Below are 71,515 nucleotides of genomic sequence, written 5' to 3'. Positions count from 1 at the left end.
CAGGTCCTGAGTTTGTGATCCATCATGTTTCGCATTCAGGATGAAAGGGAGACAAGTGACCTGTGCCTCCAATGTCTACAGACATGGCTGATACCGAGAGATCGGTGTGGCAGCACCTGACGGGACTCTTATCGATCGGGGGATCAAGTCCTGATTGATTGATTGGCAATGACCAAAAGGGGCGTGAAACCTAACCAAGAACGAGTTACAGCAGTGGTGACCATCACCAGCGATGACCAGCAGTCAGAGAGCCACCACACCCAAGAAGGAAGGAAGGAAAACCAAAGCCAGAGTGCCAAGCCAGACCAAACAACTGTAATACGCAGAGGATGACCGAGACCGATGCATAGATAAAGGCCAGTGTTTGCTTGGGTACTTGCCGGTCACGCACGGTTAAGTCAAGATCTTGTACTGGACTTGAACTTTGGTATTTTCCTGGAAGATAACTTATTGTTGATTGTGTGGGCACAAAGAACCCCAAGCTGTCTTTTGTTTTTTAACTGGGGGTGGGCCCATATGCTGGTAACATTTGGCTTTGGATTGTTCATGGGGCCACGCTTGGGCCTGGCCTCGACCAAAAGAGGGGAGTGAAGTAGGGAAAGGGTGAATGCATTTTGTACCTGAAGGAAAGGGTTAATGGATTTTGTACCTACAACGTGTCATAAACATAACCCTTTCTTATGGCTGATCTCCTTTAACTTATACTGTTCCTGGCAGTAATATAAGTTATTTGTTCATGTCTTACATGCTTTAACTCTCATTTTTATAAAGACAGCTAGTTTAATGTAGTTGTTATTTCGTAGACTTTGTAAACCTTACCTATTTGTGTTAGTTGAACATCGTTACACAGATGGTAGTTTACAGTACCAGCTTTTAACAGCTGCTGATGGCAGATTGCAATATCGGCTTTTAACAGGAAGAGTCCTGCTGGGACAGCCACGACCACACAAGTAACTTCAAAGACAGGGATGCCAGTACTGTTGCAGAAGGGGTTTCCTGTGCAGGACTGTAATTCCTGATTAAATCTGGGCTGCATCACGACCCAGGAAAGAAGAACGGGAGGTCTGGCAGGAATTGGAACTTTGAATCGTGATTCCTGCTTAAGAACATAAGAAATAGGAGCAGGAGTAGGCATCTAGCCCTTCGAGCCTGCCCCACCATTCAATAAGATCATGGCTGATCTGAAGTGGCTCAGTTCCACTTTCCTTCTTTCTCCCCATAACCCTTAATTCCCTTGCTTACCAAAAACCTATCCATCCGTGTCTTAAATATATTCAGTGAGGTAGCCTCCACCACTTCAACGGGCAGAGAATTCCAGAGATTCACCACCCTTTGAGTGAAGAAGTTCCTCCTCAACTCCGTTCTAAACTGCGCGCCCCCCCCCCCCCACCCCCCACCCCCACTTATCTTGAGGCTGAGCCCTCTAGTCTTGCTGTCCTTTCTGAGCGGGAAGAATCTCTCTACCTCTACCCTATCCATCCCCTTCATTATCTTATGCGTGTCTATAAGATCCCCCTCATCCTTCTAAACTCCAACGAGTACAAACCCAGTCTATTCAGCCTCTCTTCATAGTTCAACCCCCTCATCTCCGGGTTCAACCCCCTCATCTCCGGGTTCAACCCCCTCATCTCCGGCTCTGCTGGAGCTCTTAATGTACAAATACCCACTTGTGTTTGTGTTCTAGGAGAAGTCTGGTCATCCATTGTAAGGAACCAGTTTCCCCCAAAATTCTGGACTAAGATGCCAGAGTTTTATAATAAAAACCACTGTATTTTGACTCTCTGTCTCAGAGGTATTATTTTACGTACAACACCAGAAATCTGAATGACTCTCTCCTTCCAGTTTTGTGTGCTGTTTGCTGATTGTATTTCTCCTGTGATGTGTTCTATACAGTACTGGCCTCCCTCCAACGTGATAATCTATACACTGACTGAGCGTAACAAGTGTGTGTTATTCATTGATTAAGTTAATCTGTTAAGTGTGTTAAACTCTGATGATCTCCCCTCTGCGTGTTCTGTTGTACACTGACTGTCTCTATCCAATGTGCTCTGTTATACGCTGACCGTCCCTATCCACTGCGGTGTGTTATACACTGGCTGCCTCTATCCAGTGTGTTGTGTTACACACTGATTGTCCTTTTCCAGTACGGAGTGTTACACACTGACTGTATTCAGTGTGAGTGGTATACACTAACAGTCTCTATCCAGAATGCTGTGTTATACACTGACTGTCTCTATCCATTGTGGTTGTTCTACACCGATTGCCTCTATTCAGTGTTGTGTGTTATGGAATGACCACCTTGATCGAGCATGTATTGTGTCGTCTAATGACTCTCCTCCTTCCGGTCTGCTGTGCCATTTGCTGACTGTATTACTCCTGTGATGTGTTCTATACAGTATTAGCCTCTGTCCAATGTGGTGAGCAATACACTGATTGAGTGTAACATGATGTGATGAGAGTTATTCACTGACCCTCATAATGTATTGAAGTGTGTTAAACACTGATGATCTCCCTCCTGTGTATTCTGTTATATACTAACTGTCTCTATCCAGTGCAGTGTGTTATGTACGGACTGTCGCTTTCAGTGTATTATACACTGTCTATATCCAGTAGTTTGTTATACACTGTCTCTGTCCAATGTGGTGTGTTATACATTGTGTGTTATACATCTCTATCCAGTATGGTTGTTGTACACTGACAGTCTCTATCCAGTGTGCTGTGTTGTACACTGACTTTCTATCAAGTGTGGAGTGTTATATCCTGACTCGATCCAGTGTGGTTGTTCTACATTGACTGTCTCTATTCAGTGCAGTGTTTTATGGAATGATCACCTCCATCGAGCATGTATTGTGTTATAGAATAACTCTCTCTTTCCGGCTTTTTCACCTGTGATGTGTTCTATGCAGTATTAGCCTCCTTCCAATGTGGTGAGCAGTACTCTGACCGTGTGTGTTATTCATTAACTCTCTCAATCTATTGAATTGTGTTAAACACGGATGATCTCCCTCCTGTGTGTTCTGTTATACACTAACTATCTCTTTCCAATGCGGTGTGTTATACTTTGACTGTCCCTTTCAAGTGAGGTCTGACACACTGACTTGTCATAAGAACATAAGAAATAGGAGCAGGAGGAGGCCATCTAGCCCCTCGAGCCTGCCCCGCCATTCAATAAGATCATGGCTGATCTGAAGTGGCTCAGTTCCACTTTCCCGCTTTCTCCCCATAACGCTTAATCCCCTTGCCTACCAAAAACCTATCTACCCGCGTCTTAAATATATTTAGCGAGGTAGCCTCCACCACTTCAACGGGCAGAGAATTCCAGAGATTCACCACCCTTTGAGTGAAGAAGTTCCTCCTCAACTCCGTTCTAAACCGCACCCCCCCCTTATTTTGAGGCTGTGCCCTCTAGTCCTGCTGTCCTTTCTGAGCGGGAAGAACCTCTCCACCTCTACCCTATCCATCCCTTTCATCATCTTATACGTCTCAATGAGATCCCCCCTCATCCTTATAAACTCTAACGAGTACAAGCCCAGTCTATTCAGCCTCTCCTCATAGCTCAACCCCCTCAACTCCGGTATCAGCCTAGTGAACCTCCTCTGCACTCCCTCCAAGGCCAAAATATCCTTGCGCAAGTGCGGTGACCAAAACTGCACATAGTACTCCAGCTGCGGCCTCACCAGTGCCCTGTACAGTTGCAGCAAGATCTCCCTACTTTTATATTCAATCCCCCCTCCAATCCAGGAGGATTGTCCCAATCCTGGACTGTCCCAATCCAGTGTGTTGTGTTCTCCACTAATTGTCTCTATCCAGTGTGGTGGGTTGTACACTGACAGTCTCTCTCCAGTGCAGTGTCTAATATATGGTCTTTATCCAGTGAGGTGTGTTACACCCTGACTGTGTCTATCCATTGCAATGTCTAATACACTGACTGTTTGTATCCAGAGTGGCGTATTATATATACTCACTATCCCCTCTCCCCCTCCCCTCCCTATCCCCTCTCCCCCTCCCCTCTCCCCCTCCCCTCTCCCCCCTCCCCCTCCCCTCTCCCCCTCCCTCTCCCCTCCCTCCCCTCTCCCACTCCCCTACCCCCCCTCCTCCCACCCCTCCCCTCCCCTCCCCTCACCTCCTCCCCTCTCCCCTCCCACTCCCCTCCCCTCTCCCTCTCCCCATCCTCTCCCCCCCCTCCCCTCCCCTCCCCCTCCCCCTCTCCCTATCCCCTCCCCCCTCCCCCTATCCCATCCTCTCCCCTCCCCTCTCCCTATCCCCCTCCCTCCCCATCCCCTCTCTCCCCATCCCCTCTCTCCCCATCCCCTCTCCCTATCCCCTCCCCTCCCTCCCTCCCCATCCCCTCTCCCTATCCCCTCTCCCTATCCCCCTCTCCTATCCCCTCCCCCTATCCCCCCTCCCCATCCCCTCTCCCTATCCCCTCCCCATCCCCTCTCCCATCCCCTCCCCATCCCCTCTCCCTAGCCCCTCCCTCCCTCCCCATCCCCTCTCCCTCTCCCTATCCCCTCCCTCCCTCCCCATCCCCTCTCCCTATCCCCTCCCCCCTCCCCTATCCCCTCCCCCCTCCCCTATCCCCTCCCCCCTCCCCCTCCCCATCCTCTCCCTATCCCCTCCCCTCCCCCCTCCCCACCCTCTCCCTATCCCCTCCCCTCCCCCCTCCCCCTCCCCATCCTCTCCCATCCCCTCCCCTCCCCACTCTCCCTCCCCCCTCCCCCTCCCATCCTCTCCCTATCCCCCTCCCATCCTCTCCCTCTTCCCCCCCTCCCTCCCCATCCCCTCTCCCTATCCCCTCTCCCCTCCCCTCTCCCTATCCCCTCCCCCTCCCCTCTCCCTATCCCCTCCCTCCCCATCCCCTCTCCCTATCCCCTCCCCCCTCTCCCTATCCCCTCTCCCCTCTCCCTATCCCCTCCCCTCTCCCTATCCCTCCCCTCTCCCTATCCCCTCCCCCTATCCCTCCCTCCCCTCCCCCTATCCCCTCTCCCTCTCCCTATCCCCTCCCCTCTCCCTATCCCCTCTCCCTCTCCCTATCCCCTCTCCCTATCCCCTCCCTCCCCTCTCCCTATCCCCTCCCCCCTCTCCCTATCCCCTCCCCCCTCCCCTCTCCCTATCCCCTCTCCCTATCCCCTCCCCTATCCCCTCCCCTCTCCCCTCTCCCCCTCCCCTCTCTCCCTATCCCCTCTCCCTATCCCCTCCCCCTATCCCCTCCCCTCTCCCCTCCCCTCTCCCTCCCCTCTCCCTATCCCCTCCCCTCTCCCTATCCCCTCCCCTCTCCCCTCTCCTCTCCCTATCCCCTCCCCTCTCCCTATCCCCTCCCCTCTCCCCTCTCCTCTCCCTATCCCCCTCCCCTCTCCCTATCCCCTCCCCTCTCCCCCTCCCCTCCCTCCCCATCCCCTCTCCCTCTCCCTACCCTCTCCCTATCCCCTCCAATCCCCTCTCCCCTCCCCCTCTCCCCATCCCCTCTCCCTATCCCCCTCTCCCTATTCCCCTCTCCCTATCCCCTCCCCTCCCCTCCCCCTATCCCCTCTCCTCTCCCTATCCCCTCTCCCTATCCCTATCCCCTCTCCCTCTCCCTATCCCCTCCCCTCTCCCTATCCCCTCCCCTCTCCCTATCCCCCTCTCCCTATCCCCTCCCCTCTCCCCTCCCCCTATCCCCTCTCCCCATCCCCTCCCCTCCCCTCCCCATCCCATCCCTCCCCCTATCCCCTCCCCATCCCCTCCCCCTATCCCCTCTCCTCTCCCTATCCCCTCTCCCTATCCCTATCCCCTCTCCCTCTCCCTATCCCCTCCAATCCCCTCCCCTCTCCCTATCCCCTCCCCTCTCCTATCCCCTCTCCCTATCCCCTCTCCCTATCCACTCTCCCTATCCCCTCCCCCTATCCCCTCCCTATCCCCTCTCCCTATCCCCTCTCCCTATCCCTATCCCCTCTCCCTCTCCTCTCCCTATCCCCTCCCCTCTCCCCTCCCCTCTCTCCTCCTCCCCTCTCCCCATCCCCCTGCCCCTCTCCCCCTCCCCTCTCTCCTCCATCCCCTCTCCCCATCCCCATCCCCTCTCCCCCTCCCCCTCCCCTCTCCCTCTCCCATCCTCTCCCCCCCTCCCCTCCCCCTCCCTCTCCCCTCCACTCTCCCCCCTATCCCCTCCCCTCCCCCTATCCCCTCCCCTCCCTCTCCCCTCCCCCTCTCCCCTCCCCCCCCTCTCCCCTCCCCCTCTCCCCTCCCCCATCCCCTCTCTCCCTCCCCATCCCCCCTCCCCCATCCCCTCTCTCCCTCCCCATCCCCCCTCCCCCAGGCCCCTCTCTCCCTCCCCATCCCTCTCCTATCCCCGCCCCCCCTCCCATCCCCTCTCCCTATCCCCTCCCTCCCCTCTCCCCTCTCCCTATCCCCTCCCCTCTCCCCTCTCCCTATCCCCTCCCCTCTCCCTATCCCCTCCCCTCCCTCTCCCTATCCCTATCCCCTCCCCTCTCCCCATCCCCTCCCCTCTCCCCATCCCCTCTCCCTCTCCCTACCCCCTCCCCTCTCCCTATCCCCTCCCCTCTCCCTATCCCCTCCCCTCTCCCCTCTCCCTATCCCCTCCCCTCTCCCCATCCCCTCCCCTCTCCCCATCCCCTCTCCCTCTCCCTACCCCCTCCCCTCTCCCTATCCCCTCCAATCCCTCTCCCTATCCCCTCCCCCTATCCACTCTCCCTATCCCCTCTCCCTATCCCCTCTCCCTATCCCCTCCCCTCCCCTCTCCCCTCCCCCTATCCCCTCTCCCTATCCCCTCCCCTCCCCTCCCCTCTCCCCTCTCCCCTCCCCCTATCCCCTCTCCCTATCCCCTCCCCTCCCCATCCCCTCCCCCTATCCCCTCCCCATCCCCTCCCCCTATCCCCTCTCCTCTCCCTATCCCCTCTCCTCTCCCTATCCCCTCTCCCTATCCCTATCCCCCTCTCCCTCTCCCTATCCCCTCCCCTCTCCCTATCCCCTCTCCCTCCCTATCCCCTCCCCTCTCCCTATCCCCTCCCCTCCCCTCCCCTCTCCCCTCTCCCCTCCCCCTATCCCCTCTCCCTATCCCCTCCCTCCCCATCCCCTCCCCCTATCCCCTCCCCATCCCCTCCCCCTATCCCCTCTCCTCTCCCTATCCCCTCTCCCTATCCCTATCCCCTCTCCCTCTCCCTATCCCCTCCCCTCTCCCTATCCCCTCTCCCTCTCCCTATCCTCCCCTCCCCTCTCCCTATCCCCTCCCCTCTCCCCTATCCCCTCCAATCCCCTCCCCTCTCCCTAACCCCTCTCCCTCTCCCTATCCCCTCCCCTCTCCCTATCCCCTCCCCTCTCCCTATCCCCTCCAATCCCCTCCCCTCTCCCTATCCCCTCCCCTCTCCCTATCCCCTCTCCCTATCCCCTCTCCCTATCCACTCTCCTATCCACTCTCCCTATCCCCTCCCCCTATCCCCTCCCTATCCCCTCTCCCTATCCCTATCCCCTCTCCCTATCCCTATCCCCTCTCCCTCTCCTCTCCCTATCCCCTCCCCTCTCCCCTCCCCTCCCTCTCCCCATCCCCCTCCCCTCTCCCCCTCCCCTCTCTCCTCCCTCCCCTCTCCCCATCCCCATCCCCCTCCCCTCTCCCCATCCCCCTCCCCTCTCCCTCTCCCCATCCTCTCCCCCCCTCCCCTCCCCCTCCCCTCCACTCTCCCCCTATCCCCTCCCCTCCCCCTTCCCCTCCCCCTATCCCCTCCCCTCCCTCTCCCCTCCCCCTCTCCCTCTCCCTCTCCCCCCTCCCCCTCCCTCTCCCCCTCCACTCTCCCCTCCCCCTCTCCCCTCCCCCCCCTCTCCCCCCTCCCCCATCCCCTCTCTCCCTCCCCATCCCCCCTCCCCCATCCCCTCTCTCCCTCCCCATCCCCTCTCCCTATCCCCTCCCCCCTCCCCTCTCCCTATCCCCTCCCCCCTCCCCTCTCCCCTCCCCTCATCCCCTCCCCTCTCCCTATCCCCTCCCTCCCCATCCCCTCTCCCTCTCCCCTCTCTCCCTCTCCCCTCCCTCCCTCCCCTCCCTCTCTCCCCTCCCTCTCTCCCTATCCCCTCCCTCTCTCCCTATCCCCTCTCTCTCTCTATCCCCTCTCTCCCCTCCCTCCCTCCCCTCTCTCTCTCCCTATCCCCTCTCCCTCTCCCTCTGCCCTCCCCTCTCCCTATCCCCTCTCCCTCTCCCTCTGCCCTCCCCTCTCCCTATCCCCTCTCCCTCTCCCCATCCCCTCTCCCTCTTCCTATCCCCTCCCCCCTCCCCTCTCCCCTCCCCCTCTCCCCCTCTCCCCTCCCCCCTCCCCCATCCCCTCTCCCCTCCCCATCCCCTCTCTCCCTCCCCATCCCCCCTCCCTATCCCCTCCCCCCTCCCCTCTCCCCTCCCTCCCCATCCCCTCTCCCTCTCCCCTCTCTCCCTCTCCCCTCCCTCCCTCCCCTCCCTCTCTCCCCCTCCCTCTCTCCCTATCCCCTCCCTCTCTCCCTATCCCCTCTCTCTCTCTATCCCCTCTCTCCCCTCCCTCCCTCCCCTCTCTCTCTCCCTATCCCCTCTCCCTCTCCCTCTGCCCTCCCCTCTCCCTATCCCCTCTCCCTCTCCCTCTGCCCTCCCCTCTCCCTATCCCCTCTCCCTCTTCCTATCCCCTCCCCCTCCCCTCTCCCCCTCCCCTCCCCCCTCCTCTCCCTCTCTCCTCTCCCTCTCCCCTCCCCTCCCTATCCCCTCTCCCTTCCCTATCCCCTCCTCTCCTCTCCCCTCCCCTCCCCTCTCCCTATCCTCTCCCCATCCCCCCTCCCCCTCTCCCCTCCACCCTCCCCCTATCCCCTCCCTCCCCATCCTCTCTCCCCCTCCCCTCCCCCCTCCCCCCTCCCCCCCCCTCCCTCCTCCCCTCCCCAACCTCCCTCCCCAACCTACCTCCCTCCCTCCCCCCCACCTCCCTTCCCTCCCACCTCCCTTCCCTCCCCCCCCCCACCTCCCTTCCCTCCCACCTCCCTTCCCTCCCCCTCCCTTCCCTCCCCCTCCCACCTCCCTTCCCTCCCCCCCCCCACCTCCCTTCCCTCCCACCTCCCTTCCCTCCCCCCCCCCAACCTCCCTTCCCTCCCCCCCCCCCCAACCTCCCTTCCCTCCCCCCCCCCACCTCCCTTCCCACCTCCCCCCCCCCAACCTCCCTTCCCTCCCCCAACCTCCCTTCCCTCCCCCCACCTCCCCCCCCCAACCTCCCTTCCCTCCCCCACCTCCCCCCCCCCCAACCTCCCTTCCCTCCCCCCACCTCCCCCCCCCCAACCTCCCTTCCCTCCCCCCACCTCCCTTCCCTCCCCCCCACTCCCCCCCCTCCCCCCCCCAACCTCCCTTCCCTCCCCCCACTCCCCCCCCCTCCCCCCCCCCCCAACCTCCCTTCCCTCCCCCCCACTCCCCCCCCCTCCCCCCCCCCAACCTCCCTTCCCTCCCCCCCCACTCCCCCCCCCTCCCCCCCCCCAACCTCCCTTCCCTCCCCCCCCCTCCCCCCCCCCAACCTCCCTCCCCTCCCCACCCCCCTAAACTCAATCCCTCGATTAATGAAGGCCAGCACACCATACGCCTTCTTGGGTATAATATGTAGGGATATGGGGGGGTAGGGTCTGAGTGGGATTGTGTTTGGTGCAGATTCGATGGGCTGAAGGGCCTCTTTCTGCCCTGTAGGGTTCTATGATTCTATGACATTCTTCCTGTAACCAGAACTACACACAGTACTCATGTATTTCATCAGTTTTCCTTTCCAATTAAAAAAAATTGATTTTAATTGCTATCTCAGAGTTGTGTTTTGTCTGATGGTTAAGTCTCTTTTGAATTCGACGGTTAGTCTGGAACTGAGGCACCTGTAACCTAATTAAATTGAGTCTCAATATTAATCATATGCATCTTTAACACTGGGGAGAGGCCATTCACCTGCTCCGTGTGGGAAGGAATTCACGAGGTTATCCAGCCTGCGGACACACCAGCGAGTTCACTGCGGGGAGAGACCATTCACTTGCTCTCAGTGTGGAAATGGATTCACTTGTTTATCTGAGCTGTGGGCAGACAAGTGAGTTCACACTGGGGAGAGGCCATTCAACTGCTCTCAGTGTGGGAAGGGATTCAGTCTTTCATCCCAGCTGCTGAGACACCAACAAGTTCACAAGTGATTCCAGGGGTTGGATTCTGCTGGTATTGTTTCTGCTCTCAGTTACATCCAGGACTGCATTTTGTTCATTCTCACAGTTGGTCAATGGGGAGGGTCGGAGGGTTTCTTTCTGTTGGACTGGACAGTCTCATGACTTTGTCTCCAGTGGGCTGATGCTGTTTGAGTCTTGTTGCGAAAACCTGGTTTCAAATTTCACAAGGATTACAGCAGGTTCACACTGGGGACAGGCCATTCATCTGCTCTCTGTGTGGGAAGGGATTCACTCAGTTGGCCAGTCTGTGGCCACACTGGCAAGTTCACACTGGGGAGAGACATTGGCTGCTCTCAGTGTGGGGAGGGATTCAGTAAGATATCTAACCTGCTGAAGTACCAGTGTGTTCACAAGTAAAAACAGGGGTTGGATTCTGCTGTCATTGTAATCAGATCCAGGACTGAACTGTAACATAAAGGGTTAACGACTGGGTTATGCTATTGGAATGATATGGGTAGTGATGTACCAGTGACATCAATCCATCGTGTGTTAAATCAGAGGGAGGGAGAGTTTGGAACCTTACCTGGGAGCTACATAATTATCTGTAATCTGTTCGGATGTAGCAAGAGTTAAACTGATTCCAGAGAATGTGTATCGTCTGTCTAAGACCCAGATCCTTTGCCTACAGTCCAATATAGAAGGACACATTATGGAACATGGTGGAGACATTGTTGTAAAAAACAACCCATTGGTAATACCAAAGAAATCACAGAGTGAAAAACCTTTTAAAGGAGCTCGTAAAACAATCTGTGGGAGAAGGAGGCTCCCTGGTGAGGATAACAATGACCGTTCTGGTGAGCGGTCCCTGTCCTTGCCCCTGAAGGAGGAGATTCAATGGAGAGAAGGGGAATGATGACCAAACTGGGGAACAGTCTTGCCTCCTCCTGTCTGACTGCCTCGGAGGCCCGCCAGGGGCTATGGGAGTTAGAGAAACACCAGTACCCAGCAACATCAGACCTTCACAAAGAGAAGCAAAAACTTGAAGTTAGCAGCTTCCTTTGTACAATAGGTCCAAAGGCAGATGATGTTCTCTTAGTGCGCGGGTATCACTGCAGACATTGTGTCCATTCTTAAAAATAATTTTCCCCAGCCGTAGGACCCCCTACAAAGGATATTGTGGGGTCCGTGTAGGGGTCTAGTATAATGGATTAACTAACGGGACATGATGATGTAGTTAGATCGTCAAGGGAAGGGTTGGAATCTTGCCTAGGAGCAACATACCTACTCTGTAACTTGTTTAGATGTAGTATTAATAATCACGTGTTAAACAGACACCACAGTTTGTTTAAGAATCAAGTCCCAATCAAAACTCTTTACTGGAGTCCAGATTACTTTTTTTTGTCAGCTTATCCTCCCTAATAACCCCCTGGAAAAGGATCTTGCAAAACACATCGCTGGGTAGAAATCCAGAGCTGATAATTTTAATCAGAGAACATCCTTCCTCATCTCCAAGGAGACATCCCTGACCCACACAGTCCCTATTGATTGTGACCCTAATACATAGAACACAACAGGCCCTTCGGCCCACAAGTTGCACCGATCACATCTATACCTACCAGGCCATAGAACTATCTGTAAATCCCAATCCCATTAATTCCCACGTAATCATCCAGAAGTCTTTTAAAAGACCCCAGCGAGTTCACCTCCACCACCACCGATGGCAGCCGATTCCACTCACTCACCACCCTCTGAGTGAAAAGCTTACCCCTGAAATCTCCTCTGTACCTGCTCCCCAGCACCTTAAACCTGTGTCCTCTCGTAGTGACCATTTCAGTCCTGGGAAATAGCCTCCGAGAATCCACCCTATCTATTCCTCTCAACATTTTATAAACCTCTATCAGGTCGCCTCTCAACCTTCGTCTCTCCAGGGAGAAGAGACCCAGCTCCCTCAACCTATCTTCATAAGGCATGCCTCCCAATCCAGGCAACATCCTTGTAAATCTCCTCTGCACCCTTTCAATAGCTTCCACATCCTTCCTGTAGTGAGGCGACCAGAACTGCGCACAGTACTCCAAGTGGGGTCTGACAAGGGTCTTATAAAGTTGCAGCATTACCTCCCGACTCCTAAACTCAATCCCTCGATTAATGAAGGCCAGCACACCATACGCCTTCTTGACCACATCCTCCACCTGCGAGGCCGATTTAAGAGTCCTATGGACCCGGACACCAAGATCCTTCTGCTCTTCAACACAGCTAAGACTCCTACCCTTGATATTGTACTCCTTCATCCCATTGGACCTGCCAAAAAGGACCACCACACATTTATCCGTGTTGAACTCCATCTGCCACTTCTCTGCCCAGTCTTGCATCCTATCAATGTCACACTGCAACTTCTGACATCCCTCCAGACTATCCACAACACCACCAACCTTCGTATCGTCGGCGAACTTGCCAACCCATCCCTCCACTTCCTCATCCAGATCATTTATGAAAATGACAAACAGCAAGGGTCCCAGAACAGATCCCTGCGGCACTCCACTGGTGACCGACCTCCATGCAGAAAAAGACTCATCCTCCTATCAAACTGCCATGGGCGTCGCACTAATAGAGAGACAGGAAGTTGCAGGAGGACTGACTGGGAAATGGGCCTCCAATTAATCGAGGCACGAGAGAGGGTCACCGGCGCTAATGGTGACGTGACCCCTGGGGTTCTGTGTCCCTGTGTCCAAAACGGGGAGTCATGGGAACAGGGTACAGAGGAGCCGGAGAGAAAGCATTTGTGTTCAGAACATCCTTTCATTCTGGTTGTCTTTGATCCTCAAATCATTTTCTGATTGTTTAACCATGTTCTGTTTCATTAATAAACTTTTATCAGTAAAAATATTTGCTTTTTTTGGACTTTTCCTGATGTACTTTAGGGAAAGTGGGTGAGAGGGGTGGGCAGGCTCTTCAACAGAGAGTGAATCCTTCTGAGATCATTGGAAAAGGTGCCAGAGGGGGAGATGAGATTTTATTTCTGACACAGCGACATTAGACAGTGGGGGTTTCAGGGAGTCAATTAACCCTTTCTCCCCTTTTCCCAAACTCTGAAATGATTCCCAGTGATAACCCTTATTGGTGACAGTGGTTCGATTTTATTCAGTCTCAATAAGAGCTGACACAGGCTAATGTCTGAGCAGTGGTATCAAAGTACAGCAGCATTACCATTACACTCTGGGTACAAACACCATCTCCACGGAAATGCTTCCTGCTCTGCCCCAGATGCCACGGCAACATGTGAAACCTCGACAAATCTCTGTGTGCGGGGAATCCCTTCTTATACTTTTTATATCACAAAGTCTATGGAGACTGATTTAACCCAATCATTGCCCAGCTAACATTGGAATGGACCAAATGCAAAAACCTGTCATTGAACCATCCCAAGCCATATCTAAGTATCAAACACTTGTCTTCCCGTCCCTGGTACAGGGAGTCAGCATTCCCATTGCCAAGCAGTGAAAACACGATGGCCTCAACACCCAGGAGTTGTCTAGGATTCAAGGCACTCTTGTTTTCTCAGTCCTCTGGGAGCTGTTTATCTCCCTGTTCCCACACAGTAAGTTGTCTGTTCTCAGCTCTGTTAGATTTCTGCTGAGGTTTGACCCCTTTGGGATCAATAAAACATTTGGTTAATGAAAACCCAAACCACAATTTCCCATCCTGTCAACCATCCTTACCCAGAGCGTAATCACAACAGGAATAAAAACAGGAAACAATCCAATTCCAAATCAATGCACAGCCAGTCAGAGAATTTCATTTAATGTTCACTCATTCGCAAAAACACCGGGGTCCCCCAGGATTCTTCCAGTCCCCACCTCGAGGGGGAGGAGAACTCTCCCTCTGGCCCTCACTCAATTTCACTCCCTTATTTTCCAGTTGTGTTCTGGCCCCGCCTGGGGTAACATCGACTCGATCTTCTCTTCCCCGGAAGGAGCACCGTGAGTTCGAGGTTACTCGTACATAAGGACAGATGCTTCAAGCAACAGATCGAGCAAAAAAGATTCTCCAGCTCTCTCCCCTATCCAACTTATGGCAGTTCTTACTCAATATAATTTCTTCCAAGCCCTTAATTGTCCCAGTCTATAATATTACACATTTTAATTAATGTTCCTGAGTTTGTGTCCATGTACAGTGTGTTTAATTGGATCCTGATAGTTTTGAACTCAGTTTCTCTCTGGAATGTGTGTCAATGCCTTGATGGTGTCACAGTGTTGTCTCAATCCCCTGGCCACATTAACATCTCCTGCTGCGTCTCAAGTAGCTGTGTGTGTGTTTGGGAGCCGCTCTTCACTCCATCTCACCAGGAATTTAGACTCGCGATTTTTCACATGCAAAAATCATTCTTAACTCTCAGATGGGCTGTTGAAAAGATCAAGATGTCTTTCTTCTCTCCCCTGTTATGGTGTTGATATCCCATGTAGTGGCTGGGCTTTCAAATGGGGTTTTCTTTGAGACAAGTTCATGGCAAGGATGTAAATATCTCCAAGAGAAAGTGATCAATTTATTCATCCCATCTACACATTCCAGACTTTCACCAGACTGTAGGTGGATTCCAGATTGATATATTCCATCCATTCACACCCAAGGGGAGTTATTCCAGTTCCTTCATTGTCCAGGACAAGATATTCACAATATCTTTAAAACAGAAATTAAACATTCCCATTTGATTTCAGTGGTTAACACATTCTTTTAGTTTGTTCTTTATTGTCAATCTCAGGCTGGAGTTGTTTCCCTTTGGAGCAAAAAAAGGTTGAGGGGAGATTTGATCGAGGTGGAAAAGATTCTATCAGGTTAGACAGGTGGATAAAGAAAAGCTGTTCTCAATAGCCAGATGGGACAAGGACGAGGGGGGCGCAGATTTAAGGTTTTGGGTCAGAGATGCAGGAAGGGGGTGTGAGGAAGAAGATTTTTGATGCAGCGAATGGTAATGACCTGGAATAAACAAGTACAAAGGACTTTGGATGGACATTCAGGGGTGGGGGGAGTCCACACAGGAATGCTGATTAAATATCTCTGACCTTCCTCACACCCTGTCACTCTGTGATCCTTGTGAAATTTGAAACCAGGTATTTGCAACAAGATTCACAGAGCATCAGCCCACTGGAGACAAAGTCATGAGACTGTCCAGTCCAGCAGAAAGAAACCCTCCGACCCTCCCCACTGACCAACTGTCAGAATGAACAAAATGCAGTCCTGGATGTAACTGAGAGCAGAAACAATAACAGCAGAATCCAACCCCTGGAATCACTCGTGGACTCGCTGGTGTGTCTGTAGGTGGGATAACTGAGTGAATCCCTTCCCACACTCAGGGCAGGTGAACGGCCTCTCCCCAGTGTGAATCCGCTGGTGCGTCTGCAGGCTGGATGACTGACTGAACCCCTTCCCACACTGAGCGCAGATGAACGGTTTCTCCCCGGTGTGAACTCGCTGGTGTGTCCGCAGATTGGATAACCGAGTGAATCTCTTCCTACAGACAGAGCAGGTGAATGGTCTGTCCCCAGTGTGAACCCGCTGGTGTGTGAGCAGGATGGATGAACGAGTGAATCTGTTCCCACACTGGGAGCAGGTGAATGGTTTCTCCCCCGTGTGAATGCGCTGGTGCGTCCGCAGGGTGGATACTTGACTGAATCCCTCCCCACACTGAGAGCAGGTGAACGGCCTCTCCCCTGTGTGAACTCGCTGGTGTGTCCGCAGGTGGGAGGCCAGAGTGAATCCTTTCCCACACACGGAGCAGGTGAACGGTCTCTCCCCGGTGTGAACTCGCTTGTGCGCCTGCAGGCTGGATAACTGGGTGAATCCCTTCCCACAGTGACAGCAGGCGAACGGTTTCTCCCCGGTGTGAACCCGCTGGTGTGCCCGCAGGCCGGATACCTGAGTGAAACTCTTCCCACACACACTGCAGGTGAACGGCCTCTCCCCGGTGTGAACTCGCTGGTGTTGCTGCAGGCTGGATAACCGGATGAATCCCTCCCCACACTGAGTGCAGATGAACGGCCTCTCCCCAGTGTGGCTGCGCCGATGAGCTTCCAGGAGAGATGGGGCTTTGTATCCCTTCCCACAGTCCGCACATGTCCATGGCTTCTCCATGGTGTAGATGCCCTTACCTCTCTCTCGGGCAGACAATCAGTTGAAGCCTCGTCCACACACAGAACTCGAGTACAGTCTCTCCCCGCTGTGAATGGGGTGATATTTATTCAGGCTGTGGAACTGGTTGAAGCTCTTCAGTCAGTGCACTGGAACACTCTCACTCGAGTGTGGCCGTGTCTTTTCCAGTCACACCGATATTCGAAATCTTTTCAAATTAACAGACCGGACAATCATTTCTCCTTCTAGATTCAAAGGCCGATGATATTCAGGTCCCAGGCTCAATATAACTGTCAGACCTAGATGTGATGTTTGAGATTTCTGCCTGTGATTCCTCTTTCAATATCCTATAAAAGGAGTTCACAAAAGTCATCAGTGTCTGTAGAATCTCATCGAATCCCTGCAGTGGCCATTCAGCCCATCGTCCCGACACTATGGTCAATTTTAGCACGGCCAATCATCCTAACCCGCACATCATTGGCCTGTGGGAGGAAACCAGCGCACCCGAAGGAAACCCACGCAGACATGGGGAGAATGTGCAAATTCCACACAGACAGTGACCCGAAGCTGGAATTGAACCGGGTTTCTGGCACTGTGAGGCAGCCGTGCCAACCACTGTGGCGCCCAAGATAGGAATTCAGAACAAACAATTCTCGTTTCTATGGAATACTCGTTCCCCTCTCATTCCCCAAAAAGCTGTAAATCTCCATCCCACACACTCTCCCTCCCTCTGCTGGATCTAATATTCACCCTCCCAATTCTCCTGAAGGTGCTGATTGACAGATCCATGCTCACTGCTTCCTGTCCTGGACACACAAATAGGAGCTGCAGGTGGCCATTCAGCCCATCAAACTGCCTCAACCATGCATTGAGAATTGGCCGGTCTACCTCAGCACCATTTCCCACACTATCCCCCAGAAATCACTCAACGTCTTCAACATCTCAAAACTTATCAATCTCTCTCTTGAAAATTCTTGATAACTGAGGCTCCACAGTCCTCTGGGGTGCAAAATTCCAAAACTTCAACAAATCCTTGAGTGAGGGAATCCCTCATCTTAACTTCCTCTCCATTTTCCTACCTGTTCCCCACGACGCTTGACTCCTTTATCAGTCTAACTCATCCTGGAATATATTCAATGACCCTCGGCCTCCACCGATCCGTGTGGAAGAGAAACGCAAAGACTAATGACTGTAATAGGCAAGCTGATGAATGACTGGAACTATATAATGTAGAGGCAGAGAGGAACAACGGCTTAACTGGTCTAACAAGGGAGGAAGTTGCATGCAACCATACACAAAAGTCCAGACTCTAATTGGCTGGAGGACCTGAGCCCATCTGGTCCTCCATGTGTTGCTATTGGTCAGTCTCCCGCAAGTAGACAATGAGGGGCGGAGCCCGCACACAGATGGGGTGGGCGGAGCTTTGACCGCCACATGTGCTGAGCTGTTGTCCAATCCGCTTCTGTTACCAAATCAACCTGTTGGACTTGAACCTGGTGCGGTGAGACTACCTTCAGTCCAGGAGGCAGTGATGATGTGGAGATACCGGCATGGGACTGGGGTAAGCGCACAGTTAGAAGTCTCCAGGTTCAAGTCCAACAGGTTTATTTGGTAGCAGAAGCCGCTAGCTTTCGGAGCGCTGTTCCCTTCATCAGATTGAGGGGGTTGAGCTAGGAGGAGGGGCTGAATAAACTAGGCTTGTACTCGTTAGAGTTTAGAAGAATGAGGGGAGATCTCATTGAGACGTATAAGATGATGAATGGGATGGGTAGGATAGAGGTGGAGAGACTCTTCCCGCTCAGAAAGGATAGCAGGACTAGGGGGCACAGCCTCAAGATAAAGGGGAGGCGGTTTAGAACGGAGTTGAGGAGGAACTTCTTCACTCAAAGGGTGGTGAATCTCTGGAATTCTCTGCCCGTTGAAGTGGTGGAGGCTACCTCGCTAAATATATTTAAGACGCGGGTTGATGGGTTTTTGCTAAGAGAGGGGATTAAGGGTTATGGGGAGAGGGCTGGAATGTGGAACTGAGCCACGACAGATCAGCCATGATCTTATTGAATGGCGGGGCAGGCTCGAAGGGCTAGATGGCCTACTCCTGCTCCTATTTCTTATGTTCTTATGGTTGGGTGGGAATTCTGTTCACAAACAGAACATGTAAAGACACAAATTTACAAAATAATGTGAGTCTTTACAGCTTATCAAGTGTTAAAGGTACAGAAACAGTGAGCATGGATCTGTCACCTTCAGGAGAATTGGGAGGGTGAATATTAGATACAGCAGAGTGAGAATGGAGGGAGAGTGTGTGGGATGGAGATTTACAGCTTTTGGGAACAAGGAAAGAATGTTCTTTCGAAATTATAGAATTCCAACATCTTATTAACCATCCCTAAGCCTTCACAACGAATCTCTGTTCTTAGGACAATCTTATCCCTGACTTGTCTGCACTGCTCGCAGTCTCAAAGCACTGCCCGTGTGCTGTATTGAGAGACCCTGTAAGGCAAGTTTAATACTCCTTGACTGTGTCTTGAATGACTGAATAGCTCTAGGAATGTGGTGACGTCAACTAAATCCCATGACGTTTTACATAACGGTTAGCAACACAACATTTTGTTAACGTTGCACATATAGATATATAAATACATATAAAAAAGGTCAAATATTGCAGATGCTGAAACAAAAATAGAAAATGCTGGAAAACCTCAGCAGGTCTGACAGCATCCGTGGAGAGAGAATAGAGCCAACATTTTGAGTCTGAATGACCCTTCATCCACATTCAGAACATTGGACTATTCTCTATGAATGAGGCGAGATTGGAGAAACTTGGGTTTGTTCTCACTGGGACAACGGAGGTTGAGGAGAGATCTGATAGACGTCTACATGATTATGAGGGGCAGAGTGGATAGTCAGAAGCTTTCTCCCAGGGTGGAAAAGTCACTAGGGGGCACAGGTTTAATGTGTGAGGGACAAGGTTTAAAAGAGGTGTACGAGGCGAGTATTTTACACACTGGGTGGTGGGTGCCTGGAACTCGCTGCCGGGGTTGGGGGTAGTGGAAGCGGACATGATAGTGACTTTTGAGGGGCATCTTGACAAATACATGAATAGGATAGGAATAGAACATAGAACATTACAGCACAGAACAGGCCCTTCGGCCCACGATGTTGCGCCGACCAGTTAAAAAGCAATGACCCTCTAACCTAAACCAAACCCTTTCCATCCATAAACCTATCCACGGATCTCTTAAATGCCCCCAAACTAGGCGCATCCACAACTGCAGCAGGCAGGGCATTCCAATCCCTCACCACCCTCTGGGTAAAGAACCTACCCCTGACATCCGTCCTATAACTACCACCCCTTAATTTAAAGCCATGCCCCCTCGTGCTAGATTTCTCCATCCGAGGAAAAAGGCTATCGCTGTCCACCCTATCTAAACCTCTAATCATCTTATATGTTTCAATAAGGTCCCCTCTTAGCTGCCTTCTTTCTAACAAAAACAACCTCAAATCCCTCAGTCTCTCCTCATAGGACCTCCCCTCCATACCAGGCAACATCCTGGTAAACCTCCTCTGCACCCTCTCCAAAGCCTCCACATCCTTCCTATAATGTGGGGACCAGAACTGCACACAATACTCCAAGTGCGGACGCACCAGAGTTGTGTACAGTTGCAACATGACGCTGCGGCTCCTAAATTCAATCCCCCTACCAATAAACGCCAAGACACCGTACGCCTTCTTAACAACCCTATCTACTTGATTCCCAACTTTCAGGGATCTATGTACAGATACATCTAGATCCCTCTGTTCATCAACACTATTCAGTTTCCTACCGTTGGCCCTATACTCTACACATCTGTTATTCCTGCCAAAGTGAATTACCCCACACTTTTCCACATTAAACTCCATCCTCCACCTCTCGGCCCAGCTCTGCAACTTGTCTAAGTCTCCCTGTAGACTAAGACACCCTTCCTCACTATCTACCACACCTCCGACTTTGGTGTCATCAGCAAATTTACTAATCCACCCAACTATACCCTCATCCAGATCATTTATAAAAATTACAAAATTATAAAAATTAAAGAATAGAGGGATATGTTCCCTGGAAGGGGAGGGGGTTTTAGTTCAGTGCAGGTTTGGAGGGCCGAAAGGTCTGTTCCTGTGCTGGAATTTTCTTTGTTCTTTGAATATATCTAATAGCTGCCTCAGCCTTGACCCACACTCTAATACACAGAATTACACAAAGATGGCTGACAGAGCAAACAACTGGTCAGAATATACAAAAATGGCCAAGAATGACAAGAGAGGAATACTAGAATTTGAGAGAAAACTAGTTCAATGTAAAAACACCAATAGTAAGTGTAGATATTTGAAAAAAAGTTAACAAATGGAGCACTGGCCATAGAGCATGGAAACAGGCCCTTCGGCCCAACCAGTCCATGGTATCCTCCCAGCTAGTCCCAATTGCCCACATTTAGCCCATATCACTCGAATCCTTTCCCATCCATGTACTTATACAAATACTTTTCAAATGTTGCTTTTGATCCTGCCTCAGCCACTTTCTCTGGCTCAGCCATACACGCACGCGTGAAAAAGTCGCCCCTCAGGTTCCTTTTAAATCTTTCCCCTCTCACCTTAAACCCATCCTCTCTAGTTTCCAATTCCCCTTCCTTGGGTAAAAGACTGTGTCTGCGTTCGATCTCTGCCCTTCATGATTTTATACATCTGTGAGGTCCCCCCTCATTCTCCTACATTCCAAGGAATAAAGCCCTCGCCTGGCCAACTGCTCCCTATAATCGTCCTGGTAACATCCTCGGAATACTTCTCTGTACTCTTCCCGTTTACATAGAACACTACAGCACAAACAGGCCCTTCGGCCCACAAGTTGCACCGATCATATCCCTGCCTACTAGGCCTATGTATAACCGTCAATCCCATTAGATCCCATATACTCATCCAGAAGTCTCTTAAAAGACCCCAACGAGTTCGCCTCCACCACCACCAATGGCAGCCGATTCCACTCACTCACCACCCAGACATTATCAATGTCTTTCCTATAAAAGAGTAGCCAAAACTGTACACAATACTCCAAGTGCGGCCTCACCAACAACTTATACAACTGTAACATAACGTCCCAGCTCCTAAACTTAATTCCCCGATTGATAAAAGCCAGTGTGCCAAATGCCTTCTTCATCAGTCTGTCAACCTGTGACGCTGCTTTCCATGAACTAACTACTTGCACACCTAGGTTCAAAGAACAAAGAACAAAACTAGCCCAGGAAATAGGCCCTTTGGCCCAACGAGCCCGCGCCGCCATCTCAACACCACCAGTCCCCCTCTCCACCCATGACCCCTGTCTAATGTTTTATGGCCATCCAGATTGAGGGAAACTGATTTAGGGACAATTTATTCCTGCCAATCAGCCTAACAGCACATCTTTGGGGTGTGGGAGGAAACCGGAGCACCCAGAGAAAACCCACGCAAGCATGGGGAGAATGCACAAACTCCCACAGACACCGGCCCAAATCCATGTGTCTGCACAGCAATCAGTGATAGTCACTGAGCTGTCGTCTTGCCCAGTATCTGGTCCAGTTTAAGCACACACTAACGACATGAAGCACTTGGCCAATCTCGAACATTCAAGAGCAGCCCCAGTATGACCCATCGCGTGTATGCCCCTCGTTGGAGACAAGGCGGTTCCTCTGTTCCTCAGCACTCCCCAGGGCCCTACCATTCACTGTGCAAATCCTACCCTGGTTTGACGTCAAAAAATGCAACATCCCACACTTAGCTGTATTGAAATCCATTTGTCAATCCTGGGCCCACATCCCTAACTGATCAAAGACCCCCTGTAACTTCTGATAACCCTCTTCGCTATCAATGATACCTCTGAACGTAGTATCATCCACAAACTTACTAACCATGCCTTGTACATTCACTTCAAAGTCATTTATATAAATGACAAAATACAAGAGTGCCAACAGCAACACCCAACATATCATTCGTTCTAGTCCGAGAAACAATCTTCGACCATAATCTCTTCTTCCAACCATCGAGCCAATTCCAGATCCAATTCACTGGCTCTCCCTGGATCCCACACAACCTAATCTTCCAGATGAGCCTGCCACATGGGACCTTGTCAAAGACCTTGCTGAAGTCCAATATAATCAACATCTACTGCCCTCACCCCATCCATCCTCTTGGTTGCCTCTTTGAAAAAACTTAAAAACATTTGTCAAACAAAGCAGTGCTGACTATTCTAATCAGATTTTCAAACGTTGATAGATCCTGTCCCTCAGAATCCCCTCCAGTAACTTATCCACCACTGTTGTAAGGCTCACTGGCCTGTAATTAGAACATAGAACATAACAGCGCAGAACAGGCCCTTCGGCCCACGATGTTGCGCCGACCAATTAAGAAAAAAGCAATGACCCTCTAACCTAAACCAAACCCTTTCCATCCATAAACCTCTCCACGGATCTCTTAAACGCCCCCAAACTAGGCGCATTTACAACTGCAGCAGGCAGGGCATTCCAATCCCTCACCACCCTCTGGGTAAAGAACCTACCCCTGACATCCGTCCTATAACTACCACCCCTTAATTTGAAGCTATGTCCCCTCGTGCTAGCTTTCTCCATCCGAGGAAAAAGGCTATCACTGTCCACCCTATCCAAACCTCTAATCATCTTATATGTTTCAATAAGGTCCCCTCTTAGCCGCCTTCTTTCTAACGAAAACAACCCCAAATCCCTCAGTGTCTCCTCATAGGACCTCCCCTCCATACCAGGCAACATCCTGGTAAACCTCCTCTGCACCCTCTCCAATGCCTCCACATCCTTCCTGTAATGTGGGGACCAGAACTGCACACAATACTCCAAGTGCGGCCGCACCAGAGTTGTGTACAGTTGCAACATGACGTTGCGGCTCCCAAATTCAATCCCCCTACCAATAAACGCCAAGACACCGTATGCCTTCCTAACAACCTTATCGACTTGATTCCCAACTTTCAGGGATCTATGCACATATACACCTAGATCCCTCTGTTCGTCAACACTATTCAGAGTCCTACCATTAGCCCTATACTCAACACATTAGTTATTCCTGCCAAAGTGAATTACCTCACACTTTTCCACGTTAAACTCCATCCGCCACCTCTCGGCCCAGCTTCTCTTTGCTACCCTTCTTGATGAGTACATGGGATTGGGAGTTATAGATAGTTCTATGGCCTGGTAGGTATGGATATGATCGGTGCAACTTGTGGGCCGAAGGGCCTGTTTGGGCTGTAGTTTTTCTACATTCAATGTTAAACAATGGAAGAACATTAGCCACGCTCTAATCGTCCAGAACTTTGCCAGTGGTAAGAGATGACGCAAATATCTCTGCAAGAGCCTCTGGAATTCCTTCTTTAACCTCCAATAAGATCTGAGGGTGCACTTGATCAGGCCCAAGGGATTTATCCACCTCGATTCGCAGTAAGGCTGCAGATACCCCCTCCCTAGTAATACACGTGTGGTTCTCTTACTTCTTCAGCACCCATGATTTTTCAAGGAGAAGCATTCATTAAAAAATTCTCACCCATCTCCTGTGTCTCCACACACAGACAATAATGCTGATTTTTAAAGGGATCATTCTCTCTCTAGCCATCCTTTCAGTCTTAATATAGCTAAAGTACCACTTGGGATTTTCTTTAATCTTACCTATCAGATCCAAATCATACCCTCTTTATGCCCTCCTGATTTCCCTCTTAAGTATTATCCGAAACATTTTATAGTCAGAGTGATTCACTTGCCCCCAGTTGCCTCAATCCAATATATGATTTTTGATTTTATTATTGTTACGTGTATTAACATACAGTGAAAAGTATTGTTTCTTGCATGCTATACAGACAAAACATACCGTTCATAGAGCAGGACCTCCAGGGTGGCATTCTCTGGGTTGCTGCCTAGTACCAGCAGGGCTAGGAATAATGAGATCATGCAGCTGAATGCATGGCTGAGGGATTGGTGTAGGGGAGAGGGCTTTACTTTTGTAGATCACTGGGAGGTATTTATGAGAGAAGGGCAACTGTATAGGAGGGGTGGGGAGAATTTGAATGGGAGGGGGACTAGTGTCTTAGCAGGGAGGTTAACTGGTGTGTTTAGGAATGGTTTAAACTAATAGGGAGGGGGGGTGGGGATGTGGCTGATAGCTCATTAGACACTGGGGCCGGGAGAGAGTTGGGTGAAAGGAAAATTATCAGGGAGAAGGAGGTTCCGAGGGACACTGATGGGTTGGACTGCGTCTGTTTCAATGCGAGGAGTGTGACGGGTAAAACGGATGAGCTTAGGACCTTGATGTTTGTGAGGAATTTAGATGTGGTGGCAGTAACAGAGACGTGGTTAAGGGAAGGGCAGGAGTGGCAGCTGAATGTTCCTGGGTATAAGTGTTTTAGGTGTGACAGAGGAGGGTTGAAGAGAGGTGGTGGGGTGGCACTGTTAGTAAAGGAGCACATCACAGCAGTGCAGAGGGAGGACAATATGGAGGAGTTAGGGATCGAGTCGCTGTGGGTGGAGTTGAGGAATAAAAAGGGAGAGATTACGATGCTAGGGGTGTACTATAGGCCACCCAACAGCCCGAGGTCAGTGGAGGAAGGTATTTGCAGAGGCATTTTGGATAGGTGCAGAAAGAATAAGGTGGTTGTAGTGGGTGAGTTTAATCTTCCTGGAGTGGATTGGAAGGTGCCTACAGCTGGGGGTACGGATGGGGAGGAGTTTGTAAAATGGGTGTTGGAAGGGTCCCTGAAGCAGTACGTAGATAGCCCGACTAGGGAGGGGGCTATACCGGATTTAGTGTTGGGTAATGAGCCGGGGCAGGTGGTTGAGGTTGAGGTAGGCGAACATGTGGCTAACAGTGATCACAAGTCTGTCTACTTTAGGATAAAAATGGAAAGGGATGAGTGCTGTCCGAAGGGGAGGGTGCTGAACTGGGGGAAGGCGAGCTATAGCCGGATTAGGAAGGAGCTGAAGGACACTGATTGGGAGGGACTGTTAGCTGGCAAGTCCACGGTTGGTAAGTGGGAGGCTTTCAAGGGCAAACGGAAAATGTTGCAGGAAAGGCATGTGCCGGCAAAGAGGAAGGATGGGAAAGGCAGGATTAGAGAGCCGTGGATTACAGGGGGTATCGAAGACTTGGTCAGGAAGAAGAGGGAGGCATATGTTAGGTCGAAACAACTGGGAACGGAGAGTGTGCTGGAGGAATAGAGAGAGAGTAGGAGGGAGCTTAAAAGGGGAGCTAGAAGGGCGAAAAGAGGGCATGAAATGGCTTTGGCTGATAGGATTAAGGAAAATCCAAAGGCATTTTACTCTTATATTAGGAGCAAGAGAGTGGTTAGAGGGAAAATTGGTCCTCTTAGGGACAAAGAAGGAGAGCTATGCATCGAGTCTGAGGGAATGGGGGAGATTTTGAATGAATACTTTGCGTCGGTATTCACGAAGGAGAGGGGTTTGGTGTTGTGTAATGTCTTGGAGAGAGCTGTAGATCAGTGGAAGGAAATATCCATTACGAGGGAGGAAGTGCGAAGGTTTTTAGGTAGCATAAAAACGGATAAAGCTCCGGGGCCTGATGGTATTTATCCCAGGCTGCTTAGGGAGGTGAAAGATGAAATTGCTGGGCCTCTGACTCAAATCTTTGTCTCTTCCTTGGACACAGGTGAGGTCCCAGAGGACTAGAGGGTAGCTAATGTTGTACCGCTGTTTAAAAAGGGTAGTAGGGATAACCCTGGAAATTATAGACCGGTGAGTTTGACATCGGTGGTAGGAAAATTAATGGAAAAAATACTTAGGGGTAGGATGTATGAGCATTTGGAGCATTGCGATCTGATTAGGGATACGCAACATGGCTTTGTTCGGGGGAAGTCTTGCCTTACGAATCTGGTAGAATTCTTTGAGGAGGTGACAAAAACGGTTGACGATGGGCGAGCCGTTGATGTCATCTATATGGATTTCAGTAAGACGTTTGACAAAGTCCCTCACGGTAGGCTGGTAGAAAAGGTTAAGGCACATGGGATACAAGGACAGGTAGCTAGGTGGATTGAGAACTGGCTGGGCAATAGGAGACAGAGGGTAGTTGTTGAGGGGACCTTTTCGGGCTGGAGGCCAGTGACCAGTGGTGTGCCGCAGGGCTCAGTACTGGGACCTCTCCTCTTTGTAGTATACATAAACGACTTGGAAGAGGGCGTACGTGGTGTGATCAGCAAGTTTGCGGATGACACCAAGATGGCGGATACTGAGGTGGAATGTCAGGTGATACAGCAGGATATAGATAGGTTGGTACATTGGGCAGATAGATGGCAGATGGAATTTAATCCTGACAAATGCGAGGTGATGCATTTTGGAAGGAATAATGCAGAGAGGAGCTACGTGATAAAAGGTAGACCGATTAGGAGTATAGAAATACAGAGGGACCTGGGAGTGCAGGTTCACAAGTCTATGAAGGTTGCAACACAAGTAGAGAAGGTTGTGAAGAAAGCTTATGGAATGCTAGCCTTTATAGGAAGGGGTATAGAGTATAGGAGCTGCCGTCTAATGCTTCAGTTGTACAGAACGTTGGTTAGACCGCATTTGGAGTACTGCGTCCAGTTCTGGTCACCTTAATACCGGAAGGACGTGGAGACTCTGGAGAGAGTGCAGAGGAGGTTTACCAGGATGCTGCCTGGTATGGAAAGACTGAGTTACGAGGAAAGGTTGGAGAAACTGGGACTTTTCTCCTTGGAAAGACGGAGATTAAGGGGAGACATGATAGAGGTATATAAGATACTGAAGGGAATAGATAGAGTCAATAGTGATAGGCTGCTCCCTAGATTGGGTACAATTACGAGAGGTCATGATTTAAGGGTGAGGGGGGAGAAGTATAATTTGGATATGAGAGGAAGGTTCTTCACGCAGAGGGTCGTGGGGGTATGGAACGCGCTACCGAGTAGGGTGGTGGAGGCAGGCACGCTGGACTTGTTTAAGGTTTACTTAGACAGACACATGAGCGAAACAAGGATGGAGGGTTATAGTAGAGGGTATTAAATAGGGTCAGAGTCTTGGGAGACACCGGAAATGCAGACTTACATGTTAACGTTTTTGTCTTTTTATTCCACAGGTGGCGGTCCACCTTGTTGTCAAACGAGGGGCATGCACACGGTGGGTCGTGCGTGAGCTGCTCGTGGAGGTTCCGGGAGCAGCCTAGTACTTCGTGTCAGTGTGTGCTAGATCCTGGACCGGTAGACGGGCGCCACAACAGCTCAGTGACTAGCACTGCTTGCTGTGCAGACACATGGATTTGGGCCAGTGTCTGTGGGAGTTTGCGCATTCTCCCTGTGTCTGCGTGGGTTTCCTCCGGGCGCTCCGGTTTCCTCCCACACCCCAAAGATGTGCTCTTAGGCTGATTGGTATACCAAATTGACATTATTCTCCCCTGAATCTGGCTAAGTTAGGGGTTCCACTCACATACACACAGGGCAGGGTAGGTGTAGGAGGATGCGGCGGCGCGGGCTCGTTGGGCCGAAGGGCCTGTTTCCCGTGCTGGGTTGTTCTTTGAAAATGAGAGAGTGTAGAATGTAGTGTTACAGTCATAGCTAGAATGTAGAGAAAGATCAACTTAATGCAAGGCCAGTCCATTGAAAAGTCTGACAGCAGCAGGGAAGGAGCTGTTCTTGAGTCGGTTGGTATGTGACCTCAGACTTTTGTATCTTTGTCCTGAATGAAGAAGGTGCCTCCGTCTTTTACCTGACCAGAGCCTCAGTGTCCCTTGTCAGCCAAGGATCCCTAAATTTATCATCCTTTTCCTTTATCCTAACAGGAATATACTGCCTCTGGACTCTTAATATCACACTTTTAAAAGCCTTCCATTTGCCAGTCATTCCTTTCTCTTCAGACAGACTCATCTAATCGATATCCGCCAGATCCTGCCTACCTAATGCCCGCAAAATTGGCCTTGCTCAAGCTTAGGGCCTTAACTGTCGACCCGTCCTATCTTTTTCCATAACTATTTTAAAATTAATAGTGTTCTGGTCACTGGACACGAAGTGCCCCCTAACTGATACTTCAGTCACTTGGCAGGTCTCACTTTTTTAAGCGTCTTACAGAAAGTGAGTGCAGAAACTAACAATGAAAAATAAGAAGCTGGCAGATGAATTGAAAAATAATTTTGTCTCAGTCTTCACAACAGAAGATCCAGGTAACAACTCAAAGTTGTAAATCAGAAAACAGGAGTGTGGGACGCACGCTGAAAAAAAAATCACTAGGGAAATGGTACTCAGCAAACAGTTGGAGCAGCGGCTGATGAGTATGGGTTCTGCTGGACTTCATTCTAGGGTGTTAACTGAAGTGGTAAATGTGATAGTTTGTGTGTTGATTAATTTTCCCAAATTCCCCATTGGGAACTGCATAAAGGGGAAGCAGTGCATGTGCTGTACTTAGACTTCCAGAAGGCATTTGATAAGGTGCCACATCAAAGCTTAATGTAGCAAATAAAAGTTCATGCTACAGGGATAATATATTGGCTAACTAACAGGAAACAGTGGCTTAAATGGGAGAGAGAGAGACCTGGGCCAATCTTTCCAGAGTCTGCTCCCTCCCTGGATTCACTTCCTTTCCCTTCAGTTGCTGCAAGTCCCCAGTTTCCCCCCAGAATGAGGAAAGAAATGGAAAGGGGGAGTAAAGAAAGTGTTTTACTCACAGATGTGGGAGACAGGAGGAAGTTTCAGTCTGTCTGAAGCTCAATCTTCATTCACACAAAGCCCGCTTGCCTGGAGGACCAGAGTCCTTCCGGTCCTCCAGCTGTTCCCATTGGACAGTGCCGATGAGAGGGAAGGGCACCTGATTCTAATTTGAGGAATGCGCATGTGCGAGTTTTTGAGTGAATGCGCATGTGCGAGTTTTTGAGTTAATGCGCATGTGCGCGTTTTTGGGTTAATACGCATGTGCGGACGAGGGGCGGGGCCCGGGACAAAGCCGGCGCGCTGACCGTTGTCTGTCCGGGTCTTGCAGCCTTTCGATTGGCTCCAGCGTGGCTGGAGGGTAAAGTCCCGCCCACCCCCAACATGAGGCTCCACCCCTCATTGTCAGTCTGCGGGGGATTGACCAATGGGAACTGTGCAGGACCGGAAGGACTCTGCTGCTCTAGCCAATCAAAGCTCCCCATGGTCTGAATACGGAAGTAAGAAAATAAGCTGGTTCACCGGCTCCTCTCTGAATGAAGATTTCAGACAGACTCAAACTTCCTCATCTCCCACATCTGTGAATAAAACAGATGTTTTCTCCCCCTTTCCATTTCTTTACTCATTCTAGAGTTGAATTTGTAACATGTAGATCACTATCCTGGTCTAATTAAAAATCCTCCTCACATTCTTCATGTATCTCTAACTTATGTGTCTGACACACATAAGCTCTCTGCTCACTTCTGTTCAAAGGCAAAACTTTAAGGTGGAAGTTAGCTTGAAGATTTTCAGGTCTCTGATCCAGGACAGGACAGTGTGAGAATGGAGACAGAGTGTGTGGGATGGAGATTTGAGGCAGGAAATTATGTTCTGGAGAAACTAAAATTGGCTTTTCTGAATTTCTGTCCTGCGCTGATAGTAATGACTTTTAACAGGATATCAGAAGGTGAGAAATAGTAGACAGAAATCTTAAACCAAACTTCACATCAACAGCTGACAGTCACTCAATTCATCAGAACCTGAAGATCAACAGCCATTGAATCCAGGCAAAATGTTTCTGTTCTATCTGCTTCAGAAGGCTTTGAATATCATGTGACTGGAAAAGCACCAAGCCCCCCACACACCTGAATGAGAGTGTTCCAATGCATTAACTGTGGAAAGAGCTTTAACCAGTTACACAGCCTGAAAATACATCGCAGCATTCACAGCGGGGAGAGACTGTACCCGTGTTCTGTGTGAGATTGAACATAGAACACTACAGCACAAACAGGCCCTTTGGCCCACAAGTTGCACCGATCATATCCATACCTACTAGGCCTATTTATAACCCTCAATCCCATTAAATCCCATGTACTCATCCAAAAGTCTCTTAAAAGACCCCAGCAAGTTCACCTCCACCACCACCAACAGCAGCCGATTCCACTCACTCACCACCCTCTGAGTGAAAAACTTACCCCTGACTGTCTGTCTAACCTGAGGAGTCATGAGGGGACTGTCGGGGCGGGGGATTTAGAGTCCTATCTTAGTTGGAAATTCATTGACACAGTCACACTGTAGAGAGGCCATTCATCTGCTATGCGTGTGGGAAGGGATTCACTCGTCCATCTACCCCGTTGAGTCACGATCTCACTCCACACAGGACAGATTATTTAAATGTTCCTACTGTGGGAGTGGTTTCAAAAGCTGTCAGGAATGGATGATCCACCAGCGCACGCACACTGAGGAGAGACCGTTCAGCTGCTCTCACAGCACAAAGAGATTTTAAATGTCATCCGACCTACAGAAACGTCAGCGAATTCACACTGAGGAGAAGCCATTTACTGGTGTGTGTGTGTGAAGGGATTCACTCAGTTGTGCACCCTGAATACACATCAGCAAGCTCACACCGGGGAAAGGCTGTTCACCTGCTCTCCCTGTGGGAAGGGATTCATTCGGTTGACAATCCTGATGGGATACCAGCCATTCACCTGCTCTGATTATGGGAGGGGATCCACCCAGTTATCCAGCTTGCAGACACAACAACAAGTTCACACTGGGGAGAGGTGCGGGTTAGGTTGATTGGCCGTGTTGAGTTGCCTCTATCAGGAGGATTAGCAGGGTAAATGCATGGGTTATGGGGATAGGGCCTGGGAGGAAGTGGGGTGGGTGATTCGACGCACCAAATCACTACCTTCTGTATTGTAGTGATTCAGTTCTTTGAACACAATAGAAATGTTTCGTACTATCTCTTTACAACCCCTTATTCACACAGATTTTTCTGCAGCAGCAAGAGACTCACGGATGGTATGTTGCCTCCCGGGTGCAAGAGTCTGTGATGTCTCAGACCGTGTTTTCAAGATCCTTAACGGGAAGGGGGTCAGTCTCAGGTCATGGTACACATCGGTACCAACGACGTAGGTAGGAGAAGGGATGGGGGTTTAAAACAGGAATTTCGGGAACTAGAATGGAAGCTGAGAGCCAGGACAAAGCATGTTGTCATCTCTGGTTTGTAGCCGGTGCCACATGCTAGCGAATTGAGGAACAGGGAGAGAGTGCAGATTTGACATGTGGCTGCAGGGATGGTGTAGGAGAGAGGGTTTCATTTACATGGATAATTGGAGCACATTCTGGGGAAGGTGGGACCTGTACAGACAGGACGGTTTGCACCTGAACCAGAGGGGCACTAATATCCTGGGAGGGAAATTTGTGTCGGCTCTTCGGGGAGATTTAAACTAATTTGTCAGGGGGATGGGAAAACGAGATGCAGTCGAAAAGCCAGTGTTGAGGGTCGTGAGGTACTGAGGAAGATACCAAGGTCGCAGGAGTGTACAGCCAGACAAGATGGTGGGTTGAAGTGGATCTACTTCAATGCAAGGAGCATCCGGAATAAGGTAGGTGAACTTGGAGCGTAGATTGGTACTTGGGACTATGATGTTGTGGCCATTATGGAGACATGGTTAGAACAGGGACAGGAATGGGTGTTGGTATTTCCGGGATATAGATGTTTCAGTAAGAGTAGGGAAGGTGGTAAAAAAGGTGGAGGAGTAGCATTGTTAATCAAGGATAGTTTAATGGCTGCTGAAAGGCATTTCAAAGAACAAAGAACAAAAACAGCCCGGGAAACAGGCCCTTCGGCCCAACGAGCCCACGCCGCCATTTTAACATTACCAGTCTCCCCTCCACCCATGACCCTTATCTATGCTTATGGCATTCCACATTGAGGGAAAACTAATTTAGGGACAATTTATTACCTCCTATCAGCCTAATAGCACATCTTTGGGGTCTGGGAGAAAACTGGAGCACCCGGAGAAAACCCACGCAAGCACGGGGAGAATGCACAAACTCCCACAGACACTGGCCCAAATCCATGTGTCTGCACAGCAAACAGTGATAGTCACTGAGCTGTCGTGTTGCCCAACATCTGGTCCAGTTTAAGCGTACACTAACGACGTGAAGCACTAGGCCAATCTCGAACATCCAAGAGCAGCCCTAGTACGACCCATCGCGTGTATGCCCCTCGTTGGACAACAAGGCGGACCGACTTAAAACCTGTGGATTAAAAGAGAAAAACATTAGTATCATTCCTCATCCTTATACATTACCAGGGACGTCCCAATGCTAATGAACCTTATCTAAAACAATCTCCTATATCCTACCATATCCAACCCACTCATGTGCCTGTCTAAGTTACTCTTAAACAAATCCAGCCTGCCTGCCTCCACCACCTTGCTTGGCAGAGCATTCCATACCCCCACTACCCTCTGTGTGAAAAACCTCCCTCTAATATCTGTGTTATACCTCTCCCCCCTCACCCTAAGCCCGTGGCCCCTCGTACTGTGTGTCTCTGACATAGGAAATAGCTTACCACTGTTTACTCTATCTATACCCTTCATAATCTTATATACCTCTATTAGATCCCCCCCCACAGTCGCCGTCTTTCAAGGGCGATTTGCCTACTGAGGTAATATGGGCTAAACTTAGAAATAGGAAAGGATCGGTCACGTTGTTGGGAGTTTTTCTACAGGCCCCCAAATAGTAATAAAGATGTGGAGGAAATGGTAAAGCAGATTATGGATAGGTGTGGAGGTCACAGGGTAGTTATCATGGGTGACTTCAACTTTCCAAATATTGATTGGAACCTTTATAGGTCAAATAGTTTGGATGGGACACTTTTTGTACAGTGTGTGCAGGAGAGTTTCCCGACACAATATGTGGATAAGCCAACAAGAGGTGGGGCCACATTGGACTGAGTGCTGGGTAATGAACCGGGCCAAGTGTTAGATTTGTTTGTGGGAGAGCACTTTGGAGATAGTGACCACAATTCGGTATCTTTCATTATTGCAATGGAGAGGGATTGGGTCACACAACAGGGCAAGGTTTATAATTGGGTCAGGGGTAATTATGATGCGATTAGGCAAGAATTAGGGAGCGTAAGATGGGAACAGAAACTGTCAGGAATGGGTACAAACAAGAAGTGGAGCTTGTTCAAGGAAGAAATACTGCGTGTCCTTGATCGGTATGTCCCTGGCAGGCAGAGAGGAAATGGCCGAGTGAGGGAACAATGGTTCACAGAGGTTGAATGTCTTGTTAAGAGGAAAAAGGAAGCGTATGTAAGGATGAAAAACAAGGTTCAGTTGGGTTGTTTGAGGGTTACAAGGTAGCTAGGAATGAGTTAAAAGGGCTTAGGAGAGCTGGGAGGGGACATGAGAAGTCCTTGGCAGGTCGGATAAAGGAAAACCTGAAGTCTTTTTACTCTTACATGAGAAATAAATGAATGACCAGGGTGAGGTTAGGGCCAGTCAAGGAGAGTCGTGGGAACTTGTGCATGGAGTCAGAAGAGATAGGTGAGGCGTTGAATGTCTTCACTAAGGAGGGGCCATGTTTTTGAGGATGAGTGCATGATACAGGCTGATAGGATGGAGGAGATAGATGTTCTGAGGGAAGATGTATTAGCAAGTTTGAAAAACCTGAGGGTCGATAAGTCCCCTGGGCCACATGGGATGCATCCTAGGATACCTTGGGAGGCAAGGCATTAGATTGCGGAGCCTTTAGCTTTGATCTTTGGGTCTTCACTGTCCGCAGGGATTGTGCCAGAGGACTGGAGAGTGGTAAATGTTGTTTCTCTCTTCAAGAAAGGAAATAGGAATGACTCTGGTAATTATAGTCTTACTTCGGTGGTCGGTAAGTTAATGGAAAGCGTCCTGAGAGATAGGATTTATGACCATTTGGAAAGATGCAGTTTAATCCAGGATAGTCAGCACAGTTTCGTGAGGGTAAGTCCTGCCTCTCAAATTTGATTGAATTCTTTGAGGAGGTAACTAAGTGTGTGGATGAAAGTAGAGCAGTTGATGTTGTATACATGGATTTTAGTAAAGCGTTTGATAAGGTTCCTCATGGTAGGCTCATGAAGATGATAAGGAGGTGTGGGATAGAAAGAAATTTGGCTACTTGGATAAGTAACTGGCTGCCTCACAGAAGACAGAGGGTGGTGGTGGGAGGAAAATTTTCAGCCTGGAGGCCAGTTACCAGCGGTGTACCACAGGGGTCAGTGCTGGGTCCTCTGCTATTTGTGATTTTTATCAATGACTTGGAAGAAGGGGCTGAAGGGTGGGTTAGTAAATTTGCTGACGACACCAAGATTGGTGGAGTAGTGGATGAGGTGGAGGGCTCTTGCAGTCTGCAAAGAGACATTGGTAGGATGCAGAGCTGGGCCGAAAAGTGGCAGATGGAGTTTAACCCTGATAAGTGTGAGGTGATTAATTTTGTTAAGACAAACTTGAATGCGGATTACAGGGTCAACGGCAGGGTTCTGAGGAATGTGGAGGAACAGAGAGATCTTGGGGTTCATTTCCACAGATCTCTGAAGGTTGCCACTCAAGTGGATAGATCCGTGAAGAACGCTTTATAGTGTGTTAGCGGTTATTAACGGGGGATTTGAGTTTAAGAGCCGTGGGGTTATGCTGCAACTATACCGGACATTGGTGAGACCACATTTGGAATATTGTGTTCAGTTCTGGTCACCTCATTATAAGAAGAATGTGGAAGCATTGGAGAGAGTTCAGAGGAGATGTACCAGGATACTGCCTGGTTTGGAGGGTAGGTCTTTTGAGGAAAGGTTGAGGGAGCTGGGGCTTTTCTCTTTGGAGCGGAGGAGGATGAGAGGCGACTTAATAGAGGTTTATAAGATGATGAGGGGGATTGATAGAGTGGATGTGCAGAGATTATTTCCTCAGGTGGATGCAGCTGTTACTAGGGGGCATAACTATCAGGTTCGTGGTGGGAGATATAGGAGGGATGTCCGAGGTGGATTCTTTACTCAGAGAGTGGTTGGGGTGTGGAATAGACTGCCTGCTGTGATAGTGGAGTCGGACACTTTAGGAACTTTCAGGCGGTTACTGGATAGGCACATGGAGCACTCCAGAATGATAGGAAGTGGGATGGCTTGTTCTTGGGATAGGGCATAGCTCGGCACAACATTGAGGGCCGAAGGGCCTGTACTGTGCTGTAATGTTCTATTCAAATGTTGAGGCTAATCTGAGCTTGAATGTCTCTCTTGCCAGTACATTTATCTTCAATGCACATTCTTTACATACACAGCAATTAAGCTTTTACATTTATACGTAAATAAAAACTCAGTCTTTTAGAAACCTACTGATTCATTAATTGTAAGACTCACAACTTATTCAATCTCCAGTTAATGATTGGTATCTAAGAAATACTAATCTTTACATTTGTTTAATACAAGATACGCTAGTTCAAACAGAGACTTTGTGGAAGACAATATCTTTCTTACTCTGACTGAACAATCAGCCTTATTCTTGAGACAGATTTGGCAGATTATAATATCCTCCAGCTGATCAAAATGAAAGAAATTCTAAGTTTAAACATTCCTGCTACCTATGCAGATTCCACAAACATCTGGTTGAATACAGCATTAATTTTTAAATTTAAAAATTAAACTCTAGTCAGATGTTGGAGTTTAACTTGCCTTAAGACAGATTTCTGTAGATGGGGGTTTCCTCGAGGCCATAAATTTGCCCAGACTTAAACTAAATAAAAAGACTCAAAATGTGATTTTTGAAGACCTGACTTTATTTAACCAAACGATCGAATGGGAGAATAATATGAGAGAGCCCTGCACTCAAGGTAAAGAATGTGGGCAGCCGGATATCAGTCTGAAAAACAACACCCCGTGAAGGTAGTTATACATCCCCTGACCGAGGTTTCACAAAACGTAACAAAAAGCATCCATCTTGTAAATTCAGAATACATGTTTCGAAAGAGGCCTATCTGTTAATCGTACGGTCTTCAATGGCAACAGCTCCGGCTGACTTACATTCCCATTGTCTAAGATCATTCATTCTATCGTGTTAGTGTTCCTAAATCTATGGTTATGTGTTTATTTGCCTAATTAGCCCCCCCTACACTTTTTGGAATAAATTCTAATTTTAAACACCTCCTGCTACCTATGCTGCTTCCATAAGTATTAATTGTTAAACTGTAGTCAGATGTTACTTTAACACGGCTCCATACAGACTTCCTTAACCTTGTTGCTTGCATTGTATAAAGAGCAGCATCGGCACAATGGGCCAAATGGCCTCCCTCTGTGCTCTCTGCTCCTCATTTGCATTGGAAGAAAGTGGTAAATATCTGGAACCCACTTCCTAGAAGGGGGGAGAAGCAGAGATGATGGTATGTTTCCAAAAGGAAAGTGGATGGGCTTGAGGGAAATAAACCTGTGGGGATCCAGGGATAGAAGAGGGCAAAGGTTTGATCTACAGCGAACCCACGTTGACTCAATGTGCTGAATGGTCCCTTTCCTGACCCCAATGCCTGTCTGATCTAAAGAGAGAAATTTCATCTGCTGCAGCCTCTCCAATTCACTAAAGTCCCTCATACCCGGAGTCATTCTTGTCAATCTCCTCTGCACCCTCTCTGAGAACTTCACATCTTTCCTAAAGTGTGGGGCCCATATATAGAGCTCCATTCCAGAGGGTTAGAATTGAAACACAGCGAGGTTATGTTCAACTTGTTTAGAACCAGGTTCAGACTGCACTGGGAGCACTGTCAACATTTGTGATCTCCATTTAGGAAAAGGAAATTGAGGCCCTGGAGAAGGAGAAACAAAGATTCACAAGAATAATCCCAGAACTGACAGCATTTCACCCTGAAGGGTGACCGGATGGAAGTCTTTACGATTATGAAGACGCTCGATAATCTAATAGGGATTTCACGAGAGACCCCTTTACACAGCGAGTGGTGAGAATGTGGAACTCACTACCACGGTGAGTGGTTGAGGTGAATGGCATGAATATACTGAAGCTGGATACATACATGACGGAGAAAGGAATAGAAGGATATGTTGATGGAGGGAGATGAAGAGGGGCAGGTGGAGGCTCATGTTCAGCATAAATACTGGCATAGACCAGTGGAGCCGACTGGTCTGGCCCTGTGCTGGAGACTCCATGGAACTGAGACAGATGTATTTATTTTAGATCTACCTGTAGTGGTACAGAAAGCACTATATTTAATACCCAGGATAAATGTCCTTCATCAGCTTTAGTGGATCATTTCAGTGGAAATGTGCTCTCCCAGGCTCAGCCCACTGGAAGCAAAGTTGTGAGACCGGCCAGTACAGCAGAAAGAAACCCTCCCACTTCACCCACTGTCAGAATGAACATGGTTCAGTCCTGGATGACATTAGCAGCAGAATCCAATCCCTCTAATCACTCGTGAACTCGCTGGTGCCTCAGCAAGTTGTATGAATTACTGAATCCCTTCCCACACTCAGAACAGGTGAACGGCCTCTCTCCAGTGTGAACTCGCTGGTGTCTCAGCAGGTTGGATTTCTGAGTGAATTTCATCCCGCAGGGAGAGCAGGTGAATAATTGCTCCACAGAGTGACCTCGCTGGTGTCTCTGGAGGTGGGATGACTGAGTGAATCCCTTGCCACAGTCAGAGCAGGTGAACGGTCTCTCCCCGGTGTGAACTCGCTGGTGTCTCTGCAGCGTAGATAACTGAGAGAATCCCTTCCCACAGTCAGAGCAGGTGAATGGCCTCTCCCCAGAGTGAACTTGTTGGTGTATCCGGAGGTTGTCTAATCGAGTGAATCCCTTCCCACAGTCAGAGCAGGTGAATGGCTTCTCCCCAGTGTGAACTTGCTGGTGTTGCTGCATTTGGGATAACCGAGTGAATCCCTTCCCACACTGAGAGCAGGTAAATGGTCTCTCCCCGCTGTGAACTCGCTCATGCACCCGCAGTGTTGATGACGTTCTAAATCTCTTTGTGCAGTGAGAGCAGCTGAACGGTCTCTCCTCAGTGTGAACGCGCTGGTGGGACATCAGATCCCGAGAGCTTTTGAAGCCAGTCCCACAGTCAGAGCATTTAAAGGGTCTCTCCTGAGAGTGAGTAACTTGGTGTCTCAGCAAGCTGGTTGACTGAGTGAATCCCTTCCCGCACACAGAGCAGGTGAACGGCCTCTCCCCAGTGTGAATCCATTGATGAGTCAGCAATCGGAATGAAGAACTGAATCCCTTCCCACACTGGGAGCAGGTAAATGGTTTCTCCCCAGTGTGAACTCGCTGGTGTGTCTGCAGATGGGGAAACAATGTGAATGTTTTCCCACACACAGAGCAGGTGAATGGCCTCTCTCCAGTGTGGACTCGTTGGTGCGTCCGCAAGTTGGATGAATCACTGAATCCCTTCCCACACACGGAGCAGGTGAACGGTCTCTCCCCGGTGTGACTGCGTCGATGAGTTTCCACCTCTGATGGGTATCTGAATCCCTTCCCACAGTCCCCACACTTCCACGGTTTTTTCATGGTGAGGTGTCCTCGTGTCTCTTCAGGTTTGACAATCAGTTGAAACCTTGTCCACAAAAAGAACACGGGTACAGTCTCTCCCCGCTGCGAATGCTGCCATGTATTTTCAGGCTGTGTAACTGGTTAAAGCTCTTATCACAGTCAGTGAACTGGAATATGCTCACTCAGGTGCGTGCATGTGTTGAAGCTTTTCCAGTCACACTGATGTTTAAGCCTTCGGAAGAAAAACGTTTCTCCTTCTAGGTTCAAAGGCTGCTAATATCCAGTTCCTGATGAATTGAGTGATTCTGTAAGAATTGATGTGACATTTGGTTTGAGATTTGTCTGTATAACCTCACTTTCTGATATCCTGAAAAAGGAGTTTACAAAATTCATCACTCAGGATAGAAATTCAGAACACACAATTCTATGATGCTAATGAACATTCTATCCTCTCTCACTCCCCAAAAGGGGTAAATCCCACACATTTCCCCTCTGCTGCATTTAATATTCACCTTCCCAATTCTCCTGAAGGTGCTCATTCAGACTGATTCACAGATCCATGCTCACTGCTTCCCATCCTGGATGCAGGGAGCTGAAAATCTCCATGCAGGCTGCCAGACAGATGTATAAATGAAATAAATATGTGTTTAATGATAGGATAGCTCCAAATGGTTGAGATGTAGGGGATTGTGATTGATAATGATCTTGAACTTGAGTGTAGCTGAGTAGAGAAGATCATAGAATAGATCATAGAATCCCTACAGTACAGAAAGAGGCCATTTGGCTCATCGAGACTGCACCAACCACAATCCCACCCAGGCCCTACCCCCATAGCCCTCTTTTACCCACTAATCCCTTTAACCTACACATCTCTGGACACTAAGGGCAATTTTTAGCATGGCCAATCAGCCTAACCCGCACATCTTTGGACTGTGGGAGGAAACTGGAGCACCCAGACAAAACCCACGCAGACATGAGGAGAATGTGCAAACTCCACACTAAAAAGTCTGACAACACCAGGTTTTAGTCCAACCTATTTATTTGATAATATACTCACTAGCTTTCGGGGTTACCCCCTTCGTCAGGTGAACTCCACACAGCCAGTGACCCGAGCCAAGAATCGAACCCAGGACCCCGGAGCTGTGAAGCAGCAGTGCTAACTGCTGTGCCACCCGAATGATAAATAATTTCTAAATGAAATTGGATGGATGCTACAGGGTGACCGAATGGAAGTCACTCCAGACTGAATTACTGGGCAGGGCTGGCTGCCCCCTGCGCATGCGCAGTTTCCCTCTCCCTGCGCATTACGGTTCAATACGGGGTTGGCAGGGGCGGTGACCGGGCAATTTGAGGTACTGGGATTGATGGGCCTATTGATCCCGGATAAACGGAGGGAACTGTCAGGCGGGAGGATCCGGAAACTCTCTGTGAATCCACAAACCGTTATGAATAATGGTCTTCTCCCGCCGATGAACAATCCCGGAGTAACCGCCGCCATTTCGGTTCACCGAGTGGAGGGTGGGGAGGAGACAATGGGGTAAGCCCCGCCCCTCATTGTGTCTGATTGGCTGGAGGACCAGCCGCCTCCTTCAGTCCTCCAGATCCACCCCCTAGTGTTCTGGATGGGGGAAGGGATGATGTGGCTATGCCGGCATTGGACTGGGGTAAACACAGTAAAAAGTCTGACAACACCAGGTTTCAGTCCAACCGATTTATTTGATCAAATAAATCTGTTGGACTGAAACCTGGTGTTGTCAGACTTTTTACTGGGGGAAGGGAGACATAGGCTCACATCTGATTGGCTGGAGGACCAGCCGCCTCCTTCAGTCCTCCAGCTCCGCCCCCCCCATTGTTCTGGATGGGGAAAGGGAGACAAAGGCTCACACCTGATTTGCTGGAGGACCAGCCGCCTCCCTCAGTCCTCCAGCTCCGCCCCCCACTGTTCTGGATGGGAGTGGGGGGGCAGGGAGACAAACTGAAGGTTCTTCCACTTCAGGCTCAGATCTGATCTCTGGGAAGGAAGATTCAGAAATTGCAGCTTCTAGATAACCGGATTTTGGAGCTGTGGGTGGAATCCCTAAGGAGCATCCGTGATGCTGACGTTTAGTGGGGTGGTCACACCATAGGTGAGGATTGCACAGGCAGAAAGGGAATGGGAGACCAACAGGAAGTCTGGAGGGTAGTGCAGGAGTCCCCCTCTGGCCACAGCTGGAGTACTGTGTGCAGTTTTGGTCGCCGCACTTGCGCAAGGATATTTTGGCCTTGGAGGGAGTGCAGAGGAGGTTCACTAGGCTGATACCGGAGTTGAGGGGGTTGAGCTATGAGGAGAGGCTGAATAGACTGGGCTTGTACTCGTTAGAGTTTAGAAGTATGAGGGGGGATCTTATTGAGACATATAAGATGATGAAGGGGATGGATAGGGTAGAGGTGGAGAGGTTCTTCCCGCTCACAAAGGACAGCAGGACTAGGGGGCACAGCCTCAAGATAAGGGGGACGCAGTTTAGAATGGAGTTGAGGAGGAACTTCTTCACTCAAAGGGTGGCGAATCTCTGGAATTCTCTGCCCTTTGAAGTGGTGGAGGCTGCCTCGCTAAATATATTTAAGACGCGGGTAGATAGATTTTTGGTAGGCAAGGGGATTAAGGGTTATGGGGAGAAAGCGGGAAAGTGGAACTGAGCCACTTCAGATCAGCCATGATCTTCTTGAATGGTGGGGCAGGCTCGAGGGGCCAGATGGCCTACTCCTGCTCCTATTTCTTATGTTCTTATGTTCATCCCCATCTGAAACAGATATACAGCTTTGGATATTGTTGGGTGGAAGAATGGCTTCTCAGGGGAAAGCTGCAGCCAAGTTCACGGCACAGTGGGTGGCTCTACTACTCAGAGGAAAACGAATAGCAGGGCAATAATGAGATCGGATTCAATATTTAGGGGCAAAGGTAGACGCTTCTGAGGCAGTAAACATGAATAGACACATAGGAGCAGGAGGAGGCCATTTGGTCTGTTGAACCTCTCCGCCATTCATCATGATCATGGTTGACCATCCAACTCAATAGATTAATCCTGCTGTTTCCCCATAATTTGATCCCTTAAGTGCTATATCTAATCGTGTCTTGAATACATTAAATGTTTTTGACATCAACTGCTTCTTGTGGTAATGAATTTCACAGGCTCTTTGGGTAAAGAAATGTCTCATTTCCATCCTAAATTTCCATCCTACCCTGAATCCTCAGACTGTGACCTGCAAGTTCTGGACTCTCCCACCACCGGAAACATCCATCCTGCATCTACCCTGTCTAGTCCTGTTGGAATGTTATCAATCTCTGAGATTCCCCCCCTCACTCGTCTGAACTCCAGCAAAAACAATCCTAATCTACTCAATCTCTCTTCATACATCATTCCCACTATTCCTGGAATCAGCCTGGTAAATCTTCGCTACACTCCCGCGAGAGCAAGAACGTCCTTCCTCAGAAAAGGAGACCAAAACTGCTTCACAATATTCAAGGTGCAGCCTCACCAAGGTCCTGTATAACTGCAACAACAGATCTCTTCTATTCCTGTACTCAAAACCATTCACAATGAGGTCCAACATGCCATAATCAAGGGTGACATATTGCCTCCCTAATGTTCGGGCCTAGGTGTCATACAAGGCATTCTGGGGAGGGAAGATGAACAGCCAGTGGTCATGGTAAACACTAGTACCAACAATATAAGAAAGCTGAGGAATAAAGACGTGCCAGCTGAGCACAGGAAGTTAGGAAATAAATTGCAATTATACTAATTTCAGGATTACTCCCAGTTCCACGCACATGACGAGAGTGGGAATAGGAGGATAGACCAAATCTCTCAACACCAGGTTAAAGTTAAAGACACAACACCAGGTTAAAGACTTTAACCTGGTGTTGTGAGACTTCTTAATGTGTTTACCCTAGTCCAACGCCAGCATCTCTACATCATGACTATCATCGACACCGCAAACTGCCGGATCCAAGTGGAGAGGGTCTTCAAGAAGATTGCGCATATTGACACAGATATCAAGTTTTTACATGGACTTTAACCTGGTGTTGTAAGACCTCTTACTGTGTTTACTCCTCCTGTGGTCAGAGAAGATTTGAAAATGATTGTCAGAGTCACTACAATCTCCTCCCTGGCCTCCTACAGCAGCCTGGGATACATCCCATCAGGAGCTGGGGATTTATACAGTTTTGGACCCGTTAATATCTCCTCTCTCTCAATGTTAAATTGTTGAGGTGAATCACAAAGCACCTCCCAGGTTTCTATACCGACATCATCCTCCCCCCACAGTGAACACAGACACAAAGTATTCATTTAAAACCTCACCAATGTCTCCCAGCCCCACACACAAATTACCACATTGGCCCCTAATGGACCCAACTGGTCATTTCCATATATAGTAATATATAATATATTAGTACAGTAAGTGTCCTTACTCTATTAATACACACCTTTGGATTTCCTCACAGATTTTACACAGAGAAGGCAATTTAGTCTGAAACTCATTGGCCAACTCTGCATTCAGACCATTGAGGATCTCTGAGTGGCTGGAGGACCACAATACTTCCGGTCCTCCAACTCTTTCCATTGGTCAGCATCTCAACATAAAAGTCAGTGGGGGGGGAGAGAGAGAAAGAGAGAGACACACTCTCTCGCACATGCGCAGCTTCCCCTCTCCCTTGGACATGCGCAGTCCCGGGCCGGAGCGTGGGGGAAGACCACTGAGCGGCTTCTCGCTCTGGGCGGAGCCGCCAGCCGGTTGCCTGGAAACCTTGGCTCCAGGAGGAGAAATGGGAGGGGGCGGGGCTCCCGTGTTCGCGCGGTGGGCCTGCGCACTGAAACCCGGAGACGTCACCGCGGAGTAGCGTGATTGCGATTGGCTGGTTCAGACAGGGCTTCCTTGTGAGGTCACAACGCGGAAGTGGTCAATGAGCTTCAGGTTAAACCTTCCTCCTCTGAGCAACTTCTGGGGGGAAATCAGTGTCTCCCCCTTTCCATTTCTATTCTCATTCTGGGGGGAAACTGGGGACTTGCAGCAACTGAAGGGAAAGGAAGTGAATCCAGTCTGTATATTCCACACATTGTTAGTCCAGTCATAGAGACATATATCTGTCTGGCAGCCTGCATGGAGATTCTCAGCTCTCTGTGTCCAGGATAGGAAGTAATGAGCATGGATCTGTCACTCAGCCTGAATTTGACAGTCACTTGATTCATCAGGACCTGAATATCATCTGCCTTTGAATCTAGAAGCAGGAATGTTTATCTTTTTTCAGCTTCAGAAGGTTTTAAACATCACTGTGACTGGAAAAGCACTATCACACACACCCGAGTGAGAGTGTGTTGCACTGCTCTGGAACACAGTTACACAGCCTAAAAATACATGGCAGCATTCACAGCGGGGAGAGACTGTACCCGTGTTCTGTGCGAGATTTAACTGATTGTTTAACCTGGAAAGTCACCATGGAGAAACCCTGGAAATGTGGGGACTGTGGGAAGGGATTCGTAGCCCCATCTCAGCTGGAAATTCATCGCCGCAGCCACAGTGGAGAGAGACCGTTCACCTGCTCCGTGTGCGGGAAGGGATTCACTCAGTTATCCCATCTGGTGAGACACAATGTCACTCACACCAATGAGAGATCCTTTAAATGCTCTGAATGCGGGAGTGGATTCAAAAGCTCTGCAGAATTGGTGTCCCACCAGCGCATTCACACTGAGGAGAGACTGTTCAGCTGCCCTCACTGCACAATGAGGTTTAAATGGTCAACCAGCTTGCAGAACCACCAGCGAGTTCACACCGGGGAGAGACCGTTTACCTGCTCTGTGTGTGGGAAGGGATTCACTCAGTCCTCCCACCTGCTGAGGCACAAAGTCACTCACACCCAGGAGAGACCCTTTAAATGCTCTGACTGTGGGAGTGGCTTCAAAAGTGCTGCCGATCTGAGGTACCACCAGCGCATTCACACCGAGGAGAGACCGTTCAGCTGCTGTCACTGCTCAAAGAGATTTAAAACGTCGTCCACACTGCGGAGACACCGGCGAGTTCACACCGGGGAGAGACCGTTTATCTGCTCTGTGTGTGAAAAGGGATTCACTCAGTTATCCAGCCTGTGGAAACACCGGCGACTTCACACCGGGGAGAGACCGTTTATCTGCTCTGTGTGCGGGAAGGGATTCACTGCCTCATCCAACCTGCAGAGACACAAAGTCACTCACTCCCAGGAGAGACCCTTTAAATGCTCTGCCTGTGGGAGTGGTTTCAAAAGCTCTCGGTATCTGGTGGTCCACCAGCGAGTTCACACTGGGGAGAGACCGTTCACCTGCTCTGTGTGTGGGAAGGGGTTCACTCAGTCATCCCACCTGCTGACACACAAAGCTACTCACACCAAGGAGAGACCCTTTAAATGCTCTGACTGAGAAGCCACCTTCAGAAGCTCTCGGGAACTGATGTCCCACCTGCACATTCACACTGGGGAGAGACCGTTCGCCTGCTGTGTATGTGGGAAGGGATTCATTCAGTTATCCCTTGACGCATTGTCATTCAGACCAACGGGAGACTCTTTAAACATGGGCACGGCCTCAGAAGCTCTGGAGAACCAGTGCGTAGAACTGAGGAGAGATCGTTCAGTTACTCACACTCCACAAAGAGATTTGGAACATCTTCAGCACTGCTGAAAAAGCTGTGAGTTCACATAAGGGAGAGACCATTCACTTGCTCTGTGAGTGCCAAAGGATTTACTCGGTTAGCCAGCTTGCCCAGACACACAGTCGCTCGCACCCAGGAGAGACCCTTTAAACGCTCTGATGGCTTCAAAAGCTGTCAAGAACTGATGTCCCATCAGCCAGTTCACACCGGGGAGAGATTCACTCGGTTAGCAAACTTCATAAGTGATTACAGTTCTTGTATTATTCTTGTGAATCTTTCATGCCCCTTCTCCAGGGCCTCGATTTCCTTTTTCTAAATGGAGATCAGAAATAGAACAGCACAGGAACAGACCCTTCAGCCCACAGTGTTGTCAAACGTGACGCTAAATTAGACTAATCTCTTCTGCCTTGGTCCATATTCTTGTATTCCTTGCAAATTCATGTGTTTATCCAAACACTCCTATTGTATCTGCTCCCACCACTACAACCCATGGCACTCTGTCCCAGACACCTACCCCTCCCTGTATAAGAAACCTACCCCTCACCTCTCCTTTGAACTCCCCCGCCACCCCGTCTCACATTAAGTGCAGTATTAGACATTTCAACTTTGGGAAAAAGATTCTGACTGTCTCTATGTTTCTCATAGCTTTTATAGACTTTTATCAGGTCTCCCCTCAGCCTCTGCCACTCCAGAGAGAACAACCCTTGTTTGTCCAGCTTCTCCTCAAATCCAAGTAGCATCCTTCTCTTCTGCACCCTCTCCAAAGCCTCTACATCCTTCCTGTAAAGTGGCGACCAGAAGAGGATGCAATAACCTTAAGAACGTAAGAAATAGGAGCAGGAGTAGGCCATCTAGCCCTTCGAGCCTGCCCCGCCATTCAATAAGATCATGGCTGATCTGTCGTGGCTCAGTTCCACTTTCCCGCTTTCTCCCCATAACCCTTAATTCCCGTGTCTATCAGAAACCTATCTACCCGTGACTTAAATATATTCAGCGAGGTAGCCTCCACCACTTCAACGGGCAGAGAATTGCAGAGTGGGCTAACCAGTGTTTTATAAAGCTGCAACGTGAGATCCTGACTCTTGTTCTCAATAAAGGCAGGCACGCCACACGACTTCTTTACCACCTATCGACTTGTGTGGCCAATTTCAGGGAGCTATGGACTTGAACCCCAAGATCCCTCTGTACATCAGTGCTGTTCAGGGGCCTGCCATTAACTGTATACTTACCCTGAACGTTTAATCTCCCAAACTGCAGCGCCTCACACTTGCCCAGATTAAACTCCATCTGCCATTTCTTCGCCCATATCTGTAGCTGATCTATCTCCTGCTTTGACAATCTTCTACACTATCTACACTTCCATCTACCTTTGTGGAACGCCACCTATCCTAATTTTCATCCAAGTCATTTCTGTATAGAACATAGAAAAACTACAGCCCAAACAGGCCCTTCAGCCCACAAGTTGCGCCGAACATGTCCCTCCTTATATTCTAGGGGAATTTCACAGTAATTTCATTGCAGTGTTAATGTAAGTGTTAACTTTATATATCACAAACAGCAGAGGTCCCAGTACGGATCCCTGCGGAACACCACTAGTCTCGGACCTCCACTCATCACTACTCTCTGACTTCTATGGCAAGGCAGTTCTGAATCCAAGCACTCCAGTCACCATGAATCCCGTTGCATCTGAATCTTCTGGATCATCCTACCATGAGGGACCTTGTCAAAAGCCTTACTAAAATCCACGTATACAACATTCACAACTCTCTCATCGATTCCCTCCGTCACCTCTGCAACAAAATCGATCAGGTTAGTAAAATGTTGACAGTGTAATCTTGCAATGAGCGCATAGACTGGTTCGGGGAGATGTAGATAACAGGTAGAATTGATATCTAATGAGGACTTTAGAATTGAATAAAGGGTTCATTGTTACTAACAGGTAAAGAAGGGCTAAAATCTTATCCAGAATCCTTTTCACACACACACACGGACATCTCTGAATCACCAAATGGAACGTTACACAGGGGGCTGGAATTCACTGGGATTTCTGAACAACCTTTCCATATAAATGTCCTGGTTACAGACTGTGACAAAGGACACAACAGACAGCAAGAACCAGGAGGAACCTTTCACCCAGAGGATGTTAATAACCTTGTTCAGGACACCGGTGCCAGGCACAGGAGGATCCCAGGAGAAATGGAACATTTAATTTCTGTCTGTTTCCCAATTCTAAATGACTGATTCTTTAACAAAGGAATGTTTTAAAAAACAGCATTGCGATATTCCAAGGTCTGGGGAAGGGACAGACTGATGTGTTTTGATTTTAAAACAGGAGGATCCATTGAAAAGCAGCTCTGGACGATACCAGCACCTCCTGACCCACTTTCAATTCATTTCAAATCACCCATCGCTTTCCCCGGAATATTCTGTATTCTTTTCCTGGGATGTGGACACTGCCGGCAAAACCCCAGCGTGCATTGCTCATCTCCGAATTACCCCTGAACGGAGTGACTTGCTCAGAGGGGGCAGTTAAGGGTCACCCACGTCGCTGTGTGGGTCTGGATTCACATGTAGGCCAGACTGGGTAAGGATGGCAGATTTCCTTCCCCAATAGGGAGCATTAATAGGGTGAACTGGATGGGTTTTTAACAACAATCGATGATAGTTTCGTGGTCACCGTTACTGAGACTCACTTTATATAATTCCAGACTGATACACAATTCAAATCCCACTAGCTGCCTGTCCCCACATCCTTGCCTGGGTCTGTGCGTTCCTCAACCAGCGACATTCCCACTATCCCACCACCTCCTCCCCCTGAATCGAATATTCCACACACCCCTTAGTTAAACAGGAAGGAAAGAAAAGAGAAAGGCTTTGAACTTGGAATGACCCTCATCACAAGAAATCGTACAGGAGACCATTCTGTTAACGTTTACAAGATTTGGTTTTATAAAATAGAGAGTAAGAAATGGGTGGTAAGTAACGACGGACATTACAACTGACATCAGAAATATCGATTGACGGGATAAATGCCCGCTACATCACAGAGCGATCCTCGATCATTAAAGAATTGACCCACAATAGGGAGTTTACACAGAGAGGTGACACCCACAGCTGCTAAGGATCGTGGAATTCAGTTCAATAAAGTGAGAAGCTTTTGCCGTTCAAGACAAACACTTCAATTAATCTCATCATTAAAAACCCCAGTGTAAATAACACTGACGCATCTTAAAATGTTGGTTTAGAGCCACAGGTTTCCCTTCTCAGAGAAAACTACAGCACAAACAGGCCCTTCGGCCCACAAGTTGCACCGATCATATCCCTACCTACCAGGCTCTAACCCTCAATCCCATTAAATCCCATGCACTCATCCAGAAGTCTCTGAAAAGACCCCAGCGAGTTCGCCTCCATCACCACCGATGGCAGCCGATTCCACTCACTCACCACCCTCTGAGTGAAAAACTTACCCCTGACATCTCCTCTGTACCTGCTCCCCAGCACCTTAAACCTGTGTCCTCTCGTAGCGACCATTTCAGCCCTGGGAAATAGCCTCCGAGAATCCACCCTATCTATTCCTCTCAACATTTTATACATCTCTAACAGGTCGCCTCTCAACCTTCGTTTCTCCAGGGAGAAGAGACCGAGCTCCCTCAACCTATCCTCATAAGGCATGCCTCCCAATCCAGGCAACATCCTTGTAAATCTCCTCTGCACCCTCTCAATAGCTTCCACATCCTTCCTGTAGTGAGGTGACCAGAACTGCGCACAGTACTCCAAGTGGGGTCTGACAAGGGTCTTATAAAGTTGCAGCATTACCTCCCGACTCCTAAACTCAATCCCTCGATTAATGAAGGCCAGTACACCATACGCCTTCTCATTTGAGCCTGGGGCACCTTTTTGTCTCTCTACTGCCAGTCAGGTGATGGAGCTGAGGACTGAATTTCGCTGAGAATAACGGAGCCTGTGTCCCAGTTGGGAAACTGCGATGGGCGTCACACTAATAGAGAGACAGGAAGGTGCTGGAGGACTGACTGGAGAATAAACAATTGGAGCATGGGAAGGAGTGACGGGGACTGATGGTGACGTGACCCCTGGGGTTCAGTGTCTCTGTGTCCAAAGCGGGCAGTCACGGGAACAGGGTACAGAGGAGCTGGACAGAAAGCATTTGTGTCCAGAACATCCTTTCATTCTGGTTGTCTTTGATCCTCAAGTCATTTTCTGTTTGTTTTTAACCATGTTCTGTTTCACTAATAAACGTTTATCAATAAAAATATTTGCTTTTTTTGGACTTTTCCTGATGTACTTTAGGGAAAGTGGGTGAGAGGGGTGGGCAGGCTCTTTAACAGAGAGTGAATCCCTCTGAGATCATTGGAAAAGGTGCCAGAGGGGGAGATGAGATTTTATTTCTGACACAGTGATGTTAGACAGTGGGGGTTTCAGGGAGTCAATTAACCCTTTCTCCCCTTTTCCCCAAACTCTGAAATGATTCCCAGTGATCACCCTTATTGGTGACAGTGGTTCGATTTTATTCAGTCTCAATAAGAGCTGACACAGGCTAATGTCTGAGCAGTGGGATCAAAGTACAGCAGCATTACCATTACACTCTGGGTACAAACACCAGGTTAAAGTCCAACCAGTTTATTTGACAGTAATCCCACAGTGTGCATTGTCTCCAGACAGGACAGTAAGTGAGATTTTGCAAGCCCAGTCAAGTCATGGGAGTTACTGTCATAAGAACATAAGAAATAGGAGCAGGAGTCGGCCATCTAGCCCTTCGAGCCTGCCCCGCCATTCAATAAGATCATGGCTGATCTGAAGTGGAACAGTTCCACTTTACCGCTTTCTCCCCTTAATTCCCCTTGTCTATCAGAAACCTATCTACCCGTGACTTAAATATATTCAGCGAGGCAGCCTCCACCACTTCAACGGGCAGAGAATTCCAGAGATTCAGAGTGAAGAAGTTCCTGCTCAACTCAGGCTATCAGGCAGGAAATTGGAGGCTTAAATTGGAAAGATTTTTTTTCAGGAAAATGTACGGAAGAAATGTGGCAAATTTTCGGGGAATATTTGTCTGGAGTTCTGCATAGCAATGAGACGGGGAAGTTATGGTAGGTTACAGGAACCGTGGTGTACAAAGACTGCAATAAATCTAGTCAAGAAGACAAGAAAAGCTTACGAAAGGTTCAGAGAGCTAGGAAATGTTAGAAATCTAGAAAAGTATACAGTTAATAGGAAGGATCTTAAGAAGGAAATTAGGAGAACCAGAAGGAGTCATGAGAAGGCCTTGGCAGGCAGGATTAAGGAGAATCCCAAGGCATTCTACAAGTATGTGACGAGCAAGAAGATAAGATGTGAAACAATAGGACCTATCCAGTGTGACGGTGGGAAAGTTTGTATGGAACCAGAAGAAATAGCAGAGGTACTTAATGAATACTTCAGCATTCACAGTGGAAAAGGATCTTGGTCGTTGTAGTGTGGACTTGAAGTGGACTGAAAAGCTTGAGCATATTGGGCAGATAAATGGCAGATGGAATTTAATCCTGATAAATGTGAGGTGATGCATTTTGGAAGAAATAATGCAGGGGGGAGTTATATGATAAAGGGTAGATCTATTAAGAGTATAGAAACGTAGAGGGACCTGGGGGTGCAAGTGCACAAGTCTTTGAAGGTGGCAGTACAAGTGGAGAAGGTTGTGAAGAAAGCCTATGGTATGTTAGCCTTTATAGGAAGGGGTATAGAATATAAGAGCTGGAGTCTAATGTTGCAGTTGTATAGAACATTGGTTCGCCCGCATTTGGAGTACTGCGTCCAGTTCTGGTCGCCTTACTACCGGAAGGACGTGGAGACCCTGGAGAGAGTGCAGAGGAAGTTTACCAGGATGCTGCCTGGTATGGAAGGACTGGGTTATGAGGAAAGATTGAGCAAATTGGGGCTGTTTTCCTTAGAAAGACAGAGATTGAGGGGGAATCTAATAGAGGTGTATAAGATTATGAAGGATATAGATAAACAGTGGTAAGCTTTTTCCTAGATTGGAAACAAATATTACGAGGGGCCACGGGCTCAGGGTGAAGGCGGGGAGAGGTATAATTCGGATATTAGAGGGAGGTTTTTCACACAGAGGGTAGTGGGGGTATGGAATGCTCCGCCAAGTAAGGTGGTGGAGGCAGGCAGGCTGGAGTTGTGACTTAGATAGGCACATGAGTGGGATGGAGATGGAGGGATATAGGAGACTGTTTTTAATAAGGATCAGGATATTACGAGGGGCCTTGGGACATCCCTGGGAATCAATTGATTCCGATGGACCTTCCAACATATTTTCTGGCTCACTTGTTTTACTTTTGAGCTTCTGGGGATTCCCTTGAATGTTTGTATAAGGATGTGCATGTTATTGATGTTTTTCTCTTTTAATCCACAGGGGATTCGGTCCGCCTTGTTGTCCAACGAGGGGCATACACGTGGTGGGTCGTGCGAGGGCTGCTCTTGGATGTTGCTTCGACAGTAGCCTAGTGCTTCACGTCGTTAGTGTGTGCTTAAACTGGACCAACTGACAGGCAACACGACAGCTCAGTGACTATCACTGTTTGCTGTGCAGACACATGGATTTGGGCCGGTGTCTGTGGGAGTTTGCACATTCTCCCCGTGCTTGCGTGGGTTTTCTCCGGGTGCTCCGGTTTCCTCCCAAAGATGTGCTCTTAGGCTGATTGGTGTAACAAATTGTCCCTAAATTAGTCTCCCCTCAATCTGGTTTCCAATGTGGAGTGCCATAAGTGTAGACAAGGGTCACAGGTGGAAGAGGGAACTCACAATGTTAAAATGGCGGCACGGGCTCGTTGGGCTGAAGGGCCTGTTTCCCATGCTGTGTTGTTCTTTGTATGTACATATTAAGAAAGAGGATGTGTTGGAGCTTTTGAAAAGCATCAAGTTAGATAAGTCACTGGGACCAGATGGGATGTACCCCAGGCTACTGTGGGAGGCGAGGGAGGAGATTGCAGAGGCTCTGGCGATGATCTTTGCATCATCGATGGAGACAGGAGAGATTCCGAAGGATTGGAGGATTGCGGATGTTGTTCCTTTATTCAAGAAAGGGAGTAGAGATAGTCCTGGAAATTATAGACCAGTGAGTCTAACCTCAGTAAGTTGACGGAGAAGATCCTGAGAGGCAGGATTTATGAACATTTGGCGAGGTATAATATGATTAAGAATAGTCAGCATGGCTTTGTCAAAGGCAGATCATGCCTTACGAGCCTGATTGAATTTTTTGAAGATGTGACTAAACACATTGATGAAGGAAGAGTGGTAGATGTAAGAACATAAGAAATAGGAGCAGGAGTAGGCCATCTAGCCCTTCGAGCCTGCCCCGCCATTCAATAAGATCATGGCTGATCTGTCGTGGCTCAGTTCCACTTTCCCGCCCTCTCCCCATAACCCTTAATCCCCTCTCTTATAAAAAACCCATCAACCCACGTCTTAAAAATATTTAGCGAGGCAGCCTCCACCACTTCAACGGGCAAAGAATTCCAGAGATTCACCACCCTTTGAGTGAAGAAGTTCTTCCTCAACTCTGTTCTAAACCGCCCCCCCCCTTTATCTTGAGGCTGTGCCCCCTAGTCCTACTGTCCTTTCTGAGCGGGAAGAGTCTCTCCATCTCTATCCTATCCATCCCATTCATCATCTTATACGTCTCAATGAGATCTCCCCTCATTCTTCTAAACTCTAACGAGTACAAGCCTAGTTTATTCAGCCTCTCCTCATAGCTCAACCCCCTCAACTCCGGTATCAGCCTAGTAAACCTCCTCTGCACTCCCTCCAAGGCCAAAATATCCTTGCGTAAGTACGGCGCCCAAAACTGCACACCAGATGTGGTTTATATGGACTTCAGCAAGGCGTTCAGTAAGGTCCCCCATGCAAGGATTATTGAGAAAGTGAGGGGACATGGGATCCAAGAGGACATTGCTTTGTGGATCCAGAATGGGCTTGCCCGCAGAAGGCAAAGAACAAAGAACAACCCAGCATGGGAAACAGGCCCTTCAGCCCAACGAGCCTGCGCTACCATCTTAACAAAGCCTTTTCCTACACCTACTTTGCCCCGTGTCTATGCGTATGGTACCCCCGTTGGAAACCAGATTCAGGGGAGAATAGTTTAGGGACAATTTGTTACACCAATCAGCCTAAGAGCACATCTTTGGGGTGTGGGAGGAAACCGGAGCACCCGGAGAAAACCCACGCAACCACAGGGAGAATGCACAAACTCCCACAGACACCGGCCCAAATCCATGTATCTGCATAGCTCGCAGTGACAGTCACTGAGCTGTTGTAGTGTCCATCTGCTGGTCCAGGTTTAAGTGCACACAACGACGTGAAGTACTAGGCTACTCTCGAAACATCCAAGAGCAGCCCACGCACGACCCACCGTGTGCATGCCCCTCGTTTGACAACAAGGTGGACTGACACACCTACGGAGTAAAAGAGACAAAACATCAACACGTGTAGCATTAGATTTCCAGTAATGTCCCGAGGCTCTGACCCTTATTTAAAACCGTCTCCAATAACCCTCCATCCCTGTTTCCCTCATGTGCCTATCTAAGTAAACCTTAAACAAGTCCAGCGTGCCTGCCTCCACCACCTTACTTGGTAGCGCATTCCATACCCCCACGACCCTGTGTGAAAAACCTCCCTCTAGTATCGAAATTATACTTCTCCCCCCTCACCCTTAGCTCATGACCCCTCGTGATATTTGTCTCCAATCTAGGAGCCACTGTTGACTCTATCTATACCCTTCATTATTTTATACACCTCTATCAGATCCCCCCCTTAATCTCCGTCTTTCTAAGGAAAAGAGCCCCAGTTTACCCAATCTTTCCTCATAACCCAGTCCTTCTATGCCTCTGCACTCTCTCCAGGGTCTCCACGTTCTTATGGTAGTAAGGTGACCAGAACTGGACGCAGTACTCCGAGAGTGGTTGTAGATGGGTCATATTCTGCATGGAGGTCGGTCACCAGCGGAGTGCCCCAGGGATCTGTTCTGGGACCCTTACTCTTTGTGATTTTTATAAATGACCTGGATGAGGAAGTGGAGGGATGGGTTGGTAAGTTCGTCGACGATACGAAGGTTGGTGGTGTTGTGGATAGTCTGGAGGGATGTCAGAAGTTGCAGTGAGACACAGATAGGATGCAAGACTGGGTGGAGAAGTGGCAGATGGACTTCAACGCGGATAAATATGAAGTGGTCCATTTTGGCAGGTCAAATAGGGTGGCAGAATATAATATTAATGGTAGGACCCTGGGCAGTGTGGAAGAGCAGAAGGATCTTGGAGTCCAAGTTCATAGGAGCTCAAAGCAGTTGCGCAGGTGGAGGATGTGGTCAAGAAGGCGTATGGTGTACTGGCCTTCATCAATCGAGGAATTGAGTTTAGGAGTTGGGAGGTAATGTTGCAGCTTTATAGGACCCTGGTCAGGCCCCACTTGGAGTACTGTGCGCAGTTCTGGTCGCCTCACTACAGGAAGGATGTGGAAGCTATTGAGAGGGTGCAGAGGAGATTTACAAGGATGTTGCCTGGATTGGGAGGCATGCCTTATGAGGATAGGTTGAGGGAGCTCGGCCTTTTCTCCTTGGAGAGACGAAGGTCGAGAGGTGACCTGATAGAGGTTTATAGGATGTTGAGAGGTATTGATTGAGTGGCTTTTTCCCAGGGCTGAAATGGTTGCCACAAGAGGACACAGGTTTAAGGTGCTGGGGAGTAGATACAGAGATGTTGGGGTAAGTTTTTCACTCAGAGAGTGGTGGGAGCGTGGAATGGGCAACGGTGGTGGAGGCGGATTCGATAGGGTCTTATAAGAGACTTATAGATAAATACATGGAACTGAGTAAGATAGAGGGTTATAGGTAAGCCTAGTAATCTCTAAGGTCGAGACATGTTCGTCACAACTTTGTGGGCCGAAGGGCCTGTATTGTGTAGTTTTTCTACGTTTCTATGATATTTCATGTAGAGGCTGGCCTTTCAAGTGTAGATTTCTTTAAAGCAAACTTCACGGACGGAGCAGTGTTTCAGAAAGCATTATGCTGGCTTTCACTGATTTAAAACTCAACTGCTACGAAGAACTCACGGAGTTTGTAATTCTGGTTGAAGGTGGACTTTATTGGCCTGGCCTCATCCACACCCATAGGAGAATAATTTGGCGAAGCCCAAACTATTCAAAATTGCATTGCTTCCAATATCACAATTAAATAACTTTCAAAAATGATTTGCCTGCTCACTCTGCTCTCCCAGCCCGACACAAGCCAATCATTATTAATATGGATCATTTACCTTGGCCAATAGCATTTTACTCTCTGGCAGCATGAGAATATGTAGCCTGTGGCGTTCAAAAGTTCTTTTCCACTGTCTCCTAGTAACTCCTGATCGGAAAACTGTCCTTTATCAGGAAACTGGATGTTCTTATTCAATTGGCTTGGAGGTTTGTGCTGTCTGGAGCCCACACTCGTAAGAGTTTTTTTTTGCAAAGGAGCTGTATTAACATAAGAACATAAGAAATAGGAGCAGGAGTCGGCCATCCAGCCCTTCGAGCCTGCCCAGCCATTCAATAAGATCATGGCTGATCTGTCGTGGCTCCACATTCCCGCCCTCTCCCCATAACCCTTAATCCCCTCTCTTATCAAAAACCCATCAACCCGTGTCTTAAAAATATTTAGCGAGGCAGCCTCCACCACTTCAACGGGCAGAGAATTCCAGAGATTCACCACCCTTTGAGTGAAGAAGTTCCTCCTCAACTCCGTTCTAAACCGCACCCCCCCCTTTATCTTGAGGCTGTGCCCCCTAGTCCTACTATCCTTTCCGAGCGGGAAGAGCCTCTCCACCTCTATCCTATCCATCCCATTCATCGTCTTATATGTCTCAATGAGATCTCCCCTCATTCTTCTAAACTCTAACGAGTACAAGCCTAGTTTATTCAGCCTCTCCTCATAGCTCAACCCCCTCAACTCCGGCATCAGCCTAGTAAACCTCCTCTGCACTCCCTCCAAGGCCAAAATATCCTTGCGTAAGTACGGCGCCCAAAACTGCACACAGTACTCCAGCTGCGGCCTCACCAATGCCCTATACAGCTGCAGCAAGACCTCCCTACTTTTATATTCAATCCCCCTCGCTATGAAGGCCAGCATCCCATTCGCCTTCCTGACCACCTGCTGCACCTGCAAGCTGGGTTTTTGCGACTCATGCACAAGGACCCCGAGGTCCCTCTGCACCGTCGCCTGCTGCAGTTTTTCGCCACGTAAGTAATAATCCTTCCTACCATTATTCCTACCAAAGTGGACCACCTCACACTTGCCAACATTAAATTCCATTTGCCATTTCCTGGCCCATTCGCCCAGCCCATCTAGATCCTTCTGTAGATTCTCCACACCCTCCGCTCAATTTGCCTTTCCACCAATTTTGGTGTCATCAGCAAATTTCGACACCCTACACTCGGTTCCCTCCTCCAGATCATCTATATAAATGGTAAATAGCTGAGGCCCCAGCACCGACCCCTGGGGCACTCCACTCGTCACCAACCGCCAATCCGAATAGCACCCATTGACCCCCACTCTCTGCCTCCTATTTGACAACCAATCCTCTATCCACGCTAACACCCTACCCCCAACTCCTTGTCCCCTGACCTTCTGCAATAACCTCTTGTGAGGTACCTTGTCAAACACCTTCTGAAAATCAAGAAAGACCACATCCACCAGCTCTCCTCTATCCACCGCCCTAAACACATCCTCATAGAACTCCAATAAATTTGTCAGACACGACTTCCCTTTAACGAAACCGTGCTGCGTCTGCTCTATCAAGCAATTCCCTTCAAGATGCCTCGCTATTTCCCCCTTGATGACGGATTCTAACATTTTACCTACAACAGACGTTAAACTAACCGGCCTATAATTCCCTGCCTTTTGCCTGGCACCCTTCTTAAATAACGGTGTAACATTAGCCGTTTTCCAATCTTCCGGCACTTCCCCGGAATCCAGCGACATCTAGAAAATAACCACCAAGGCATCCACTATCACCTCCGCCATTTCTTTCAGAACCCTCGGATGCATTCCATCCGGTCCTGGCGACTTGTCCACAATCAGCCCCCTCCAGTCTGTCGCACACCTCCTCTCTAGTAACAGTAATGTCATCGAGACCCTCCAGTCCTACCACCTTTCCATCTCTAACACCCAGCAAATTATTCATGTCCTCCTACGTGAAGACAGAAACAAAAAAGTTATTCAGGACCTCAGCCATATCCCCATCCCCTACCACTAAGTCCTCCTTCTCATCCTCTAAGGGACCAACGTTCACCCTAGCCAGCCTCTTCCTTTTTATATATTTATAAAAACTCTTGCTATCCTTTTTTATATTAAACGCTAGCCCAGCTTCATAGTTTCTCCTACCCTTCTTTATCAACTTGTCAATCTTTGTTGACATTTAAACCTCTCCCAATCCTCTTCTCTCCCACTACTCTTAGCTACTCTAAACGCCTCCGCTTTTAATTTAACACTTTCATTCACCTCCTTCGTTATCCACGGCTTATTACCTCTCCTCCTACTGTCCTTTTTGACCATCGGAATAAATTTCCGCTGAGCACCAAGAAAGATCTCCTTAAAGATCCTCCACTGCTCCTCAGCAGACCTACCTTCCAACGCGCTCCCCCAGTCCACATTCGCCAATTCTTCTCTCATCCTACCGTACTCCCCTCTGTTCAAACAAAGGACGCGCGTCTGGGAACCCACTTTCTCCTCCTCCATCTGCACCAGAAACTCCACCATACAATGATCACTCTCCCCAAGAGGATCCTTCACCGCAAGGTCCCTAATTCTACCCGCCTCATTACATAACACCAGATCCAAGATAGCTCTCTCCCTCGTCGGCTCCAACACACACTGTTCCAGGAAACTATCTCGGCAGCATTTCAAGAACTCCTCCTCGAGCCCACCGCATCCAACATGGGTCGACAATCTACATGTAGAGAATGTGATTCTTCTTACCCAGTTATATCCTATCATGCCTTAGAGTGTCATTAGCCAAGATGTATGCTTTTAATATAGAATATGTTTTCAAAAATGCATGTTTAAATTGTCTAACAGTGATTATATGTATTTCTATGCAAACAGTATCTTTGTAACTCCAGGTATTTGGTGATTCTTCGACACTATATTCACTCTAGAGTAACCTATTCTGATCCTGAACATCCTCTAACAATAAACAAGGATGTAAATATCTCCAAGAGAAAGAAATCAATTTATTCATCCTAGCGACACATTCCAGACTTTCACTACAATGAAGGTGGATCCCACACTGATAGATTCCATTCAACCACACCCAAGCTTAGTTAATCCAATTCCTTTATTGTCCAGGACAATATATTCACAATATTTTTTAAAACAGAAATTAAACATTCCCATTTGATTTCAGGTATTAACATATTCTGTTCGTTTGTTCATTATTGTCAATCTCAGGCTGGGGTTGTTCCCCTTGGAGCAAAGGAGGTTGAGGGGAGATTGATCGAAGTGGACAAGATTCTGACAGGTTTAGATAAGGTGGACAAAGAAAAGCTGTTCCCATTAGCTGATGGGACAAGGACGAGGGAGACACAGATTTAAGGTTTTGGGTCAGAGATGCGGGGGGGGAGTGAGGAAGAATATTTTGATGCAGCGAATGGTAATGAGCTGGAACTCGCTGCCTATGAGGGGGGAGGAAGTGGAGACAATAAACAATTACAAAGGAAATTGGATGGGCATTTGGGGGGTTCCAAACAGAAATGCTGATTAAATATCTCTGACCTTCCTCACACCCTGTCACTCTGTGATCCTTGTGAAATTTGAAACCAGGTTTTCGCAACAAGATTCACAGAGCATCAGCCCACTGGAGACAAAGTCATGAGACTGTCCAGTCCAGCAGAAAGAAACCCTCCGACCCTCCCCATTGACCAACTGTCAGAATGAACAAAATGCAGTCCTGGATGTAACTGAGAGCAGAAACAATAACAGCAGAATCCAACCCCTGGAATCACTCGTGAACTTGTTGGTGTCTCAGCAGGTGGGATGAAACTCTGAATCCCTTCCCACACTGAGAGCAGATGAAGGGTCTCTCCCCGGTGTGAACTCACTGGTGTCTCCGCAGGTTGGATGAATCACTGAATCCCTTCCCACACACCGAGCAGGTGAATGGTTTCTCCCCGGTGTGAACTCGCTGATGTCTCAGCAGGTGGGATAACTGGGTGAACCCTTTCCCACACAGAGTGCAGGTGAATGGTCTCTCCCCGGTGTGAACTCGCTGGTGCCTCTGCATGTCGGATAACTGGGTGAATCCCTTCCCACACAGAGTGCAGGTGAAGGGCCGCTCCCCGGTGTGAACTCGCTGGTGCCTCTGCAGGTCGTACAACCGGGTGAATCCCTCCCCGCACAGAGAGCAGGTGAACGGCCTCTCCCCAGTGTGAGTCCGCTGGTGTGTATGCAGGCTGGATAACTGAGTGAATCCCTTCCCACACTGAGGGCAGGTGAACGGCCTCTCCCCGGTGTGAACTCGCTGGTGTGTCCGCAGGTTGGATGACCGAGTGAATCCCTTCCCGCACAGAGAGCAGGTGAACGGCCTCTCCCCAGTGTGACCTCGCTCGTGCGTCCGCAGGTTGGATAACTGAGTGAATCCCTCCCCGCACTGAGGGCAGGTGAACGGCCTCTCCCCGGTGTGAACTCGCTGGTGTCTCTGCAGGGTGGATGACAGAGCGAATCCCTTCCCGCACAGAGAGCAGGTGAACGGCCTCTCCCCGGTGTGAACTTGCTCGTGCGACTTCAAGTGGGATAATCGAGTGAATCCTTCCCCACACTGAGAGCAGGTGAACGGCCTCTCCCCAGTGTGACTGCGCCGATGAGCTTCCAGCAGAGATGGGGCTCTATAACTCTTCCCACAGTCCACACACTTCCATGGTTTCTCCATGGTGTGGGTGTCCTTGCCTCTCTCTCGAGTGGACAATCAGTCCACCCACACAACGTGAGTTCAATCTCTCCCCGCTGCGAATGGGGTGATATTTATTCAGATTGTGTAACTGGTTAAAGCTCTTCCGTCAATGCACTGGAACACTCTCACTCGAGCGTTGGTGCTTTTCTGAAATCTTTTCAATTCCACACACCAGGCAACCGTTTCTCCTCCTCGATTCAAAGGCCGATGAGATTCAGGTCCCAACGGAATATGACTCTGTCAGATCTGGATGTGACGCTTGAGATTTTAGCCTGTGATTCCTCTTTCTACATCCTATAAAACAAGGTAACACAAGTCATCAGTGTCAGTAAAGGATAGGAATTCAGAAGACAATTCTAGTTTCTATGGAACATTCTTTCCTCTCTCATTCCTCAAAAGCTGTAAATCTCCATCCCTCACCCTCCGTTCTCACTCTGCTGGATCTAATATTCACCCTCCCAATTCTCCTGAAGGTGCTGATTGAGAACTTCTTATCCTGTAGGTTTATTTGGCAGCAAAAACCATTAGGTTTTGGAGTGCTGCTCCTTCCTCAGGTGAGTGGGAGTTCTGTTCACAAACAGGGCATATAAAGACACAAACTCAATTTACAAAATAATGGTTGGAATGCGAGTCTTTACAGGTAATGAAGTCTTAAAGGTACCCACAGTGTGAGTGGAGAGAGGGTTAAGCACAGGTTGAAGAGATGTGTATTGACTCCAACCAGGAGAGTTAATGAGGTTTTGCAAGCCCAGGAAAGTCGTGGGGGTTACAGATAGTGCGACATGAACCCAAGATCCTGGTTGAGGCCGTCCTCATGTGTGCAGAACTTGGCTATCAGTCTCTGCTCAGTGACTCTGCGCTGTCATGTGTCGCCTTGGAGAATGCTTACCCAAAGATCAGAAGCCGAATGCCCGTGAACTAGAACTATAGAACGTTACAGCACAGAAACAGGCCTTTTTGGCTGTGCTGAACCATTTTTCTGCCTAGTCCCACTGACCTGCACCTGGACCATATCCCTCCACACCCCTCTCATCCATGTACCTGTCCAAGTTTTTCTTAAAGGTTAAAAGTGACCCTGCATTTATCCGGCAGCTCATTCCACACTCCCACCACTCTCTGTGTGAAGAAGCCCCCCTAATATTCCCTTTAAACTATTCCCCTTTCACCCTTAACCCGTGTCCTCTAGTTTTTTTCTCCCCTAGCCTCAGTGGAAAATGCATTCACTCTATCTATACCCATCAAAATCTTATACACCTCTATCAAATCTCCCCTCATTCTTCTACACTCCAGGGAACAAAGTTCTAACCTATTCAATCTCTCTCTGTAACTCAGCTTCTCAAGTCCCGGCAACATCCTTGTAAACCTTCTCTGCACTCTGAAGTGTTCCCCAACAGGAAGAGAACACTCTTGCCTGGTGATTGTTGAGCGGTGTTCATTCGTTCATTGTCGTAGTGTCTGCATGGTCTCCCCAGTGTACCATGCCTCCAGACATCCTTTCCTGCAGCGTATCAGGTAGACAATGTTGGCCGAGTTGCAAGTATATGTACCGTGTACCTGATGGATGGCATCCATGTCAACAGTTCTGATGTGCCACAGCGAAAAACCGCACCAACCTCCTCAGGAGACAAACACGGGACACGGTGGACAGTGTACCCTTCATCATCCAGTACTTCCCTGGAGCAGAGAAGCTACGACATCTTCTCTGGAGCCTTCAACATGTCATTGATGAAGATGGACATCTCCCGAAGGCCATCCCCACACCCCCACTTCTTGCCTTCAAATAACCGCACAACCTCAAATAGACCATTGTTCACAGCAAACTACCCAGCCTTCAGGAGAACAGTGATCACAACACCACACAACCCTGCCACAGCAACCTCTGCAAGACATGCCGGATCATCGATACTGATGCCATCTAACTTGAGAACACCATCCACCAGGTGCATGGTAGATTCTGTTGCAATTTAGCCAATGTTGTCTATCTGATATGCTGCAGGAAAGGATGTCCCAGGCATGGTACATTGGGGCCACCGTGCAGACGCTACAACAATGAATGAATGAATGAACACCGCTCGACAATCACCAGGCAAGAGTGTTCTGTTCCTGCTGGGGAACACTTCAGTGGTCACAGGCATTCGGCTTGTGATCTTCAGGTAAGCGTTCTCCAAGGCGGCCTTCACGACATACGACAACGCAGAGTCACTGAGCAGAGACTGATAGCCAAGTTCCGCACATATGAGGACGGCCTCAACTGGGATCTTGGGTTCACGTCACACTATCTGTAAACCCCACAACTTGCCTGCGTTTGCAAATTTTCACTAACCGTCCTGGTTGGAGACAATATACACCTCTTTAACCTGTGCTTAACTCTGTCTCCACTCACATTGTCTGTACCTTTAAGACTTGATTTCCTGTAAAGACTTGCAATCCAACCATTATTTTGTAAATTGAGTTTGTGTCTTTCTATGCCCTGTTTGTGAACATAATTCCCACTTACCTGATGAAGGAGCAGCACTCTGAAAGCTAGTGGCTTTCACTACCAAATAAACCTGTTGGACTTTAACCTGGTGTTGTGAGACTTCTTACTGTGTTTACCCCAGTCCAACACCAGCATCTCCACATCCTATCCTGGACACTGAGAATCTCCATGCAGGCTGCCAGACAGATCTCTGTCTCTATGACTGGATTAACAATGTGTGGGACATACCGACTGGATTCAGTTGCTGCAAGTCCCCAGTTTCCCCCCAGAATGAGAATAGAAATGGAAAGGGGGAGACACTGATTCCCTCCCAGATGTTGCTCAGAGGAGGAAGGTTTAACCTGAAGCTCATTGACCACTTCCGCGTTGTGACCTCACAAAGGAGCCCGGTCTGAATCAACCAATGGGAATCGCTCTGCTCCTGTTTCCAGTGCGCAGGCCCGGCGCGCCGACCCGGGAGCCCCGCCCCCACCTGTGTCTCCCCCTCCTGGAGCCAAGGTTTCCAGGCAACCGGCTGGCGGCTCCGGCCAGAGCGAGAAGCCGCTCGGTGGTCTCCCCCCCACTCCCCGGCCCGGGACATCGCATGTCCAAGAGAGAGGGAGAGCGGGGGAGAGAGGAAGCTGCGTATGTGCGGGGCAGAGGGAGCGAGAGAGAGGGGAAGCTGCGCATGTGCGGGGGAGAAGGAGCGAGAGGGGAAGCTGCGCATGTGCGGGGGAGGGAGCGAGAGGGGAAGCTGCGCATGTGCGGGGGAGAGGGAGCGAGAGGGGAAGCTGCGCATGTGCGGGTGAGAGGGCGAGCGGGCAGAGGGGAAGCTGCGCATGTGCGGGGGAGTGGGAGCCCGGGAGGGGAAGCTGCGCATGTGCGGGGAAGGTGGGAGTGAGCGAGGGGGCAGCTGCGCATATGCGGAGAGAAGGAACGAGAGAGAGGAAGCTGCGCATGTGCGGGGGAGAGGGAGCGAGAGAGAGGAAGCTGCGCATGTGCGAAGGGAACCCGCCCTCTGACCTTCATACTGAGTGAGAAGAGTTGGAGGACCGGAAGGACGCAGCACCTCCAGCCAATCAGAGCTCCCCATTGTCTGAATGCGGAAGTTGGTCAATGAGTTTCTTCAGCAGCTCCTCAGTGCCCAGGAAAGCTGCTGCTCCTCTCTCTCTGAATGAAGATTGAGCTTCAGACTCAAACCTCCTCCTGTCTCCCACATCTGTGAGTAAAACACTTTCTTTACTCCCCCTTTCCATTTCTTTCCTCATTCTGGGGGGAAACTGGGGACTTGCAGCAACTGAAGGGAAAGGAAGTGAAATCAGTCTGTACATTCCACACATTGTTAATCCATTCACAGAGACAGAGATCTGTCTGGCAGCCTGCATGGAGATTCTCAGCTCTCTGTGTCCAGGACAGGAAGCAGTGAGCATGGATCTGTCAATCAGCCTCAATCAGCACCTTCAGGAGAATTGGGAGGGTGAATATTAGATACAGCAGAGTGAGAATGGAGGGAGAGTGTGTGGGATGGAGATTTACAGCTTTTGGGGAATGAGGGAGGAATGTTCCATAGAAACTAGAATTGTCTATTTTGAAGTCCTATCCTGTACTGACACTGATGACTTCTGTTAACTCAATTCACAGGATATTGAAAGAGAAATCACAAGCAGAAATCTCAAATGGCACATCTGGATCTGATAGTCATATTGCTGGCAACCTGAATATCATCGGCCTTTGGGTCTAGAAGGAGAAATGAATGCCTGGTCTGTTGATTTGAAAAGATTTCATATGTCAGCGTGACTGTGAAAGCACCAACACACGGCCACACTCGAGTGACTAAAGAGCTTTAACAGTTACACAGCCTAATAAGTATCACGCTGTTCAGAGCAAGCCGACACTGTACTCGTTCTTTGTGTGGACGAGGCTTCAATCCAAGACAGAGGCAAGGGCGCCTGCACCATGGAGAAACCATGGAAGTGTGCGGACTGTGGGAAGGGATATAGAGTCCCATCTCTGCTGGAAGCTCATCGGCGCAGCCACACTGGAGAGAGGCCGTTCATCTGCTCTCAGTGTGGGGTAGGATTCACTCGGTTATCCCATCTGCAGAGACACCAGCTAGTTCACACTGGGGAGAGGCCGTTCATCTGCTCCCAGTGTGGGGAGGGATTCACTCAGTCTTCTGACCTGCAGAGACACCAGCGAGTTCACACTGGGGAGAGGCCATTCATCTGCTCTCAGTGCGGAGAGGCGTTCACTCAGTCATCCAACCTGCGGACACACCAGCGAGTTCACACAGGGGAGAGGCCGTTCATCTGCTCTCAGTGTGGCGAGGGATTCACTCAGTTATCCCATTTGCAGACACACCATCGGGTTCACACCGGGGAAAGACCTTTCACCTGCTCTCAGTGTGAGAAGGGATTCACTGACTTATCCAGCTTGCGGACTCACCAGCGAGTTCACACTGGGGAGAAACCATTCACCTGCTCTCAGTGTGAGAAGGGATTCACTCAGGTATCCCATTTGCGGACACACCAGCGAGTTCACACTGGGGAAAGACCATTCGCCTGCTCTCAGTGCGGGAAGGGATTCAATCAGTTCTTCAGTCTTCAGAGACACCAGCGAGTTCACACTGGGGAGAGGCCGTTCACCTGCTCTCAGTGTAAGAAGGGATTCACTCACTTATCCAGTCTGCAGACGCACCAGCACGTTCACACTGGGGAGAGACCGTTCACCTGCTCTCAGTGTGAGAAGGCGTTCAATCAGTTCTTCAGTCTGCAGAGACACCAGCGAGTTCACACTGGGGAGAGGCCATTCACTTGTTCTCAGTGTGAGAAGAGATTCACTCAGTCATCCCACCTGCGGGCACACCAGCGGGTTCACACTGGGGAGAGGCCGTTCACCTGCTCTCAGTGTGGGAAAGGATTCAGAGTTTCATCCCAGCTGCTGAGACATCAGCGAGTTCACGAGTGATTCCAGGGGTTGGATTCTGCTGTTATTGTTTCTGCTCTCAGTTACATCCAGGACTGCATTTTGTTCATTCTCACAGTTGGTCAATGGGGAGGGTCAGAGGGTTTCTTTCTGTTAGACTGGCTGGTGTCTCTTAACTTAGCCTCCAGTGGGTGGATGCTCTTTGAGTCTTATTGTGAATACCTGGTTTCAAATTTCACAAGGATGACAGAGTGACAGGGCATTTGGAAGTTGAGTTTTTCTTTAGTCAACATTTCTATTTCAAACACCCCCCAAATGCCCCTCCAGTCTCCTTTGAAATTGTTCATTGCCTCCACTTCTTCCACCCTCATTGGAAGTGAATTCCAAGTCATTACCATTCACTGCATCAAAATATTCTTGAATATAAGAAATAGGAGCAGGAGTAGGCCATCTAGCCCTTCGAGCCTGCCCCGCCATTCAATAAGATCATGGCTGATCTGAAGTGGATCAGTTCCACTTTCCCGCTTTCTCCCCATAACCCTTAATTCCCCTGTCTATCAGAAACCTATCTACCCATGACTTAAATATATTCAGCGAGGTAGCCTCCACCACTTCAACGGGCAGAGAATTCTAGAGAGTCACCACCCTTTGAGTGAAGAAGTTCCTCCTCAACTCTGATCTAAACTGCCCCTCCTTATTTTGAGGCTGTGCCCTCTAGTTCTGTTTTCCTTTCTAAGCGGGAAGAATCTCTCTACCTCTACCCTATCCATCCCTTTCATTATCTTATACGTCTCTATAAGATCCCTGCTCATCTTTCTAAACTCTAGACCCAGTCTATTCAATCTCTCCTCATAAGCTAACCCCCTCATCTCCGGTATCAGCCTGGTGAACCTTCTCTGTACTCCCTCCAAGGCCAACATATCTTGCTCACATTTCCCCCCCCCCCCCCCCCCCCACTTCTCCCTCACCCCCACATCTCTGACCCAAAACCTCAAATCTGCGTCCCCCTCGTCCTTGTCCCATCGGCTAATGGGAACAGCTTTTCTTTGTCCACCTTATCTAAACCTGTCAGAATCTTGTCCACCTCGATCAAATCTCCCCTCAACCTCCTTCGCTCCAAGAAGAAGAACCCCAGCCTGAGATTGACAATAAAGAACAAACTGACAGAATATGTTTGCAAGTGGGAATTTAGAATAAATTGGGATTTAAAAACTAACAGATCAGGGTAGATTAGATCAGAACGAAGAGTATAGAGAAGATACAACGTGCCCAAAAAATACTGTTTGCGTAGGGGCACCCTTTAGAGATTTTAGACATGCATTTTTGAAAACATTCTGTGTTAAAAGCATAAAGCTTGGCGAAAAATAATGGCCTTAAGACATGATGGGACACACTTAAGCAAAATGCACCACTTTTCATAGAACAATGAAGCTATTGAGCAAAGGAATGAGCAACCCTTGTCAGGGGCCAGAAGTCCTGATGAATCAGATAACCAAGGACACAACAGGGGTCGCAGATGATGAACGGAATACACATTACACCAGACAAGTCAGTCTGGAAAGTGTCCCGAGACTGCGAGCCCACAAACTGGTCTTGCTGTCCCATGCTGTCAGAGGGCAGACACACCAGCGAGTTCACACTGGGGAGAGACCATTCACCTCCTCTTGGCCCAGGCAAATAATCAATACCAATAATTATTAACCTAGATAACAAGGACACCTTTCTCAGATCCCTATCTATTGACTACAGCACTTATTCCCACAAAACTCATCTCCAGACTCCGTGGCCTGGGCTTTGGCACCTCTGTGACTGGATCCTGAACTCACAGACCACAATCAGTAAGGATAGGCGACAACACCTCCTCCACGATCATCCTCAACATCGGTGCCCCACAAGGCTGTGTTCTCAGCCCCCTACTATACTCCTTATACACCTATAACTGCGGCCAAATTCCCCTCCAGCTCGATTTTCAAGTTTGCTGATGATACCACAGTAGTGGGTTGGATCTCAAACAGTGATGAGACAGAGTACAGGAATGAGATTGAGAATGTGGTGAATTGGTGCGGCGACAATAATCTCTCCTTCAATGTCAACAAAATAAAGGAGATTGTCATCGACTTCAGGAAGTGTAAAGGAGAACATGCCCCTGTCTACATCAACGGGGACGGAGTAGAAAGGGTCGAGAGCTTCAAGTTTTTAGATTTCCAGATCACCAACAGCCTGTCCTGGTCCCCCCCCATGCTGACACTATAGTTAAGAAAGCCCCACCAACGCCTCTACTTTCTCAGAAGACTAAGGCAATTTGGCATGTCCGCTACGACTCTCTCCAACTTTTACACATGCATCATAGAAAGCATTCTTTCTGGTTGTTTCACAGCTTGGTATAGCTCCTGCTCTGCCCAAGACCGCAAGGAACTACAAAAGATCGTGAATGTAGCCCAATCCATCACGCAAACCAGCCTCCCATCCATTGACTCTGTCTACACTTCCCACTGCCTTGGCAAAGCAGCCAGTTTAATTAAGGACCCCACACATCCCGGACATTCTCTCTTCCACCTTCTTCTGTCGGGAGAAAGATACAAAAGTCTGAGTTCACGTACCAACCGACTCAAGAACAGCTTCTTCCCTGCTGCCGTTGGACTTTTGAATGGTCTTGCATTAAGTTGATCCTTCTCTGCACCTTAGCTATGATTGTAACACTACATTCTGCACTCTCTCCTTTCCTTCTCTATATATTTTGTCTGTATAGCGTGCAAGAAACAATACTTTTCACTATTAATACACGTGACAATAATAAATCAAATGCGATTAACCAGATCATTTATGTTTTTTGAACTATCGGGTATGTATGTATTAGTGGGTCTGCACCGAACACAATCCCACCCAGGTCCTACCCCCATATCCCTACAAATTATACCCACTAATCCCTCTAACCTACACATCCCTGGACACAAAGGGGCAATTTCTTAGCATGGCCAATCAACCTAACCCGCACATCTTTGGACTATGGGAGGAAACCCACACAGACACGAGGACAATGTGCAAACTCCACACAGACAGTGACCCGAGCCAGGAATCGAACCCAGGACCCTGGAGCTGTGAAGCAGCAGTGCTAACCACTGTGCTACCGTAATGTAATGAGCGTTAGAGAGTCCATCCCTAGCCCCGCTACGTTTAAGTGAATCTTCTCTGCAAATGCCCCTTCTACCCACACCACTTTTCACTCCACTCTGTAGAAGATCCAAGAGTCCGCCTCCAGCCTTTCGATATTAAGTGTGGGCTCTTTATATATAGACGGCTTTTGCACCTTTTCCCCAGTCCGAGATACGGCTGCCATACACATAGCTCCCTAGCTACTGGGTGATGTTTAAAGAATGTATTTACCTACCTTTTGGGAACACCTCTTGCCACCAGTCACCGGTGAGTACACTGCTGTCACAGTGCCAAACTGTAAGAGAAATTTTCTGAAGGTGTTCCCCTGGGGTGTTCAGTACTTGTTGAAGGAGTACAATATCAGGGGTCGGAGTGTTGAGGAGCAGAAGGATCTTGGGGTCCGGGTCCATAGGACTCTTAAATCGGCCTCGCAGGTGGAGGATGTGGTCAAGAAGGCGTATAGTGTACTGGCCTTCATTAATCGAGGGATTGAGTTTAGGAGTCGGGAGGTAATGCTGCAACTTTATAAGACCCTTGTCAGACCCCACTTGGAGTACTGTGCGCAGTTCTGGTCGCCTCACTACAGGAAGGATGTGGAAGCTATTGAGAGGGTGCAGAGGAGATTTACAAGGATGTTGCCTGGATCGGGAGAACATAAGAACATAAGAAATAGGAGCAGGAGTAGGCCATCTAGCCCTTCGAGCCTGCCCCGCCATTCAATAAGATCATGGCTGATCTGAAGTGGATCAGTTCCACTTTCCCACCCTCTCCCCATAACCCTTAATTCCCTTGCCTATCAGAAACCTATCTACCCGTGACTTAAATATATTTAGCGAGGTAGCCTCCACCACTTCAACGGGCAGAGAATTCCAGAGATTCACCACCCTTTGGGTGAAGAAGTTCCTCCGCAACTCCGATCTAAACTGCCCCCCCCCCCCTTATTTTGAGGCTGTGCCCTCTCGTCCTGCTATCCTTTCTAAGCGGGAAGAATCTCTCTACCTCTACCCTATCCATCCCCTTCATTATCTTGTCCGTCTCTATAAGATCCCCCCTCGTCCTTCTAAACTCCAACGAGTACAAGCCCAGTCTATTTCGTCTCTCTTCATAGTCCAACCCCCTCATCTCCAGTATCAGCCTAGTAAACCTCCTCTGCACTCCCTCGAAGGCCAATATGTCCTTGCGCAAGTGCGGCAACCAAAACTGCACACAGTACTCCAGCTGTGGCCTCACCAATGCCCTATACAGCCGCAGCAAGACCTCCCTACTTTTATATTCAATCCCCCTCGCTATAAAGGCCAGCATCCCATTCGCCTTCCTGACCACCTGCTGCACCTGCAGACTGGGTTTTTGCGACTCATGCACAAGGACCCCCAGGTCCCTCTGCACCGTAGCATGCTGCAGCTTTTCGCCCTTTAAATAATAATCCCTCCTGCTATTATTTCTGCCAAAGTGGATAACCTCACACTTGCTAACATTATACTCCATCTGCCAGGTCCTCCCCCACTCGCTCAGCCTATCCAGATCCCTCTGCAGACTTTCCACACCCTCCACGCAATTTGCTTTTCCACTCATCTTTGTGTCATCAGCAAATTTCATTACCCTACACTCAGCCCCCTCCTCCAGATCATCTATATAAATGGTAAATAGCTGAGGCCCCAGCACCGACCCCTGCAGCACTCCACTACTCACCAACCGCCAATCAGAATAGCACCCATTGACACCCACTCTCTGCTTCCTATTTGACAGCCAATCCTCTATCCACGCTAACACCTTACCCCCAACTCCATGCACCCTAACCTTCTGAAACCTTTTGTGCGGCACCTTATCAAACGCCTTTTGAAAATCTAAAAACACCACATCCACCAGTTCCCCTCTGTCTACCGCACTAGTCACATCCTCACAGAAATACAATAAATTCGTCAAACACAACTTCCCCTTAACGAATCCGTGCTGCGTCTGCTCGATCAAACCGTTCTTTTCTAGGTGCCTCGCTATTTCTTCTTTGATGACGGATTCTAGCATTTTTCCAACTACAGACGTTAAACTAATCGGCCTATAATTCCCTGCCTTTTGTCTGCTACCTTTTTTAAACAGTGGCGTAACGTTAGCCGTTTTCCAATCTTCCGGCACTTCCCCGGAATCCAGCGAAGTTTGGTAAATAATCACTAAGGCATCCACTATCACCTCTGCCATTTCCTTCAGAACTCTGGGATGCATTCCATCCGGTCCTGGGGACTTGTCCACCATCAGTCCCGTTAGTCTATCAAGCACTACCTCTCTAGTGACAGTAACTGCATTCTGGCCCTCAACTCCTACCATCCTTCTATCTTTAATATCCGGCAAACTATTCGTGTCCTCCTCCGTGAAGACCGAGGCAAAAAACTTACTTAAAGCCTCAGTCATTTCCTCATCTCCCCCCACTAAATCCCCCCTCTCATCATCTAAGGGTCCAACATTCACTCTAGCCAGCCTCCTCCTCTTTATATATTTGTAGAAGCTTTCACTGTCCTTTTTTATATTTAGTGCTAGTTTAGCTTCATAGTCTATCCTTCCTTTCTTTATCACCTTCTTAGTCATTCTTTGGTGATTTTTAAATCTTTCCCAATCCTCTAATCGCCCGCTACTTTTAGCCACTCTGAACCCATCAGCTTTT

At 49.0% G+C, this 71,515-nt stretch overlaps 3 protein-coding genes across 6 annotated transcripts; 1 reads left to right on the top strand and 2 right to left on the bottom strand.

The window, feature by feature from the left end:
* Positions 1-15,254: 15,254 nt before the first annotated feature.
* On the bottom strand, positions 15,255-29,016 carry LOC145354764 (uncharacterized). Its single transcript, XM_080206237.1, has 2 exons — positions 28,933-29,016; positions 15,255-16,586 (listed from the first exon to the last, which is right to left on the bottom strand). The coding sequence occupies exon 2, from the start codon at positions 16,240-16,242 to the stop codon at positions 15,400-15,402; it is 843 nt and encodes a 280-aa protein (XP_080062363.1). The 5' UTR covers positions 16,243-16,586; positions 28,933-29,016; the 3' UTR covers positions 15,255-15,399.
* A 6,946-nt stretch (positions 29,017-35,962) lies between these two features.
* On the bottom strand, positions 35,963-63,235 carry LOC145354754 (uncharacterized). 4 transcript variants are annotated; one of them, XM_080206217.1, is made up of 4 exons: positions 62,913-63,235; positions 59,507-60,620; positions 47,856-47,866; positions 35,963-38,676 (listed from the first exon to the last, which is right to left on the bottom strand). In XM_080206217.1, the coding sequence occupies exons 2-4, from the start codon at positions 60,303-60,305 to the stop codon at positions 37,618-37,620; spliced, it is 1,869 nt and encodes a 622-aa protein (XP_080062343.1). In that variant the 5' UTR covers positions 60,306-60,620; positions 62,913-63,235; the 3' UTR covers positions 35,963-37,617. The 4 variants fall into 4 exon arrangements, with proteins under 4 accessions (XP_080062343.1, XP_080062339.1, XP_080062340.1 ...); XM_080206213.1 differs by lacking the exons at positions 47,856-47,866; positions 59,507-60,620; positions 62,913-63,235 and adding an exon at positions 40,136-40,218 and having other exon boundaries at positions 35,963-39,061; XM_080206214.1 differs by lacking the exons at positions 47,856-47,866; positions 59,507-60,620; positions 62,913-63,235 and adding an exon at positions 40,136-40,197 and having other exon boundaries at positions 35,963-38,999.
* Positions 43,642-66,209, top strand: LOC145354774 (uncharacterized). The gene is given in 2 exon segments (XM_080206250.1): positions 43,642-45,154; positions 64,890-66,209. Coding segments are annotated over 2 exon segments (1,848 nt in total). The 5' UTR covers positions 43,642-44,168; the 3' UTR covers positions 65,752-66,209.
* Positions 66,210-71,515: the final 5,306 nt, after the last annotated feature.

The sequence above is a fragment of the Carcharhinus amblyrhynchos genome, chromosome 18, assembly GCF_965287045.1.
Source record: "Carcharhinus amblyrhynchos chromosome 18, sCarAmb.v2.hapA, whole genome shotgun sequence".
Classification (NCBI taxonomy): Eukaryota; Metazoa; Chordata; class Chondrichthyes; order Carcharhiniformes; family Carcharhinidae; genus Carcharhinus; species Carcharhinus amblyrhynchos.
The sequence above is the reverse complement of the archived record's forward strand: the minus strand, read 5'-3'. Positions and strand labels throughout refer to the sequence as shown.

What these genes read in the sequence shown, in the direction of transcription:
- LOC145354764 (XM_080206237.1), bottom strand. Translation starts at nt 16,242, where the DNA reads ATGGAGAAGCCATGGACATGTGCGGACTGTGGGAAGGGATACAAAGCC.
- LOC145354754 (XM_080206217.1), bottom strand. Translation starts at nt 60,305, where the DNA reads ATGGAGAAACCATGGAAGTGTGTGGACTGTGGGAAGAGTTATAGAGCC.